Here is a 67,688-nt window from a genome sequence, read left to right as displayed (position 1 = left end):
GCTGGAGGGAACTGCCTGAAAATGTAGAGCTGTGTTCCAGTAGCCATGTTTCTTGATGATGATTGAACAATGATATAGCTTTCACAATGTGACTCTGTGCATGTGAAAACCTTGTGTCTGATGCTCCTTTTATCTACCATATCAACAGACGAGTAGAACATATGGAATAAAAATAAATAATAGGGGGAACAAATGTTAAAATAAATTTAGTTTGAAATGCTATTGGTAAATGAAAACGAGGGATAAGGGGTACGGTATGTATAACTTTTTTTTCTCTATTATCATTTTATTTCTTTTTCTGTGGTCTTTTTATTTCTTTTTCTAAATCGATGCAAATGTTCTAAGAAATGATGAATATGCAACTATGTGATGATATTAAGAATTACTGATTATATATGTAGAATGGAACGATATCTCATTGTGTTTTTTGTTGTTAATTTTTTTAATTAATAAAAAAAAAACCTGATCATTGATGTCTTATTTTTCAGATATCATGGAATACTGGCCCCCAAATATAAGATAAACATCACAACACACTTTACACTTAATCATAGATGAACAGTAAAAGAATATTCTTTGTAACAATTTTACTTACTGCTTCTAGTTTGAGGACATCACTGACTAATCAAAGGTCAGCTTCTTTTAAGAGATTAATAAACAGATAATTTTCTAAACATAATTTGTTTTTTTCATAGTATTCTTTCCTTTCTAAAACTTTTGAACTCTTCCCTTCTGTAAGCCTAACTGCCTGTTTTGCTCTGTACTAGTTAAAAAAAAGTATAAAAGCAAAAAGCAGATCTTCCAAACAAGCCATTAGCCTATATACCATCATATGATTATTTTTTATTTGTTTTACAAATTACATATACACTGCATGCTCAAAGTAAAATATTCAGAAATATCCAATGCATATCTCAAGTCAGAAATAAGGATTAGCAATGAAGTGTGATTATGAATATGTATTCAACTCATGTAAATAATATATTTTTACATTTGAGCACATATCTAAAACCAGATCACAATTTATTTTTTATTAGCTATAATATATTTGAAATGTCTCCTGTAAGCATATAAGACCACCTGCTTGCTTGGTTGTAAAAGATGCACAGTATATAGTATGGAAACAGCATAACTGATTTAATAGTAGCTGTTTTGCCCTTTTTTATACTCATACTTCTAGGCACATGTGTAACTGTGGCAGACAGAGCCCTACTAATCCAAGTACTGTATAAAAGGGTAGGTGAATTTAAAACTATGCTAAAATGATAAATTACTTTTCAAAAAGCCAGTACCACTGTAAACTCCTTCAATAATCTGGTATTAAGACACAACAGAATATTTGATTATTTAATTTGCACTAAGTATTAAGCATATTTAATGAGTTAAGTCCCTCTAAATAGCTACCCATCCCACCCACACACATGGATATTGCATATGATTCATAACTTTCACTTATGTATTATATACTGCCTGGTACTGGCTTTTGATATGTACTGTACTCACAAAAATATTTCAGTTATAAATTATGTTTTGCAAAAGCAGAATTCTTCTGTACATTATATAATCATTGTAGATGTAAATTACTTTGTTACAGGTAATATATGTCACTTCTTTATTCTTTATCAAGAGATTTGAGCTGTTCTCACAATTTCCCCAAGGCCAATATTACCAATCAGATCAGCAATTTTAATAATGGAGCATATTGATATTTTGCTTGGAAATACACTGAAATTATTTTAACTTTAATAAAACATATTAATTTATCTTTTAATAAGTATTTTTAATTCAATTTTTGCTATTATTTTCTCATATATGCTTTTTTTGCTTTAGTTTTTTCTGTTAGCATCCAACAAATAATTTATACTTTTATTTATATGAATGCAGTAAACAGATTGAAATAAGTTACTGAAGTTTTTGCAATATAAGTAAACGATATTCTTCAAATCTATATGAAAACATAAAGAAAACTAATAAAATGAACAAATGTATACCCTCAAAAAATTTCATAGAAATAAAGGTACATTACCTTCTTGGTAATGATCAAAATGAAAGCTGTAGAGAATCTACGTAGAGAATCTACAGAAAACCAGAGAAAACGGAGAAGCATCTTTCCAATGCTAAAAGAAACAATAAAACTGTCAAGCCAGAATTCTATTCAGCAGAATTATCCTTCTAAACCAAAAGTGAAATAAAACACATCTGCACAATCAAATCTGTGACAATTTGTCACTAACAAAACTGTAATATGATAATATTAAGTGAAATAATTCAGGTTGAAGGCAGATGACATCTGATGGAACTAATGACTATAGGGAGCAATAAGGATTACTGGAGGGGGGAAATGTGGCTAAATGTAAAAGGCTACTGTTTTCTATCATTTTAAAATACAATTGTCTCTTCGACAAAATTGATAAATAACATTGCAAATGTGAAATATACAAAAAAAAACCACAAAAGGGTAGATAAATGAAAATGTAGCGTGGTTTGAAGTGATAACTATCTTAACACTACAGAGAATATAAGGGTTCACATATCAATCTACAAACCAGTCAATAAACACAATCAAAATCGTACAGGCAAAAAGAAAAAAAAAGGTACAGGTAGTTTTCTTGATGCAAAATTATCACAAATTTTACGGTCTATTAAAAAATTTGTCTGTTTTCCACTATGTTGCACCTCAACAGCGTATCTCCACCAAGTGCTCTATACCTGGAATACGTCTGAATCTGAAGATACACTTGTAGAATCAATGAAAAATCAAGTTGAAAGAAAATAAAGCAAATTATGACAGCATAGATCCACTGCTAGGTAAAATGATTTCCCTAAAAGATATCATTTTTCTTATTGACACAAAGACTTTATTTATCAGTGACAGGGTGAAAAATAACTAAATACTAAAATACTTTCAAAAATTATGTTTCTGAATATATCTGCATCCATAACGGCAAGCCAGCCATGTCATCCCAACCATCCTAGCCCAATCTAGGAATGGTGGATAACATATTACAAACATGTACTTGAAGGCTAGGAAGCAAGAATCTGAAGGGACAGGATCTCGTAAATAAGAGAAGCCCAGGTTTTTTTGTTTTTTGTTTATTTAATGAAACTTTTATTTAGTGCCAGGTAGAGAACACAAAGTTGAATTAGACATAGCCTTGCCCCATACCTTTCTCCAGACACACAGGTATATAAATAAGACACTACTTGTGATAACATCCCTTTAAAGTACTTTAAAGGGATAAGACTTCGTTCTAGCCTTCAGAAACCCAGGTTTTGAGAACCAAATTTGGTACCTCTCTTCCCCACCTCAAAGGAAGTCACTGACAATCAAAGATGCTAAGCAGAAAGTTGTAGCTGAGAAGCTAAGCAACTGAGCAGATTTCTAGTAGCCTCAGCAGCCCAAGACAGACAGATTGAGCCTCAAGATCCACCAGTGATAAGACAATGTGGAAAAAAGCCCAATGGTTCATTTGGCATACCCAAGGGTCTATGCCCTAAATGTAGAATGAACTTTAAAGAGAAAACTCCTCACAAAACCCTAGACCCAGCTTTAAAAGGATTCAATCACTGCTTGCTAAGAGATGAACTGGCCCTACTCTAACTGCTTCTCAGAATCAAAAGAAAATGCTTCCTGGAAGGAGATAAAATCATTCAGAGGGTGGGCCACAGTGGCTCAGCAGGCAGACTTCTTGCCTGTTATGCTGTGACCCGGGTTCGACTACCGGTGCCTGCCCATGCAAACAAATAAATAAATAAATAAATCATTCAGAGCTTTCAATCATCTCTATAGTATTTTAGATGCAAATTCATGTGTAGAGTTAAAAGTAATCATACATGCAAAATATGACAGAGAAAGAAAGGATTATCATCAGGCCTGTGAGCTATTGTCTCCATTTACCGAAGATAATTGAGAAAGAAAGATTTACACTTTAGTTAAACCCATGCAGTTTAGAATGATGGTGAGATACCACTGTGCACTGATTTATTAACAGGGCTACAACTTAAAATGCTGACCATTCCAAGTACTGGTAAGGATGTAACACAACTGTAACTCTCATATACTGCTGGGAGTCTGTAAAATGTAAAAGCGCATTGTAAAACATTTTGGTATAGTCTAAAATATCTTAAAGGTACACTGATCATGTTTCCAGGTGCTCCATTCCTTGATGTTTACCTGAGAAAAGTGAGATATATGTTCATATGACGATTGTACACAAACGTACACAGCACAGGGAAGGGAGGAAGGCTGAGGAAGAATTAGGAGAGGTAAATAAAAAGATGCACTAAGAAACTTGGGAAGGGGTGGGATGAGCATGCACATTATTTAGATTTTGTTTCACAACTACACAGATATCTTAAAACTTACATTGTTCATTTAAAAGTTGTATAGTTTATTTTAAGTCAATTATACCTCACTAAAGCTTTAAAAAGTGTTAAGGTTGCACCAAGATATGTGTCAAAGGAAAATTTAGAGGTTTAAACGCAAAACCGGAAATGCTGAAAATGTAAGGTCATATAAGACGGAAGTTGGATAAAAGAAGTATTTAAACAAAGAAATAATAATAATAGTAATACAACAATAAAATAAACTTTAGCTAATGAAATTTAAAAAATAAAAAGAGACGATTGACAAACCTAAAAGTTGAATTTTTTTGTTGTAAAAAATAAATTAGTAAACCACTGGTAAATTTGATCAAGGAAAAACAATCACAAATTATCAATTCCAGGAACACAGAGGGGCTCATCATTTTAAGTTCTGGAGACACATACACAATATTATAAGCAAATTCATGACAATACATTAGGAAATTACATTAAATGAAATTCCAAGAAAAACACGACTTAAAAAAGTAAGTGAATTGACCTATATCATTAAATAAATTTGGTATATAATTAAAATCCTTCCTACCAATGACTTTCATTGCCTGGTGGTGAAATCATGAAATTTTCCGTATAAACGAGAAAGAAAAAATGACAATCTTGCAAACGTCTTCCAGAAAACAGAAAAAGTAAACACCTTTCCACCTACATTATTTTATGAGACCCTTATAAAGTTTACACCAAACTGATGAGTTTATAAGGAAGGAAAATAAAAGATTTATCTTTGAAATCAAACATGGGGATGGGAGGGGGGATTAGGTTTGACAAACAAAATCCCAACATGCCATCAACTATGAAACACCATGTCCAAACTGTTAATCCAAGAATGAATTCTTGCTGGTTTAATATTTTGAAATCAAATCTCTTAAGGAAACAAAGGAAATAAATCATGCCACTATCACAGGAATATAGATAAGATAAGCTTTACAGTACACTTGACATATTATCCCAGTTGAAATTTTTTCTAACTCTTCTGTTGTAAAGCATAACTTCTTAGCTTATCTACTACTTTAAAAGAGAAAAAAAAGCAAAAAATACACCATTTTAACATTTATCTTTTATAAAATAAATATATATAACGTACTCAGTGAAAAATATAAAAAAATACTTATCTATATTCTTTCTCAAAAGTAACCATGATTACACTGAAGTGTGTATATTAACAGATACAAACATAAAAAACATAAAAGTATGTGCACATATCTGAGAATAAATTATAATTTCCCTTTGTTTATATTAGCATTGTGTCTTAGAGATTTCAATTAAAAGTACAGATATCTCTAACTGGTCAGTTGAGCAAACTACATGGTATTCTTTGTAGGGGCAAAGCATAATTAAATTTAGAAGGAGCAGGTTCTACTTTCTGTACCCATACTTTAATGTATTATGTGTGAGTATCAGTTCAAGTACAAGAAGGTAAAGTTTAAAAGGGTAGGTAAAAGGTTAAAAAATGCTAAATTACATTCCATAAAGCCAGTACAATTTTAGACCTCTTCGATAAGCTGATAAAGATAAAAGTAGTTATGTTGTTATTTAATTCAAACTAAATATCAAAGACATTTAATAGCGCAATTACCAATTTATACTCTGTGTATATACTTTGATTCAATTGCCAATTACCTTTATTGAGCTACATTTCACACTTAATCAATTTATTAATATTAATATTAATATATTAAGCCTATAAATATTCTTATGCATATCCTCTCATTATTTTTAATCTGAGGTTCTATATACTGTTGTTACTGGATTGATTCTGATATGTACGGCACTTAAATAGATAACTATATATATATGGAATATGTTTTCCAAAACATAATGCTATTGTATATTATATAAGAGTTATAGGCATAAAACATTGTGCAACAGGTATTAAAAATGTCATTTCATTACTTCTTATCAACAGTTTTTAGCTGTTTTCATTCAATTACACAACCCAGTCAACCTTAGTATCAGATTAGCATTTTGCTATCTTGCTTGGTTAAATGCTGAATTTATTTTAATGTATATAATATATATTCAAGTAGTTTCATCTGTTAAATTAATAGAAAATTTGACTTTTTTGCTTTGTGATTATTTTAAACCAACTATACGGTTTGCTTTGCATTCTTGCTATTGTCAATCAAACTTATCCATTTATTTGCATAAATGGAAAATCTAGATTGACAAAAAAGCTATTGATGTTTCTAAAGTATTTTAACAGTAATGTGCATAATTGTTATTTATGTGAAATATAAATATGAAATCATAACATTAAAGAAGTGAGCAATTATATTCTGAGTATTTCTGAATGTTCTGACAAATAAGATATAGTATCAATCAGAGAACAATATTTAAATGATGGATACCTTCTCAACATGGGAAACAAGAGAAAATAGGGTAAAATCATTCCAATGCTGAAAGAAAAAACTTTCAACCCAGAATTGTGAAGACCATCTTTCAAACTAGAACTGTGAAAGCCATTTCCAAACACTAGGGTGAAAAAGCTTACTGGTTCGGGGGTCCTAAGTAGAACCTTTTACCAGTAAGAGGCTTAAGCTGACCAAAGACAGACCCTGAGGTAATCAGACTAAAAAAAAAAAAAAAAAAGGTTGGGGGGAATATGAACAAGAATATCGAAGGTGCACACTGCAGTGGAAATAGATTTCACAGACTAGTCCAGCCACATGTATTTATTATATATACATGTAAAGAAAACTTGTGTCCCAGATCAAAATAGAGACAAGAATGACTATCATCACCAGTTTTATTCAATATTTTAGGGAGATCCTGGCCAGGGCAGTGTAGCAATAAAAAAGTAAAAAAGTATAAACTTGGAAAGAAGAAACGAAACCACCTTTATTCACAGACTGCATAATTATACTCCCAGATTATCTAAACACAATCTATAGCTCATATATTAAAGTTAATAAGTGGATATATCAAGAACACTGTACATCTAGTTAAATATTAACACATTTTTCTGAAAATAGCAATTGTTACCAAACTCTTTTTATACACATCATAAGAAATAGTGCAAAAACTCTATTACAAGGTTATCTTTTTAAGGCTTTTTCCAAAAATTTACAAGACAAAATGAGAGAATTTTAACCTAGATTATTATTGAATTACTAGGCTGGTAATGGAATATATATATATATATATATATATATATATATACACATATACACACACACACACGTATATCATACAAAAAGCAAACATAAGAAAGTTGGAGAAGTTATATTAATATCTGGTAAGAGTTAAGATAAAAATCTTACTAGATATTTTATAATGGATAAAAGGGTCAACCCGTCATGGAAATATACAATTATAACCAGAGATGCCCCTAACAGCAAAACCCCAAAGTACATTAAGTAAAAACTGACAAGACTGAAGAGAGGAATAACAATTCAACAATAATAGTTGGAGACTTCAATAACTCACTTTCAATGATGGATAGAACAACAAAGCTCATCATCACCAAAGATATACAAGACATGGATAACACTATATACACCAACTAGGCCTAAAAGACATCTAAAGAACATGCCATCCAACAGTGGTAGAATACACATTCTTCGCAAGTTTCCATGGAACATTTTACAAGACAGACCATATACTAAGCCATGAAACAAACGTCAAAATATTTAAAAGAATTGGAACACAAAGTATGCTCTGTAACCACCACAGAATTAATTTCGGAATAACAACAGAAAACAATTTGAGAAATTTACAAATATATGGAAATTAAACCACACTTTATAGAATAACTATGGTTAAAAGAAGAAATCAAATTGAAAATTAGAAAAAAATTAAAAGACAACTGATTCTCAAATGCAAAAATGTTAAAGACTACTTTAGACGTAAAACAAGTGATTTACAACACTCATCAAACTGTAAGCATGATATTATTGTTCTCATTTTTTTCAGTAATTATTGTAACAAAGGCCCTGGCTACATAAAATTTACAATACACTTGATATTTAATCTTAGTTTCACAATAACGAAAAGCATTCTTTGCGATGATTTAACTTATGGCTCCCAGTTTAATGATCTCATTGTCTAACTAGAGACAAGCTTTTTTAAAAGTGTATCAAAATTAACTTAGTTTTGCCACAAAAGTTGTTTATACTTTCCTTACTTTTTTCTTTCCAAATCCTGGTATAATTCTGTCATTAGCATAATTTTCCACACGTTTTTTAATACCTTAAAAAGGAAAAAGACACCAAAGAATAGACGTTTTAAAACAATATTAGTGATATGCTGTCATGTGGCTGTTTCTCTGATTTTCATTTACTAATTCAGTAATTCATTTCATTTAAAAATTCAGCAAATGTTCAGTATAAGATTTCCTAACAATGCAAATGCATATCTCTTTTCACAAATAGCCATGATTATGAGTGGAATGTGCTTATGAACAGATATTAACATAAGCATTCATTTATCTACCTATGTACATATATATGCACACATGAAATTTTAATTTCACTTATTTTTTAGTATCAATAAACCTTGAATATTTTCTGCAAGAAAATGAGAACTACCTGATTGGGTGTAAAGCCTTAAAATATTCATGCCATGAAAGAAATATAATGAATTATAAATGCACTATTTTGCCATATTTGTAATCATACAATATGAGTTTATGCTCATTTGTGGGCAGCTCTATTGGACATAATTCTAGAAAGCAAGGTTCTGTAAAAGTAGATCCATTTAAAACTTTCATAAAAATGACAAATTAAGTTCCAAAAACACTAACATTTTACACTCCTTCAATAATCTGGTATCAAGATAAGAAAGTATCCTGATAGGTATTTAATTTTAAATTATTATTAAACATACTTAATATTGTAATTCACTTATTTTTGTATACATTGTTAGATGTTTTACAATTCCATGTAACTAGTTCATCACTTTACACATTAAGCCTACATATATGGATATGTTTTTGATAGCTTATACTGCCTACTACCTACTATATGTAGCTGATACATATATGTATACTATAATTACATAACTAATTTCTGATACAGAATGCTTTGCCAAAGCAGAATATCACTGTTTAAGTAATGTGGATATAAAATTTTTGTTATAGGGAGTGCAAGTGTCATTTTCTCTACCAGTAAGAGTTTTAGTCTATTGTCATACATTTTCTGATGCACACGAACATTAGCAACAGATTAGCAATTATCATAACCCATTGTGATATTCTGGTTAAATTTGAATTTAACTTTGAGTTCTATTTCATAATTTCATATTTATTGTCGCAAAATTAGTTATGAATTATTTTAGTCTATGCAGATATCTTTATATATTTTAGTAAAAAATAAAATTTGGACATTTTAACAGGAGCTTAATTTTGCTTTTGTTGTGCTTTGTTTTTGTCAGACAAGTTATCTTTTTATTTAAACAGATGGAGAAATTCAGGTTGACAAGATAGGAACTAAAGTTCTTGAAATACTGTATTAAACACTGTATTTGATGTCCACGTAAAACACAAAAGATATGACTGACGTGTTCAAAACCAAAAACTTCAAATGAACACAGCTCACCTACAATGAACCGAGTTTTAAAAGATGGCTGCCTTCTCAAGAGAACCCTTACGGAGAACCCAGAAAATGGAGCAGAATCTTTCCAATGTTGAAGAAAATAAATTGTCGAAGTCAAATTATGTATAATTTTACTATAAATAGCAAAATTGCCCTCAAAACTGACAATTAGAATAAGGAATGTCTATATAAAAGAAACTGAGCCAACTTCGTCAATGAACAAGCAATGTCTGTGGCTACCCGGAAATTCATATGCTAAAGGTCAATAATACCGGAAGTAAACTGAGAACAATCAATAGGAGGGGCACTGGCCGGCAGGGCACAAGTGGCGCCCTCCGGTGGTGGAACTTCGTTATAGCAGTTAGCTGGAATTTATGTAACATCACAACTGCGGAATTGTATTGGTTACACAAGTTCTTAGGTTTGCCCGGGATCCTGGGGCCATTAACTCCATCTCTTGAAGAACGGGGTGTCAAAGAACCTGTGGATATGTTTTCTAAACTGCCACAGCTAAAAATCCAATAGAGGAATTTAAATTTGAATCAAAAAAAAAAATCAATACATACAAAAGCAGGCAGGAAAGCAGGAAGAGAGAAATAAAAATAGATGGGGACAACAGAAAAAGAAGCACTTTAAAACAAATTACATTAATATTAAATTTTAAAAACAAATATTCCAAGTAAAATGCAGAGATCTTTTTAGCTTATAAAAAAATCAAGTCCAATTATATGCAACTTCGGGGAGAGGTTATTGAAATGGAAAGACATAGTTAGGATGAAGGTAATAATGTAGAAAATAATATACCATGAAAAATTTAGCCTAAGAAAGCTGGAATGAGTACATTAATGTCAAATAAAGTAGACTGCTGAAACAGCATGACAGTATAACCACAGATAGTAGAACTAGAAGCTGTAACTAATGACAGACATTTCATTATGATTAAAGTCTTCATCAGGAACAGAAGAAGCACACTGTTTAAATAAAATGGGGTTAGGATTAGAGAATCTGGGTATCAAGAAAAATATAACTAATTTTGCGACAATAAATATGAAATTATGAAATAGAACTCAAAGTTAAATTCAAATTTAAATATATGAAATCTGAGTAGTTCTATGTTTATATAATAAATTGCACCTATAATGAAAATCCTTTCTATAAGAAAGCTCCATGTTCAGGTAGTTGAAGTGATGAGTTTTCCATTATAATTGAAAACAAATAACACCAATATTGATCAATTGCAGAGAATAGAAATTTCATAGGGAACTCCCCCAAATGTTTTAAGTGTTCAGTGTAAACTTTACAAATTTATTTTAAAACACCATTTTCAACAGTCTCAAAGATTACCAAAAAGTTAATGAAGGTTGTGCAAGATCTTTAAACAGCCAACTATGAAAATCTATTGAGAGCAATAAATGAAGATATTAACAATTGGAATGGTGTATGGAGTTTATTAAATGTAAGATTCCATTTTATTTAAGCTGATCAATTCTTTCCACTTTGAGGCACAGAATCAATGCAATCATTAGTCAATGATAACTTGAAGTCAAAATCCAGCATTACCTGTAAGACAGCATGTCCTCTAAATATGAAGTTTAAAAAAAATCTGCTAATGTGTAGAATTAATAAAAAGATAGATTCCACTTGAATAGAACAAAGGAAAGACCTACAGTTAAAGGATTAGGACACCTCTGAAAACTGGTTCCTTGGCACTAGAATTCAAGTGGAAGCTGTACAGTAACTTGTTGAAGATATTCTATTGGAAAATTCAAGATAGGTCAATAGTTGAGACAGCTAACTTTTATACTTTAATATCTGGGTTGATACTACTCTATTGTTCAACAATATTTGGGTATCTGATAATCTGTCTACTGAGTTACATTGTGGCCTATTTTCTCCAGGATGGATCATTTAAATCATGGGGCAAATTTTTATTTTATGACTATTTTCAAAAAGCGTTCATATAGAATGTGGGGTGTATAATTTGCTACATATTTAAATATTAAAATCTCTGTGTAGTAGTATGGGGTTACGTTCACATTTGTGCCAGGTACTTGGGTATATAGAATTTTTGCTTCCCATTTTTGAAAATAACTAAAAAGACACTAAGTTCAAAGAAGTGAGCAATTTGCCCAAGTTTATAGGTAGAGATGGCAGAATGGAATCTGGGAGTCACCCTCTAGACACATATTACTGAACTTTATGCTAGTCTCTGTTGAGTTGTATTTTCATAAATGTGGCCATTTCTCGACATGTGTGTGCTTCTTTAAGTGGGAGACATATAGATTCAAACCATTAGAATAATTTCCTCAAATATGAATTATATGCCATAAACGGACTCTAATTTTTCAATTTCTATGATAAGTAAACACTAACAAATTCAACATTATTCTGTGAGAAATTATTTCTGGGAAGTAGGAACTTATTTTCCTTATACACTGTATTCTTTCCTTTCAACGTATACTGACCCTTCCACTGCTTTCAATGGCAGCTTTGCAGTTTTCTGCACTTGCCCATGGTTCTATCACAGAGAAAAACATAAACGAATTTTTCAGAGAATAGCAATTCTTACTGAGGGCCTCAAACACATTGTAAAAAGTGACACAAAAATCCTATAGGCTAAAATTATATTTTAAGGCTTTTTCATATAAAGTTTGAGTCATTATAATCCTGACAATTACTGCCATTTTTTTCTGATATGATGGTAACAGGTCTCCTTAAGATAAGATAAATCTTATAATACATGTGACATTTAATCCCAACGGAACAATAAAAGGCCATTCTTTATGGCCCTTTGTTTAATGATTTCAGTGACTAAATACAAGTCATTTTTCTTTTAAGTGGTTCACAAATAAATTATTTTCTCCATCTAATTTATTTAGGTATTTTGTTATTTTTTTCTTTTTTAAGTCTTTTCTAGTTTTTTTTAAAGCATAACTTCTTATCCTGCTATGCACTACTTCAAAAAAATAAAAAAAACAAAGAGTATCTATTTCAAAATAATAATTAGTGATACACCATCATGTGATGAATTCTAAGATTTCATAAATTAAATTGAAATACAGTGTGTGCAGTGTAAAATTTTGAATAAATGTGGATTCATATTCCTTCTCAGAAGTTACCATGATTTGCAATGAAGTATGTATATGAATGGATGTACACATAAATCTGCATTAGCATACATAATGTATTTATATATTTGCACACATAACTGAAATTAGACTACAATTTGCTTTTTTTTTTAGCAATATGTCTTGGAGACAGTGTGTGTGTGTGTGTTTATGTTTGTGTACAGCATCTGATTGACTGAAAAGGCTGACTAGTATTCATATATAGGCACACTATCTAACAATCACTATGCTTTTTTTTTGTGCTCACATTTTTGTACACTTGTCCTAGTAGCATAGTATACAATCATAAAGCAGGGAAATAATACATGGTCAGACTTACAGAAGGATAAGGAAGGTAAATCTCTTAGCCACCTGTCCTTAAATCTTCCTTTTACCCCATACTTAACCTCTGCTCTGATTCTTAATGCCTTAGACTGGTTTTGCCTGTTATAAAGGAAAGGAATGGCAATGGGTCAGTAACACTAGCTTCTCTACCCAGGATAACACATAAGCATAAATGACCTTGCAGACATGGTAATGACATTGATAATAATGTCTTGTAAACATGCTGGTAGAGATTACTGCTTTGGGTCAGTAACACTAGCTTCTCTACCCAGGATAACACATAAGCATAAATGACCTTGCAGACATGGTAATGACATTGATAATAATGTCTTGTAAACATGCTGGTAGAGATTACTGCTTTACCATGGCATACCACTTTGGTCTGGGTTGTTTACAGTAAACAGCCCTGAAGATACATTTATGGAGCATAGCTGGCAGAAGAATGGGAGGTAATGATATTACCAGAGACTGTGTAATAACAGTACAAAATGGGATAAGCTAAAACCCCAAAAGGCTTCCTTTTGTATTATTTTCACAAATATATGTTATGTAACACATTCATATCTTATTGTGAAACCAAAACATGCCTTGATGTAGAAGTAAAGTAGCAACAGTAAGAATTCTGTCTGATGTTTTCCTGCTCTTCCAGGAAAAAAAAAAAGATTTCATTTCTGTCTGAATGCTTGCTTCTACGCTTTGAATCATTAATAAAATCCAGTGTAAGATCTACAATTCACATTAGATTGGTTTCACAATGCCACTCTCTGTGATAACAGACCTGTTTTGGAGAACTCACAAAAATCACTTCATACAATAAGAATTTATTTTGAGTCTGAATTTCTTTGCCAATATTATGTTTGTGAGACTTACCCATTTCGTATGTAACAGAAATTTGCTCATATTCATTGTATGATACAACATGTGCTATTCATTCTTAAAGATGGTAGATTCTTAGGCTGTTTCATGTTTGGGCAATCAGGAGTTAGTATTTACACATATCTTTCGCACATATGTGCATATTTAGGAAAATTCTATAAGCCAAAATAAAATTACTGAGTCACAGTGTTATGTGTTTATCCACCTAAACAACACCTGCAAAAATTCTGCCAGAGTCCTTGCTTCAATTTCTGTTCCAACAAACAATGTATGAGAATTCTTCACCAACACAGGAAGTTGCCAAAGAGGGAGCCTCACAAATGCCCAGACCCTCTAAATGGACAAATTCCCTTATGACAAGGAGTTTGAGACAGGCAGAGAGCACAGCAGTGTTGCTGATCTGATGAATGAGCGATTGGATTTTGGAGGTGCTAATGTGGCTGACATCTACCTGGTGTGGCACTGGAGATGAGAGAGTTATGCAGGGAGCCAAGGAGAAATCCATATAGGAGTTCACAATAGGTCTGCGGTCCAGGGTTGGATTTCACATGTATAGGGTAAGACTCAGCAAAGCCCAGCATAAAGTGGGTGTGAGGCTAAAAGAGTAATGGAGATACCAGAAGATCTGCAGTGCTCAACCATGTTGGGGATCAGGAGTAGCCAGAATAGAACAAACTACAGTGACGTGTTGGGCAGTATCCAATCACCAAACATGTTCAATTGGAGTCCAAGATGAAGAGGTACAGGAATGGAGCAGATTAAAACCATAACACATGCTTGGAAGTTGAAAACATGAATTTGAAGAAAAGTGACCAAAATATGCAAGTGTTTTGAAATACATCAACATAAGATCAAAGATAAGTGACAATGAAGCAGGTTAAATGAAAACAGATATGTACTACAGTATATCATACTTCAACCACTGAGAGCCAAAGGTTAAAAAACAAAAGTTTCAGAGGAAAAAGATGCACCGCATACTCAGGAACGATTATTTAAATGATGGCTTCCTTCTCAACTGAATCAGCAGAGACGGGGAGGAAATGAGGCAACATTTTTACAATGCAGAAAGGAAAAATACAGCTGTAAACCCAGAATTCTCTAATCAGCAAAATTATCCTTCCAATCAGAGAATGAAATGAAACATAGCTGCATAATCCATCCAGGCACAATTTGTTGTTGGCCAACCTCTAATACAAGTAATGCTATAGGAAGATTTTAAGGATGAAGGGAAGTGACAACTCATAGAAATGGAAACCACAGGAAGTAGGGAAGAGCACCAGATAGAGAATGGGGGAATAAATATAGAAGACAGCCTTCCTACTTTTAAATTATATCTAACTCTGTTAAGGAAAAATGGTACATAGTATTATTTATGTAAATATATAACAACAACCCAAAAAAGGAAAGAGGATTAAATGGAAATACAGTGTTCTGAAGTTACATTTACATGGAGTGAAACTATCATAGCTCTAAGTAGATCAAGATAAAATAAAGGTGCATATGTCATTCCCTAGAGCAACATTAAACATGGCGCAGGTAGTAATCTAGTTACTGAGGCTATATAACAAATGCCCTGAAAATTTATCTTCTCTAATATACTCATTATTCCTATTTTTCCCACTATGCTGTACATAAGTATTGCAATCGCATGGCCCATATATGGTGCGTGTAAGAATTAAAGAAAAACACAGTAACACATTAAGATATAAAAATGCCCAAGATAAAACAAAATCTTAGAAAACATACATAAAAACATATGAAGAAACAGGATGTGATGACTCAGAAAAAGAAGAAAATTAAAGCATTAGAAATCATCAATGAATAGGAACAGACCTGGGATATAACAATGACATATAAAAAATGGCTCTAAATATCCTCAAAGAGCTAAAGGAGAACACAAACCAAAACTGAAATAAGGGGACTTCTTGGAAGATGATGAACGATGTAGGGAGTGCCAAGACTCAATCCTCCCACCAAAACAATTATTAAATAAGCAGGAACCATCTGAAACAACTATTTTGAAAGTCCAGAGGTGAGAAGAACACAGTACAGCATCCAGGGAAGAGTGGGAGGAAGAGGCAGCTTAATTACAGTAAAGACTTATAAACTGCCGTCTCTGTGTGGTGGGTACAGGTGCCAATCAGATATTCTCGTGGCAGGCTACTGCAGGGTCCAGTTATAGGCTAGCTGCTGATGAGAAAAAGGGACATAAAAATAATCTTCTCCAAGAACAGGTGTGGCACGGCCTATCACTGATCACAGCTTTTGATTAGTGAATTTAGATAGTTGGTTCCTTGCTCTGAGAGCACTTATTGTTTCAACTCCCCAGACAGGAGCAGCAGCAGCCATTATTCCAACTCTCCCCAGAGACCTGTGGAAACTGTGGAGCTTGAAACAAGCAGTACTTTCTATGGGCTGTAGGACAGAGTTAGTTTGCAGGGCTGCATTGACTGGGCAGGCCAGGGAAGTTCAGCCTCAGGGAATTGTCAGAAAGCATTTGGAGCTCTTCCTGATCCACCCCTCCACCCCCTTCCAGGGCACTGTGGGGCTGATTTGTATCCCCTTCATGGGTTCATGGCCCTGTTGTGACTGGGAAAGACAGATTTAAGAATGTCCTCCTATCCAGGGTTAACTTCCTCCCAGAATTTGCCCTCCAGGCAAAAATTGTGAGGTAATGAAAGGAGTCTAAAAACTACAGACATGGACAGTTGGGGACAAAGGTGTGCCCACTTCAAATACCCATGAAAGGGAGGTCTGTCTCTTGCAAAACGGAGGAGCACAGCAAACTCCTCTAAACAGGGAAACTGAAAAACAACCAACCAACTCCCTGTCAGGACATGACAGAAATGCCCAGGAACATAGGGAAAACCCTGCACACTGCATTTGCCTTGGGCAGGCTTTCCTGATAGGAGGGCTGACGCTCAAGAAAATCTGTCTTATTATCAGCTTGTTAAAAAACATGAAACAGATATCCCAAGGGGTATATTTCCAGAGTAAATAGTTTCAAATATTAAAATGTATAGTGTGCAACAAGAGAACAGTACAAAGAAGCAGTAAATGATGGCCCACCCAAATGAAGAGGATAAAAATAGAGAAAAATACAATGAGGACAACAAGACTGTGGGCATGCCAAAGAAAGTATTTTTAAAATGACCTGAAAATTGCTCAAAGAGATGAACAAAAGCACAAAGAAAGAACTGAAGAATAACAGGAAAACAATGAATGAACAAAATGAGAGTCTAAGTAAAAAGACAGTTTTAAGAAGGAACCAAATGGAATGACTGGAATTAAAAACCATAATAAATGAAATGAAAAATGTTCCAAGGGGGTTCCAAGAGAGGACCGAAGCTGGAGAAAAAATCAGTGAATGTGAAAACAAGACACTTGAAATATGTCAGGCTGAGGAGCAGAAAGAAAAAAAGAAATGGGAAAAGTGAAAACAAGCTAAAAGTGCTATGGGACACCATCAAGCTAATCAATAAACACATTATGGCAGTTTCAGAAGGAGAAGAAAGAGAGAAAGGAGCAAAAAAATATCAAAGAAATAGTGACAGATAACTTCACAAACACAGTAAAAGACATGAAAATGAACATACAGAAAACTCAGAGAAAACCAGCTAGGATAAACATTAAGAAAAGCATACGCCATCATATATTTACACTTACAGATGCAAAGGACAAGGAGAGAGTTCTGAAAGCTGAAACAGAAATGCAACATGCTATGTACAAGGGAGTCCCAATTAGATTGAGTGCAGACTTCTTATCAGAAACCACGGAGGCAAGAAGGCAGTGGGCTGAAACACTTAAAGTGCTGAAGGAAAACAATTGCCAGCCAAGAATTTTATATCTGACAAGAATCTTTTCCAAAAATGAGGGGAAGATTAAGACATTCCCAGATAAACAAAAGATGATGGAATTCATCTCCACTAGACCAGCTATGCAAGCAATTCTAAAGGGGATTCTCGAGATTGAAAGGAAGGACACTATTCAGTGGTTCAAAGTTGTATAAAAAAATAAAGACCTATGGTAAAGGTAACCATCTGAGTAATTTTAAATGCTATTATTATTGAATTGTATTTTTGGCATGTTATATCACTTCTTACTTCCTGTAGGTAGTAAAAAAGAATGCAAAGGCAAAACATCTAATGATGAATCTAGGGTTTTGTAATACAATGTACAAAGGTTTCTATAATACAATATACAAAGATATAAGTGGTATTAAGTACAAAAAGGGTGGGGTGACAGAGGGGTGTAGGAAAAGAATATGTGCATATCGAACTTAAGTTGATATCTCACAAAATACAATTGTTCTATATTTAGGATGTTAAATTTTAACCCCATTGTAACAATAGGAAAATAGATGAAATCTTTATCCATATAGAAGCAAGAAGGAACTTAATATGGTACAACACAAAAAATCAAATAGATATAAAAGTAGGCTTTAACAGAAGTGAGGGACAAAAAAGGGGTAAGACTTATAAAAGCTAAATAGAAAAATAGCAGAAGAAAGTTCCGTATGATCAGGAGTGACTCTAAATGTAACTGTACTACACTTTCCAGGAAAAAGGCAGAGATTGGCAAAATGGACAAAAAAAGCATAATTCAACTATACACTGCCTGCAAGAGATCCACCTTAAAGTCAAAGACACAAGAATGTTGAGGGTGAAAGGATGGAAAAAAATACACCATGCAAGTATTAAACAAAACAGTGCTGGGGTGCCTATAGTAATATCAGAAAAAATGGACTTAAAGACAAAAACAGTTATGAGGAACCAAAACGGGCATTATACACTCATAAAGGGACAAGTCAACAGGAAGATGTAACAATTATAAACACACATGCACCTAATAACATAGCACAAAAATATATGAATAAACTACTGACACATTTGAAGTGAGATATTGATGGTTCTAAACTAATAGCAAGAGACTTTAATACAACATACTAAACAATGGAAAGAAGATCTAGTCAGATCAATAAGGAAGCACCAGACTTGAATCATACACTAAACCAACTAGAACTGACAGACAGATTAAAAAAAAACTGCACCAAATGAAAGCATAGTACACATTCTTCTCAAGTGCATGTGTATCATTATCCAGAATAGGCCATATGCTGGGACACAAAACACATCTCAAAAAATTAAGAACTGAAATCTTACAATGTATATTCTATGCCCACTAAGGACTGAAGCTAGCAATCATCAGCAAAAGGAAAAAAGGAAAATTCAAAAACATGTAGATACAAAACATATTCTTAAACAGCCAACAGACTGAAGAGAAAATCAGACCTGAAATTAGAAAATAACTTGAGGCAACTGAAAATGAAAATACAACATACCAAAATTGTAGCTGGTAGGGTTCCCAGAAGTCTCAGAGTCCAGTTGACAAAAATTTATGCAAGGGGCCATGAAAAAAGAGAGGGTATGGAAAACACCCTAAGGATTCACACGGCATTCCCAAGTTCATGCCCTAAGTACTTGCGTTCTTTCTTTTTTAATTTTCTGTCTATTCCCTAAGTATTCATACGAGCCTGAAATAGAATACTCCACACAAAACGTGACAACCAACTTTAGAAAGACTCCAATCTCTGACTGTGAAGAGGCTTAAAAACATCCATCATAACTACATCTCAAAAGCAAAAGGAGGGATGTCAACATGGCGATGTAACACACCCCCTGAAAAAACTTGCCCAGAGATTCAGCAAATAAAAGGATAAATCTCACTTCCATAGAACTCTGGAGGATGGTAGACAATGGAGAAAGATTCCACAAATGCTGACTCAAAGGAAAAAGAAAATATCAGGTAGGAAACACTGTCCCAGAACCGCTAGTCCACTTCCTCTCCCTCCCTTAGTCCCACGCAGTGTGGGGAATTACTCAGAGGCAGCATGACCTGGACCCTTCCACCCCACACGGGGGACAGCAATGATAGAAACCTATGCATATCCAGGCAAAGCAACCCAAGTCCACAAGATCTAGGGCAGAACACAAGCTGCTGAGGAGTGTTGCATACAAAAGGATTTTGTACAAGGAGTCAATAACATAGGGGTATAAGGGGGAAACTACTATTGCATGCTATGACCTATAGTTAACAGGAAGACATCAGTAGGACCAGAGCAACATCGGGGACTATAATTAGAGGGTAGAAACAAGAGTCAGGAGGAGGGTTAGATTTGATATTTGGTGAGGGAGTAATTTCTCTCTTTGGACCAATAAAAACTGTCTAGAATTTAGAGTGCTTACGAGTGTACAACTGAGTGAGGACACTGTGAGACATGGATTATTTACTTCGGACACTATACATGATACCCAATAGATGGAGTGGGCTGAAGGGCACAAGGACTGAGAAGCAGAATGGCGAAGCTATGATGTATACATATGATGGAATATCGTGTGACTACAAAAAGGAATGAAGTCGTGAGGTATGCAATGAAGTAAATGAACCTTGGGGACATTGTGCTGTGCAAAATAAGCCAGAAACGAAAGAAAAAATATAGTATGGTCTCTTTTAGAAAATACTTTATAAGAAAACTAGAGCTTAGATTGTAAACTCTTAAAGCAGTCACTCAGTCCAGAGTTCTAAGTGTACTTCGATTCTGATATGCTGTGCTATACATGTATAAGCTGGTATTTCCCTGGAATGCTGGGATATGTCTGTGACAAATCTAATACTCAGAGCTGGAATTCTGCCGCTCTGAAAGTCAGCATCGCTTCCTACAGCAATTGCTAAAGTAACCCCCAAAATAATTAAGTTTCAATTAGAGATAAAAACAAAGCTGATCTGGTTGGGACTAAGGTAATTCAAGGCAAAAGATGATAGTGTATGCTTTCTAGAGCCACACCTATAGTATGAGGCCCAATGCAGAGAGGTTTAATGTGTCTAGAATCTAATTTCATGTAACACACGATCTAAATCAACCTGTCTGGATAGCTCATTTAAACAACCTAAATGCATGGAACCCAGAATGGGAATGAGGTCTTGTAATTCTATATGGCTTAATGTAATACTGAGATACAACCCAGACTATGGTGAGAAATGAGGCAGCATCTTTACAATGCAAAAAGGAAAAATATAGCTTTTCAGAGATGCAGTGAAGTGCATGTATAAACACACGTAAGGATAAATGTAATTTATATTAATAATATTTACATAATTGTACACATATCTGCAAATAAATTATAAATTGCTTTATTTTTTGTTACCAATACATACTGGGGATGTCTTCTGCAAATATTTAATATCTACCAGATTGGTTATAAAAGTCACATAGTACTCATAATATGATCATGGAATAGTTATCAAAATATAGCTGCTTTTCTTTTTTATATCCATACTTTAATGCACATGTGTGAGAAATGATCAGTACAGTCTTAAAAGCCTAATTACTGTGTAAAACCATAGATAAATTTACAACTTTGCTAAAATTTACCAAATCACTTTCCAAAAACACAGTACTATTTATCTTATAATCCCTCTATAATCCAGTATCAAAATAAAAAGATATATTTTAAATAATTTATTGTAAGTATTAAGCACACTTATAAGAGTAATTTTCTACTTATACTTATTTTTTCTACAGCTTTTGTGCTTGTTACTAATTAAATTTTTTAAGTAGTCTATCACAATAAGTATTTGAATACAAAATTTATTGTACAAAACAGCTATTTGTATCTTTGTATGTGTATATGCAACTGCTGTATACGGAAACTCATATTACCTTCAATTATGATCTGTATATTGTCTGGTACCTAATTTATTTTGATATGCAATATATTTATGTAAATTATATTGCATGTAAAATATACTTGGCCAAAAAATAATATTACTGTATATTAGTACAGTAGATATAAAATATTTCGCTATAGTTAATAGGTGTCATTTAACTATTCTTTGCCAAGAGATTTTCTTTGTTCTCATGCAATGTAACTTCCAGATCTACATTAGTATCTGAAAATTTGGAGGCTTTATCGGCTCCATGAAACTTCTCCATTCCTGTGGGTGTAAACCTAATGTGGGTGGGACCTTCTGATTAGGTTATTTCAGTTTAGGCGTCTTACTGAAATTACTATTTCAGTTTATGGGTCTTACTCTTTTTACTGGAGTACTTTATAACAGGATGAAATTCAGAGAAAAAATTACGGAAGCTGAGAGAGAAAGCCACAAAAACAAAGAGGAAGCCTCGGAAGCCAGAAGCAGGAAGTGACATTCTCCAGAAGAGAATGGAGAGACCAGCAGGCACTGCCATGTTCCTTGCCATGTGACAGGAGAGTCTTAGATCACCAGCAGCCCATCTTCAGGAAGAAGGTATCATCTTTTTTTTTTTTTTTTTTAACATGGGCAGGCACCGGGAATCAAACCCGGGACCTCTTGCATGGCAGGCGAGAATTCTGCCTACTGAGCCACCGTGGCCCACCCAGGTATCATCTTTAGTGATGCCTAAATTTGGCATTTTCATGGTCTCAGAACTGTAAGCTTGTAACTAACAAACTCACATTGTTAAAAGCAAGCCCATTCTGGTACATAGCATTTCAGCAGCTTTCATGAACTAAAGAGTATCATATCAGAAATTACAATAGTAAAACTTTTCTGAAATTTTGTTTATGAATGTGCTTATATTATTTCAAGTTGTACATAAACTGTGCACATATCTTAATGTTTATCAATAAGAAATCAATTTCCTTTTGGGTTTAATACTTTTCATGCAGTCTTTGCTTTTTCTTCCACTATTGCCAATTTAAACTTATCCCTTGTACATAAATATAATAATTTTCATTGACAAATAGCTAGTGTTGAAATATTATATTGGTGAACTATATATTTGACATCAATTTAAAACATAAATAATTTAAGTGAGTTAAACAAATGTTACCACCCAATAAAAACATCATAACAATAAAGATTACTTACCTGGGAGCAATGATTTAAACGAAGGCTTCCTTCTTAACAGAGTACAACAGCATCTTTCCAATATTGAAAGAAAATATAGCACTTCGAAAATAAAAAAATTCATCCTTGAAAACAAAAGTATCCTCCTGAACCTAGAGTGTTATATGATACAGTCATATAAACAAACTTGATACAATTTATTTCTGGCCAGCCGGTAATAAAAGTAATGCTAGAGGTGTTCTTCAGGCTGAAGGGAGAGGACACCTGACTGAAACGGAGGAAGGAAGGAAGGGTATTGGATAGGGAATTTATGGAAAATATAAAAGGATAATGTTTTCTATTATTTCTTTAAGGCACAACTGAGTCTTAAAACAAAAATGATAAATGGTGTTTTGGATATAAAATATGCAAAATAACACAAAGGAAAAGGGAAATAAATGTAAATGCAATGCTAGGCATTTTTTAATTACAAAAAGAAAACTAACAAAGGACAAAAACAAATGGATAAAGCCCTGGCAAGACTAATCAAGAAAAGTGAAAGACAAAGAGGAAGAAACATATAATCGGTATCAAGTAAAGGGAGTCCTTGGGCCATATCCTGGAGACACACATGTAATTACTTCAGAAGATTTATGCTAATAAATTTGATATTATGCATAAAGCAAATGTTTCTAAGAAAATACAGTTTAACGACAAAGAACATTTAGGAAAACAAAATCGTTCTACGTGTCTTAAATAAATTGTGTTTACAATGGCAAGTCTTCCTATAAATAAATTCAATGAGCTTTGCCTAAAGCCATGAACTTTTCTATTGAGTGAGATAACACCAGCTCTTCCAAGTAAGATAAACAGTAAAACTACTCCCCCAAATTTCATGAGGTCCCTATGAACTTTACAACAAAATAAGGGTACTATGAGAAAGGAAAATCAATTGTATGTGTCCTTCAGGAAACGTCTCCCACTCCACTACACCCCCTCTCCCCAGAAAACAATTCATTTTTGACAAAGAGAATCCCTAAATACTTCAACTATTTTACTTGAGCAAATTGGGTTGAATCTAATCATGAATTGTAATGAGAATAAAACTTTAGGAATCATAACTTTAACAAAACAAATGCGATAATCATGTCACTATCACAATAGACACACAAACAAATATACAATACAACTTACCATCCAGTTATGATTAAAAATAACTCAAAAAACTTCAGTGAATATTAAATCTAGTGTTGAAATAACTGAACCCCTACCCTTGTCATCAGAAATGAGATAATGGTGCTTACTATCACCAGTTCTACTTAATATTTTATGGGCAATAATGCAAGTAAAGGGAAAAAAAAGCATAAAGCTTGGAACTGAAGAAATCAAATTGTCATTATTCAGAGATTGCATGTTTATGTTTACAGAGTATCTAAAAGCAATGTACAGACAATATATTAAAATTGATAAGTGAATTTCTCAAGATCGATGGATTCCATACAATTAAACATACACGCATTTTTTTTTCAGAATAGCTGTTCTTATTTAGCTTTTTATACACATCATAACATCCTACAGGGCAAAGTTATATTTGGGGGCTTTTCTTTTTTTTAAATATATTCATCAGATAAAACACAATAGTCATTACTGCCCTGAATGGCGGTGTCCTGTTGTAGTAACAGAGGACCCTGAATAGCAGATAAAATTTGCAACAAATCTGACCTTTAATTCTAGTGGAAAAACAAGAAGAGCATTTTTTGTGAAAATTTTACTTATGGCCCTAGTTTTAATGACCTTGCTGACCAGAGTTCAACTTCTTTTAAGTGTTTCAGTATTAAATTAAATTGTTTTCTCTACATATTTGTGCTTATTTTCTCATTCGAAATATTTTCAGAATATCTTGTCTGTAAGCCTAACTTTTTGTCCTGTTCTGACTTATCATGTAATAAAAATAGAAGAGTATATTTTTCCAAACATTTATTAGTAATATGGCATCATGTGATTGTTTTTCGATTTATATTTGTTATTTTATACAAAAATGGCTTATGCTCAATGTACAATTATCAAAAAAATTGGATACATATTGATTTTAAGAAATAATTACAATTAGCAGTGAAGTATGTATTAAACATAAACATGCATTTAAATGAATACAATTTACAAAATTGTACACATATTTAGACATACTATGAATTTTCTTCCTGTTTTATTAGCAACATTTCTTGAAAATGTTTTCTGTAAATATTTACTATCTACCTAATTGGTGTTAAAAGTTTCACAGTATTTATATTATTGACACATCATAATTTATCAAAAATAGCTTTTTTGACTTATTGTACCCATACTTTAATGTAAATGTGTGAGCAGCTACATCAGACGAAGAGTTACTAACTCTAAAAAATTCTTAAGATTGAAATTGTTTGTTCATAATTATTTTTCATATATCATTTCTACATGCTTCTAATTCCATTTATTAAATAATCTATCATTTCATAGCTATTTGAATACCAAAACTATTGCACAGTAAGCCTATATTTGGGCATATACTTATATTCCTTTCACATATATTACAATTATTATCCATATGTAATTTACATGGATATGTGCTGTATTTACTTAAATAATTTTGCATATAAAATATACTTCACAGAAGCAGAATAATTATTGTATATTATATAAGTATGGTGGATATAAAACATCTACAAGTGCAATTTTATTGGTCTTTATCAAGAGTGTTTTGTCTGTTCTCATGCAATATTCACACACTATTGCATCCAGGTCAATATTAACATCAGATCAGCAAACATAGTAATAGATCATTCTGATATTTTGTTAGTGATTGCATTTATATTACTTTAACTTATGTATAAAATTTATCTATTTTAATAAGATATAAAAATAGTTATTTTCTCTGGTTTTGGTAACTTTCATGCAATCTTTCTTTTTCTTTGCTACTGTCAATCAAATTATCTTTTATTTTTACATAAATGGAAAAATTTTCATTGACAAAATAAGTAATGAAATTTTGTAAGTGTTTACTTAATACCCTATATATTTGAACTCTCTCTAAAATATAAAGTATTCAATGAAGTAAATAAATGTATATCCCCCAAAAGTTAGAAAATAGATATGTATTAGAACTTACCTAAGGAAGATCATTTAAATGATAGTTGCCTTCTCCACAGAATCCATGTGGAATTAGAAAGAACACAGGAGCACTGTTCCAATGCTGAGGGGAAAAATGAAATCATCAACCTAGAATTCTATATTCAGCAAACGTATCTTTCCAAACTGACAGTGAAATAAGACATATCCATATAATCAAACCTGAGACAATGTGTTGCTACTTGTAAAACAAGTAATGCTAAAGAAACTTTTTCAAGGTGAGGGGAAATAACACCTGATGGAAACTAAGGACTGCAGGAACACATGAAGAGTCCTGAATAGAGAAAGTATATGGATAAACGTAAAGGACTAATGTTTCCATTAATTATTGGATAGACAACGGACTCTTTAAAGCCAAGAAAATAAATGGTATCATAGATATAAAATATACGACAAGAACACAAATGAAAAAGGGAATAAATGGAACTATAGTGCTGGGAGGTTACATTTAGAGGGAGTAACTCTATGAAGACTCTGAACAGTAAATATTTAAATACCAATACCTTGAGCAACCAGGAAAAAGAACATAAAAGTAAATAGATAATATTCTCATTACTAGAATTGCTTAACAAATTACCACATACTTAGCATAGTCTCCATTACTTCTGTGTTTCCCCAGTAGGCTGGCCCTCAATAATGTAATTCCAGCACATTTCCCCGACCTGGCACAAGATGGGAGCTAAAAAAACATTTATGGAACAAATGGAAAAATTATAAATTAAGGATGTATAATTAGGAATAAAATATGATTATTTATTAACTTTTTTAAACAAAAGAAAAAATAAGCAAATTATAAGAGGAAAGATACACCCATTGTGAATATCATATAACCAAAAGAAAATGTTGACGGTCTGATTCCAAGAAGATGGAGTAAACAACTTTTTCCTTATTTCTCCCCCATGTACAATGAAACACCTTGGATTTTATATACTAAAAAACACAAAAATGAGTCTAACAGGTTAAGAGACAGAGGTAGAATGACAAAGGACCTCAGAACCTAAGGAACAACACAGTGGTGATTGCACTGTTTTTAGTATGTTTCTTTGGTTTTTTTTGGTTTTCTTTATGCTTTATATATCCCAGATCTGGAAGTAAAGAATCTGGCAACCAAAACAAATCCAAAGGGTTGAGATGAAAAAAGCCCTACCAACGCCCAAGGACTAGGAAGTGACAGCTTGGCAAGAAAGAAAACTTTAAGGCAATAATTGTTCCACATTAGCAAAACGTGACTGAAAAAAACCGAGACCCCCATCCTCACCCAGGCCACCAAATGCCGAGTGAGCAGTCCAAACTTTCATTTTCACCAGGCTGTGATGGGTCACCACAAATCATGCCCCACCTCAATGATGTTAAGATTCCTGAAGTTGGACAAACATCTATTAGTATACACAGAAAGCATATACAGTGATACGCATCATAGTCAAGCTTTAGAAATCTGAAGACAAGAAAATTATATATTGAAAGGAGCAAGAGAAAAATTACATCTCAAATGTAGAGGAAAAACCATTCAAACAGCAAATTTGTCATCAAAAAACAAGGAGAGGGAGGGCCATGATGGCTCAGCAGGCAGAGTTCTCGTCTGCCATGCCGGAGACCCAGGTTCAATTACCGGTGTATGCCCATGGAAAAAAAAAAAAAAAAAAACCCAAGGAGAACAGATGGAAGTGGCTCAACATTTTCCAGTGCTAAAAGAAAATAACTTTCAACCCCAAAGTCATATCTAATGAAAATATCCTTCAGAAATGATATTGAAATCAAGACATTCTTAGTAGAAGGCACACTAGAGGGTGTGCTGCCAAGAGAACTATTCTAAAATAATGACTAAAAAATTACCCTAATTAATATCCTAAAATAAGAGTTTAATCAGAAAGCAAATTATAAAAGAAGAAACTTGGGGAAAAAAAAGATAAAATTAACAAAAAAAATATATGAGTCAAAAGACTTTCCTTCTACTCTGGAGTTCTTAGGTGTGACATTGAAGCAAAATCAGAGTCTAGTTATAGTCTCAATGTATATAAAGTAAATATTTAAACCAATATTATAAATGGGGGAGAGTAAAGGCATATCAAAGGAGGTAAGATTTCTGTACTTTATTTGAAGAAGTGAAAATGATAGCTTCTATAGACTATAAGATTTATGTATATGCATGCATAGATCTGCACACACATACCAAATATACAGGACAATCACTAAAAAAAAGCAACACAAAGATATATACTAAAAACCAATACAGGTAATTGCAAATTGTATTCTAAGGATGTGGAGAAATAGAAACCCTTATACTGGTGGTATTGTAAAATGGTGCAGACACTTCGGAAATCAATTTGACAGCTCCTTAAAAAGTTGAAAATAGAATTACCATATGACCCAACAATTCTACTTCTTAGTATATAATCAAAAGAATTGAAAGCAGGGACTTGAACAAGGTATTGGTACACCAATGTTTATAGCAGCCTTATTCACAATAGCCAAAAAATGTAGACAAAAACCAACTGTCCCTCAAGACATGAATGTATAGAAAAATGTGATATATATGGAGACAATGGAATATCTTTCAGCTGGAAAAGAAATAAGGTATTGATGCAAGCTACAGCATGGATGAACCTGAAGACATTACATTCAGTAAAATAAGCTAGACCCAAAAAGCCAAATATTATATGACCTTGCTCTTTTGAAATATCTAGAAGAAGCAAATTTCATAGAGACATAGTAGAGTACAGGTTATAAGGGACTATGGAGGACGAGAAGAGGGAGTTATTGCTTAAAGGGTGCAGAGTCTCTGTCTGAGGTGGTAAAGAAGTTTGGCTGATGGATATTGGTGCTGGTAGCACAATATTGGGAATGTAATTAATAATACTGAATTATATGCCTGAAAGTGGCTAAAAAGGGATATTTTAAGTTGTATAACTATTACTATATTAAAAAGTTAAAAACTGAATTCTAAAAATTGTTCAATGCCCATAAGAAAGATAGTAAAAAGAAAAGAGAAATAAAACACCTAGAAAAAAATAAAATGGTGCACTTGAGCCCTAGCACTCATAATAGCATTAAAGAGAAGTGGGCTATATGTACCAATTATAAGAAAGATATTTGCACATGATTAAAAATATGACAACTATTTACTTTCTAAAACAACTAGTTGTTAAACATACAATGATACAATAAATATATGATATAGGAAATGATTTAGGATATATTCAAATACAAAGATATAGGAAGACAAAGTAAAAGGATGGGGAAAATATATGACACTAAAACTATTTTTTAAAGTAAGAACGGCTGTATTAATATCAGATGAAGTACACTACAGAGCAAAGAAAATTCCAGAAGGAGAAAGGGGCTTTATATAAAGACAAAAGGGACAATCCAAAAAGAAGGCATGGAAATCCTAAATGTGTATGCACCAAACAACAGTGAAGCAAAAATAAAAGAACAGTATAGAAAAATGGTTCCAAATTATAGCTGACGACTCCAATAACCCCCTTTCAACAACTGATAGCACAAATAGGCAGACTCTGCAACGATACAAAAGATTTCAATAACACCATTAACCAACAGGATCTAACAGACGTTTATGGAACACTGCACCCAATAACGGCAGCAAAACAAACATTCTTTTGAGGTGTAAATGGAACATAAATCTCATATATGCAGGCATAAAAGAACCTTAAAATACTTAAAAGACGTGAAATCACACAGAGTGCATTCTCCAAACACAATGTATTCAAACCAGAAATCCAAAACAGAAACATAGCAAGAAATTCTCCAAAAATTTACAAACAAGACAACACATTCTCATAAACAACCCATGATCAAAGAAGTCTCAACGAAAGCATTTTTAAAAACACTGAAATGATGAAATGAAATATTTGAAAATTTAAAATAGAGGATGAAGAAACACTTTTCAATTCATTTTATGAAGCAAGTATTATCCTGATACCTACTAGACTAAGAATCACACGCAAAAAAAAAGAAAACTAAACACTGATATTCTCTGAATACAGGCGCAAAATCCTCACGAAATGCTATTCAAGAACACATAAAAATATTTGTATACTATGACCGATTAATACCAGGGTATATGCCTGGTTTAATATTATAAAAACCAATCGATGCAAATGACCACAGTCATTTCTTTTCATGCCTGAAAAGAAAATTCAGATGATCATATCAATTCATTAAGGACAAGCAATATATAAAAATGATAAAAGTTCTCAGAAAAATTGGAAAAGGCAAGGGTGGACTGCCTAAACTGGCTAAAGCGCACCTACAAAAATCTGTAGCTAATATTATGCTTATTTTTGGAAAATTCAGTGTCTTCCCTTTACTATCAAGGATGAGATAATTATGTCTACTCTCATCACTCTTATTCAATATAGTTCTGGAATGTCTGGTAAGTACAATAAGGGAAGAAAAGGAAATAAAGGCACACAGGAAAGAAATAACATCAATACACTCATCTATATAACAGAAACAGTAAAAACTCTTCCTAAAACGATTTCTGAGACCCCTATTAGTTTCACACCAAAACGACAAGGTGTATGAAAGGAAAATCAAACACGTATATTTTTCAGGAAATCTTGACCCCTCCACCCAGATAAAAACTTGTTTGACAAATAAACTCCGAAGATACTCAAACTATACTGCACTATAAACAAAGTGGGTTAAATCAAAGCATAAAACCTAGCATTTTATAATCAAACTTCTTTAAAAAACAAAGGATAGAATCATGTTGCTATCACCATACATACAGAGAAAGAATATGACAAAATTTACCTTCCAATAATGACAATAAAACAAAGCAACCAAGCCAAAACAAAAAAATTCAAAAAAATGTCAAGTATTATAATTAATGATGATTTGTTAAAAACTTCCCCCAAGAGCGCATAAAGAGACACAGATGTCTACTATCACCAATTACACCTAACATTGTGGAGAGGGCTTAGCCAGGGCTATAATGTAGGAAAAAGGGAAAAGAGGTATAAAGATTGGAACGGGCAAAATGAAACTGCCTTTAATCACTGATCAAGCGATTTTTTTCATACAATCTAAAATCAATCTATAGGTAATAATATTAGAGTTGCTAAGTAGATTTAGTAAGATAGCTGAATTTTGTAAAGTGAAACATAACACCTCTTCAGAAAAAACGAATTCTTACTAAACTTTTACATAAGCAACAAAAAAAAAGCACAAAACCACGAGAGGAATTGGTTATATTTTTAAGTCTTTTTCTATATACCTAAAGAAAACTTGAGTGTCATTATATAGCCCGGATTATTTTCATGTTTTTCTGATACTATGGTACAAGAAGCCCTGCATATAAGATAAATCTTACCATATACTTGATACTTAATCCTAGGGGCACAATGAAGGAGTCTTCTTTGAAACGATTTTATGGGCTCTAGGTTAATGATCTCACTGACTAATTAGAGGTCAGCTACTTACAGATGATTCACAACTAAATTATTTTTTTCACATAAAATCTTTATATGTTTTATTATTTATTTCCTGTTAACTCTATTCTATTTCTGGCTTTAAGCATAACTTCTTATCTGTACTAACATATGAAAAAAAAGAGAACAAAGCATAAATATTTTAGAAGAATCATTAGTATGCAGTCATTTAGTTATCCCTTTGAATTTCATTTACTAACTATATACTTTAGGATGTATTCAGTGTAGAATTTCCAAAAAGTGCTAATGCATATCCCTTCACAGAAGTAAACATGATTACCTGTAAAGTGTTTATATAAACAGATGCATAAACAACATCTGCATAAATAATATATTTATATGCTTGTGCACACATGTGAAATGAAATAAAATTTGCTTTCTTTTTATTAGCAATTTGCCTTAGAGGTATCTTCTGAAAGTATGAAATCTACCTGGACTGGGTGGAAAAGTAGTATTCATGGTATTAACACAGCATAATTTCTGAAAAAAACAGCCGCTTCGCTTTTTTTATACCCATGTGTTCTAGTTTGCTAGCTGCCGGAATGCAACACACCAGAGACAGATTGGCTTTTAATAAAAGGGGATTTATTTTGTTCTTCAGAGAAAAGGCAGCTAACTTTCCACTGAGGTTCTTTCTTACGTGGGAAGGCACAGGATGGTCTCTGCTGGCCTTCTCTCTAGGCCTCTAGGTTCCAACAACTTTTCCTGGGGTGATTTCTTTCTGCATCTCCAAAGGCATGGGCTGAGCTGCGAGTGCTCAGATGAGGTATGCTGAGCTGCTTGGGCTGTGCTATGTTGTGCTCTTTCATTTAAGCACCACCCAATTAAGTCAAACATAATTCATTGCAGCAGGCATGCCTCCTAGCCGACTGAAGATGTAAATCAGCAACAGATGAGGTTCACGTACCATTGGCTCATGTCCACAGCAACAGAACTAGGTGCCTTCACCTGGCCAAGTTGACAACTGAATCTAACTACCACACCATGTTTTTATGCACGTTTGACAAGGTGTATTGGATACAGTCACACAAAGACAACTGCTGTGTAAAAGGGTAGGCAAATTTAAAACTTGACTAAAAAATGCAAAATTTATTTTTAAAAGCCAGTATCATTTTATCTCCACATAATCTTGCATCAATAACCAAAGATATCTTATTTAATTTCTACCAGGTATTAAGTATATTTCTTCTTTCATTATTTGTATATCTTTGATACATTTTATTAATTCCATTTGTTAAGATTATTTCATAATTATTTGAATACGAAAATTAATATATAATAAGCTTATATATATCATAAACTCATTACTTTCAATTTTGTTCTATGAATTTCCTGTAACAACTGACGGATAAATACTCTATATAAATTCTTTCACCTATAAAATCACTTTCCAAAGTAGAAGTTGATTGTACATCATAATTTCAGTAAATATAAGATATTTTACCATACTTAATATATGTAACTTCATTATTTGTCATCAAGAGTTGTAATCTGTTCTTATACATTTTTCTCTTGCATGTTAACATTAGCAACAAATTAATAATTATAACAAAAAACACTTGTGACATTTTGCTTAAGGAATGTACATGAATTGTTTTCATGTGTATACTATCTATGCAGATATTGTATGTATTTTAATGAGAAACAATTGCTTTCAGTTTTAGTTATTTTTCATGTGAGCCTTGTCTGCTTTCCTTTGCTTTGTTATGCTGTTATTGTCAATCCAGTAAACTATTCTATTATTTAATTAAATGGATAATTTTGAATTGATAAACTAGTGATTGATGTTTTAAAATATATATTTCACATCTATATGAAATATAAAGAATACCAGTGTTGTAAAGAAATGTGTAACAAACAAAATGACTGAGAAATAAATATGAACTTCATATCCTGGAAGGGTTATTTAAATGATTCCTGCTTTCTCGGCAGAATGCACAGAAGAACACAGAAAAAGCAGCAGCATCTTTCCAATGCAGAAAGAAAAAGATGGGACTTTCAAACCAGAATTCTATCAGTGGCAAAATAACCATTTCAAACTGACAATAAGAAAACAGCCACATAAACAAATCTGAGACAACGTGACACTGGTCAACTGTAATATACTTAATTTTAACGGAAGTTTATCAGCCTGAAAGGAAATGACACCCGATATACACTCAGAATTACAGGAACGAATGAAGAGCACTTGAGGGAAAACATATGGATAAATATTAAAAACTAAGTTCTGCATTACTTCATTAAAAGATATCTGAGTCTTAAAGAGAAAGAACACATAAATAATATTAGGGGTGAAAATGAGGATGTTATTACAGTAAATGTAAAAAAAAATAGGAAAATATCACAATCAACTTTATACCAAGATATTTAAAATGTAGATTAAATGAACAATTTTTTTTAAAACTATGAATTTGTAAAAATAAGTTACGAAAACATAAAAAAATTGATGGACATTATAATCAATAAAGAAACTGAATCAGTACTTCACTGAGAAATTATTTTTTACTGGTCAGATTGATAAAGATCAAAGCATCTGACAATGCCAAGACTTGCCAAGGATGACGGGAAATGTAAATTCTCAAACTCAGATGATGGTAATGCAAACTGATACATCACTTGGGAGACCAACTGGCAATTTCTCCTAATACTGTAGAGCTGTACAGAGCTGTACATCCTCTAGGACCCAGTAATTCAATTTCAAGGAATTTGCTCTAAAAATATTTCTGACATATGTCTACAAGAAGACATGCAATAAACTGTCTTTTGAAATAGTGAAAAACTGAAAGTTCCATAAATTTCCAACTGTAGGGAACTAGATAATAAACGTATGTATATACTCTAACAGAGAGATTATATGGCAAAGTGAAATTAATTAACTCAAGTACATATTTCAACACACATAAATCTTAAAGACCTAACTCTGGAAAAGCAACTTGGAAAAGTATACGGAGTATAACATGTATTTTAAGAACACACAAAATTCTAGTAGCCATTATGGATTGAGATAGATATAATTTTAAAACCTGGATAGGAAGATTCAAATCAACTTCAAGATTGAGAGTTCTCAAATATCCCTAAAGACTGGAAGAAGGATCAAAGGAGAAGGAGGAGTTTATACCAAAGAAGTTAAAAATTAACACATGAGTATGACAACTGAATCATTAATATGATATTTCTTTTTAGTCTCCAGTGTCTTGGATCTGCTAGAAGGAAAAACCTCAAATTGTGGAACTGTCACCAATGCCAAACTTTGAAATTTGTTCTGTAACTACTTGTTAAAACGTACTTTTAAATTATTGTTTTATGTACGTATGTTATATTTCACAACAAAAGAAGAAAAGAAACAAAGATTGCAGGTTCTCCAGCTGAAGGAGGGAAAGAATTGTGATGGGAAGTTGTTCATCATATCTGTAAGATTTTATTTTCTTAAGGAAAATAAATGTGAATGTGTCAAATCTGAAAAGGGAAAAAAATGACTCTTGAAATCCAACTTTTAAATAGTATGTAAATATAAAACATTATTTAAGAATTTTTCAAATTGTAAGCTTAAGCCTTTTGCAATTAATTTAACTATAACTTATTTAATAAAATTAAAGGAAAAATAAAGCCTAATTAATATCAAGTTTTAAAAATATATTTAAAAACAATATGTCAGAAAGAGCACAAAGGAAAGAGAGGACTAAATGGAATTGTATGGCTGTGAAGTCACATTTAAAACTGATAGGATCTTAACTTGAAACAGACGTAGATAAGTAAAGGATTCATATGCCAGTCACTAGAGCACAACTAAACACAACATAATGACCTATATGGTCATTCTGGTTACTACTGTTGCATTAACAAATTATCGAAAACAGTATCTTCTATAATATAGTCAATATCTATTTATTTGCTTTCCCACTAAGCTGTACCGCAATAACATAACTCCATCATTTTGTCCATTATCTGGCACATGTTGGGAACTAAAACATATAGGCGATCAGTGAAAATATTTCATTGGCATGCATTAAGCAAATGAAGACAAGAGAATTAACTCTCAGGTAGATTATTTTCTACAGAAGAAAATACATTATCTTACTGATAAAATGATTAGTTAACTGGCTAGAGAAGAAAAAACAACTAAAAACTAAAATCTATTTCAAAAAATAGTACCTGTAGAGCAGTCTGCTTCCAGAAAGGGCAGTCCAGCCATGTTTGCCCAATCATACTGCACATTGACTAAGAACATTGGAAAAATGATAAAGATATTGCTCAAAGTCACCACAAACCCAAGACAGCAAGCATTTGAAGACACAGGATCTAATTTACAGGAGAAGTCAAGGAAGTAAAACTCAAGTCTAATACTACTTTCCCCACATGGCTTTTGCTGATTAAGAGGAGGTGAAATGAGAACAAAGATACTGAACAGAAAGTTGTAGCTGAGAATCAAAAGACCTGAGCAGGACTTCCAGCCTTCTCACCAGACGATGAGACACAAGCTATGTTCAGTCTCAAACAGGGACGAGAGGTTCCAGTAACCTACCCTAGGGTTCAATTTAGCACTTCCTTAGGGGTCATGCCTTAAGCGTCTATATTTGAAACGAATTGAAAACTCACAAAACCTGAGACTGCTTCAAATGAACTCATTTTCTAATTGATATGAGATGAACTCATCTAATTGATATGAAGCACTTAGTGTGCCTGCACACTAAGTGCCTCTCAGAAGCAAAAGAAAACAAAAAATGTTTTCTAAAGGAATATAAACTCACCCAAAGCCTCCAATTTATCTTTAGGATATTTCATGCACACAAGCAATTAGAAATAACCACATGTGCAAAATATGAAAAGGAAAGAAAGGAATAGCAGCAGGCTTATGATCCATTTTCTCCATTTACTAGGGAGGTCTGGGACAGAAAGAGCTAAGACTTGGTTCTACCCAGGCAATTTAGGGCAACAGTGACACATCACTGCACGCCACTTAGAAAGACTAAAATTATAAAGTACAGACCATAGCAAATGCCCACAAGGATTTAGAAAAAGTGCAATTCTCACACACTGCTGACGGGATGTAAAACAGTAACAACACACTATAAAACACTCTGACATTCCCTAGAAAAACGTAAATATAGTGTGTATACTTCTCATGTGATCCAATCAACCCATTCCTTCATGATTATCCAAGAAAATTGAAGTTTATGTCTAAACAAAGACTAATACAATAATGTTTTTGGCATGGGAAAGACAGGAAGACTTGGGCAGGATCAGGCGGGAGGAATTACAATGGTGAACAAGGAAATTTGTTTGACGGAATGTATATTTACATTACCTTAATTTCAGTGAAGGCATTTTATAAACATCCACAGCCAAAAATTTATAGTGTTCATTTTAAAGTTGCACAGATTATCTCACTATACTTTAATACAGTTATTAAAATTGCGTGGAAGCATCAAAATATGAGTCTAAAAGAAAATTTACACCTTCACGGAAAATTGTCTTGACAATTAATGATTTGACAATCAGCTTCATGAGAGTAGAAAATAAATCAGGAATTGAAAACAAAACTTCAAACATGAACTAAAATTAGTATCAATTATTCAAAGTGAAAATTAAGTGATCAACAAATCTAGGAATATTTTCTTAAGGGTAAAACCAATTGATAAACCACCATTATGACTGATTAAGGAAAAAAAAAGAAGACGTACATTATCAACACCAAGAAGATATGGGGGGATCACTACTCTAAGTAATGTCCTGGATCACATACATTGTATTATTAGTAAATTATTTCAATAAATGTGAAATTAAATGAAACAACAAAATTGGAAAAAAAAAAACACTGCTTAACAAAATAGTTGAGCTAGAAAATCTTAGTATTTCCATATTTATTAAATAAAATATGCCTGTATTGAAAAACCTCCCTACAAATGAATGCAATGTTCTTCCTCTAAATTCCTGCTATTTTCAATATAACTGAAAAAGAAAAAACACCTATCTGGCACAACCTCTTCCACAGAATAACAACAGTAAAAACACACCCTAAAATGGCTTATGAGACCCCTACAAACTTTGCACCAAAGTGATAAGGAAATTATTCATAATGTAAATCAAATGTTTACATCTCATCCATAAATACAAAAAAATGAAATGATACAAAATGACTTATGTTTGATGAACAAAGATAATACTCTAATAATAAGTTATATTTTATACAGGTATGGTTTCGTGCTGTTTATTATTCTGAAATTAAATCACTTTAAATACAAAGAAATAAAATCATGTATGATTTCACAAAAGATACAGAGAAACTTCTGACATAATTTACCACTTAATTCTGATTGAAAAATACTCAAAAGAACTGCAGCAAGTATCATAATTAGTGGTGAAACACTGAAAACCTCCCCTTAACTCAAGAATGACACAAGGATGTCTAGTATAACTAGTTCTATTCAACAGTGTATTGAGATCCTAGAATGGGCAGTAATGAAGATTTTTTAAAATGCATAAAGACTGGAAAGGAAAATATGAAATCACCTTTATTTATAGATTCCAGGTTTATATTTCTAGACTACCCAACAGCAGTCTTTAAGCAATGAATTCAAATAAATGGATTTAGCAAGATTTCTTGATTCTATACAGTTAAACATAAACACACTGTATGAGGATAGCTAATTGTTACTAAAAATTTTCTACACATCAGTGATAGATATGGTACACAACTCCTACAAAACAAGGCTTTTAAGGATTTTTTCCAGATATTTATCAGATAAAAACTAAGAGGAATTTTACCCTTATTACTGCTGTCATTTTTTCTTCTATTATCATGGTAACAAAAGCAACAAAATATAAACTTCAAATTACATTTGGCATTTAATTCTAGTAAAATGATAAAAAGATTATGCTTTGTGACAATTTCATTTATTCACCTCTAGTTTAATCATTTCATTGACTAATTAGCCATCACCTTCCTATGAATGGTTCACAACTAAATAATGTTTCCCATAAGTTCTTTCGATTTTTCTTATTTATTTCCTTTATACCTCTGCTCTATTTATGACTTTAAGCATAACATCTTAGCTGTTCTGCACTACTTTTTAAAAAAAGAGATGTTTCAAAATAATGATTACTAATATCCTATCATGATTATTTCATTAATTTTCTACTATTAGTTGGAAAATGGTGTGTGCTCAGTATAAATGTTTAAAAAATGCATATGGATATGCTTCACAGAAATAGACATTTTAGCAGTGCATTTACATGAACAGATATATACATAATATGCATTTACCTAAATAAACAACTATGTACTTGTGCACGCATTCAAAATAAATTATATATTTTTTTAATCAATAAAAATTTTGGAAACATCTTAAGACATAACATCTACTTGATTGGATATAAAGTTATATAACATTAATGGCATGAATGCAGAATAATATCCCTAAAAAACCGCTTAGCCCTTTCATAACCATATTTTTATTAATATATTTCAAAAGTTCTATTAGAGTTATAGAAAAGCATTTACTGTTTAAAAGGTTAGGCAAATTTAAAATTTTGCCAAAGAACTGGGTTGGCCATGGTGGCTCAGCAGGCAAGAATGCTCGCCTGCCATGCCAGAGGACCCCGGTTCGATTCCTGGTGCCTGCCCATGTTAAAAAAAAAAAAAAAAAAATTGCCAAAGAACTCAAAACTAATTTTCCAAACTCAGTATCATTTTATACTCTCTCACAAATCTGATACTAATATTTAAAATGATACATGCTTATTTATTTAATTAGCATTAAGTATTAAGTATATATGTAGAGTAATTGCTAATTTATTATTACTATTTTCTGGATATCCTTGATTCATTATAAAGAAACCAGAATTTCACAATTACTTGAATACCAAAATTACCATCCACTAAGGCTATCTCTCTATATAGGCAAAAGCTCTTGTTGCCTTCATTTATGTTCTATATATTTCCTGTCATTGAATTTTTAGATAGATACTCTATGGTATAAATCATTTCACCTACACAGTATGTTTTTGCAAAGCAGAATTCTATTTTATATAATTACAAAAGATAAAAAATATTTTATTATAGGAAATACAAGTTTTTTCTTTATCAGGCATTTTAATTTGTTATACATTTTCTCATGAAAGTGAACATTCACAACAAACCAGCAATTATAATGAATCATTTTGTTATATTGCTTGGAATGTATTTAAATTATTTTCTTTTGTATATATTCTGTGCGAATATATCTGTGTTTTAATAAAAAAGTTAAAATTTGATATTTCATTATTTTTCCCAAGATTTCTCTTTGCATTTGCTGTGTTTTGTATTAATTCTTATAAATTACACTTCTATATACATAAATGGAATGATTTGGGTTGACGATGCAAAAATTGAGATTTTCAAAATATTTTATTAGTAAAATATACATTTGACACCTATATGCAATATCAAGAATATAATAAAACTGTTTAAAGACAAAAACTTACCAGAATTAAAGATGTCACCTACCCAGAAGCCATGTTTTAAAATATGGCTGCCTTCTCAAGAGAACCCTCGGAGAACCAGAGAAAATGAAAGTGAATCTTTTCAATACTTAAGAAAAAAAACACTTTCAATGTAGAATTCTGAATCCTGCAAAATTATCCTTCAAAAGTGTGGGCTAAATAAGGCAAACTCGCTTAAAACAATGTTAGACCTTGTCACAGGACAACACATAATTTGTTACTACCCGGAAGTTCTTATTATGCTGTAGGTTAACGGCACAGGAAGTAAACTGAGAACTACGACGGAAAGTCACTGGGCAGGAAAGCCAAGATAGCGTCCTCTGCTGGTGGTAGTTGGTAATGACAGCATCTGCTGGTGGTAACTGGTAATATAGAATCACAACTCCTATGTTGTATTGGTTAAAACATAGTCATTAATACTGGTGCGGGTTGCTGGGAGGCCCATAAAACCCATTTATTGGTGGAATAGGGCATCACAGAATGTGTGGGGATTTTTTAAACTGCCACGGCTAAAAACCCAATAGAATAATTTAAATGAATAATAAAAAATAATAAATGCAAAAATAAGCAGGAAAAATGAATAAAAGAAAAATAGCAAAAGAATGGTAAGATGCTCAATTTCAAAATAAACTATATTAACAAATTTTAAAATGTAAATTAAATTTTTCAATTAAAATGCAGTTTTTCAGTCTAGGAAAAAAGATCCAATTAAATTTGTATTTGTAAGAAAGGCTATTTAAATGGAAAGAGACAAATTGAATGTACTGGTATAGAAAATGATACAGCATTCAAAATTAAGCATAAGAAACCTGGAATGGATACATTAAAGTCAAAAGTAGACTTCAGCAAACAGAGTATATTAGTAGAGCAAGCCCAATGTATAAATGTGAAGGTGTTATAGGTCTTAACAGGCCATTGAATTTGTTTTTTGACTCAGTGTCTGTGAGGTTCATCCATGTTGACATGGGTTGGTGTGTGTGTGTGTCTGTGTGTCTGTGTGTGTGTAACTTGGTTAGGGAATGTGAACTGTTAGATATAACACTTGAATTCTTTCATACCTATTTTAAGAATTTATCATAAGGCGTCAGTAACATGTGCTAATATAAGGGCACACAAATATACACACATCTTAGCTCTTATAACCTAAGATATAGAGTATTTTTATTAACTTGACTGATTCTACATTATGCAGTAACTCAATAATGTACCCTAAATAGACAGACCATCCAGGATACATACTGGAAAGTGAAGAACTATTTATGGACTCAATGGCATAAATAAATTGAAAGAAATTGAGCAAATTATTATTAAAAGATCCAATCCTCAGGAAGATTATTTGCCTTAAAATAATCCGTTCACTTTCTTAACATGAAATCTGAAAGGACAGTTATTCAAAAAGAGGTGAAGCACTGGTGATGAGGACCAAATCTGGTACCTAAAATTTCCCCTTATGGCGTTCGCTAATTGAGAGAAGTTGACTGAAGAGCCTGGATGCTAAGCATAAAGTTGTAGCCAAGAATCTGAATAGGGCTTCCAATAATCTCACCATCCAGAGGACACAGAGCAGTTTCAGGGCCCATCACGGATAAGAAATTCTAGAATTCAACCCAATAATTCATTTGGCTTTCCTGCGGAGCTATGGGTTAAATATTAATATGAATCAGAAATAGAAAAAAAAAACTCAACAAAAATCTCTGATCTGGCTTCAAAAGACTCAATTCCTGATTGCTATGAGATAGCCAGGGGAGAAATTAAAATGTGGGATGCGAATATTCTCCTTCGCCTCCATTTTTCTATAGTATTTCATATCAAAAATCCAGCTTATATGAAAAAATAACCATGTACCAAAAAGCATGTCTGGGAAGGAAAACATTAGCATGAGGCGAATGACCCATTTTCTCCATTAACTTGGGTCTTCTGGGAAAGCAAAAATGATGACTTGGTTACATCAAAGCCATTTAGAAAGAATGTGAGATACAACTGCATACCAGTTAGAAAGGTTAAATTAAAAATGCTGGCCATACAAAGTACTAATAAGGTTGTAGAGCAACAGTAACTCTTATATACTGATGGTATGATGTAATATAGTCACATTGCAAAATACTGTGATACAGTCTGAATAACTGACAGGTATGCTTATCATGGTGATCCATCCATCCCATCCCTTCAGTTTATCCAAAGAACATGACAGTATATGTCCACTTAAAGTCTTCTACAGGATTGCCCGCAGCATGGGAAAGGAGCATGGGCTTTGGAAGGATCAGGAGAAGGGGAACACAACAGTGAATGAGGGAACTTGGTTGGAGGCGGTGGATATTAACATAATCTTGATTGTGGTGATAGTTCATAAATATATGCATATGTCAAATTTTATGTTGTCAATTTTAAAGTTTTGAAAATTATTTCAAATCAACTATACCTCAATCAAACCTCTAAGCTCTACGGGATCCAAAAAACTAAATATCTGAAGGAAAATTTAATCCATTACTGCAAAATAAGGAAGACTGAGTATTTAAGACTCAATAATTCACTTCAAGAAATTGCAAAATAAGGGAGGAGTTTAAATACAACAAATTAAAACTAAGATGAATTAATTCAACAGAAAATAAAATAAAATGATCCCTTCCCCAGAAAACAATTAAGTATACCTAAAGAAAAATACTGAGGACAGCCTATATGTGACTATGGCAAAATTGTGAAAGTGAAAATTAACCAATGAAGATTGGCGAATATAGCTAACAGCCTGTGAGGACAGACCGAAGCTAACTCAGATGATCCAAAGTGCTAGTGAGATCAGAGGAGGAACCAGTCAAGGAAGCAAAGGAGAAAGCTTTGAGAATTAGTGAAGGAAACACCTGCCCTAGCCCCTTCTTCCCCCCAAAATGCAGGTCAAGAATATTATTTTTGAAAAGGTTATAAACAAAGGAAAAAGATAAAGCGGTAAACTGGAAAAAAAAAGAGAGAGAGAGACAAGACACATTATCAACACCAGAAATGTAGAGAGTATTTTCACCAAGAGAGGGTATTGTCACTAAGCATCCTGGGGACACATATATTACATTGTAAGCAAATTAATGCCAATATATTTTAAATTGCACAAAATGATGAAATATCAAGAAGAGAAAAAATACTGCTTAATAAAACAGTTAAGCTAGATAGTCTCAATGATTCAGTAAAATGCATCTGTATTGAAAATCTATCCTAAAAACTGATTACCATGCTCTGGTGTCTGAATTCTTGATCTTTTGAAAATAACTGAGGTGAAAATAATCCCAATCTTTCACAACATCTTTCACAGAATAAAAACAGTAGAAACACCCCCAAAGTGTTTTATGAGACCTCTGATAAAGCTTATATCAAACTGAAAATGACATATACAAAAGGAAAATCAAAGAAGTTATGCCTCCCAAGAAAAAGCAATAAAACAAGAGAAAATACAACAAGCATATGTTTGACAAACCAAATCCAAAGACACGGCAATTGTAATACATGACCAAATTGGATTTCTTCTAAGAATGAATTCTTGCTGTTTTGACATTTTGAAATTAAACTACTATAACAAAACTAGGATTAAAATGTCATGACAAAATAGAAACTATATGACAAAATCTGTCATTCAGTAATGATTAAGAAGAAATCACAAAACTGCAGCACATATTATAACCAGTGGCAAAATGCTGAAAATCTTCCCCCCTGAGAACAGAAAAGAGAAAAGGATATGAACTATTAGCAATTCTATCCAGAATTTTGGGGAGGTCATAGCTAGGGCAATGCATGGGGGAAAAAAGCATAAAGATTAGAAAGGAAGACATGAAATACCCACAGCTTGCATATTTATGCTTCCAGACTATCTAATAACAATCTATAGGTAATTTATTAAAAATAAGTGAATTTAATAAGATAGCTGGATTCCATTTAAATAAACACGGTTTGTCTGTTTGTTTTGTGAACAGCAGAAACATTTTATATACATTATATGAAAAGACACACAAACCCTATAGGATAAGGTTATATCTTTAAGTCTTTTTTCCCATGCACTTGTCAATAAAACCTGTGAGTCCTTTTAACACTGATATTTTTGTTGTGTTTTCTGTTATCATGGTAACAGAGGCTCCTGAATATATGATACATTTTCTGTACACTTGACCTTTATTCTAAGCTTAGCAATAAAAAAGACTGTTCTTTGTGGCAGTTTTACTTAGGGCCCTACATTTAATGATCGTACAGGCAAAATAGACTTCAGCTTCTTTAAAGTGTTTCAAAATTAAATTAAATTATTTTCTCCACATGTTTATATTTTTCTCATTTTTTGTTTTACTTTCAAAACTTTATCTGAATCTCCTGTTTGTAACCCTAACTTCTAACACTTTTCTAAACTTTTAACTACAAACGCAAAGATTAGATCTTTCAAATTAACTGCCCGTAATATGCCATCATGTTTTTTTGATTTATAAATTTTGTTACATATACATATGGCTTGTACTCAGTGTAAAATTTTCTAAAAATGCTGACACATATCCCATTTCAGAAGTAATTATGATTAGCAGTGAACTGTGTGTGTATACACAAATATATAAACATACACGTGTTTACAAAGATAATATGTTTACACAACTGTACTCATCTGTACATAAATATACAATTGTACATATCAGTATGTAAACTGAAATTTGTGTTCTCTCTGTAAGCAATATATTTTGGAGATGTCTCCTGTAATTATTTAAGGTCTACCTGATTGGCTTTAAAGGCTGCATAGGAGTCATAGTATGTACACAGAATAGTTTATCAAAGAATAATTGCTTAGACTTTTTATACCCATTATTTAATGCACGTGTGTGTGGCTGTGACTGATACAGACTTAGAAGGAGAAATTACCATGTGGAACAAAATGTAAATTTACACATTTGATAAATATACCAAATTATTTTCCAAAAAAATTAACATTTTATGCTGTTCCCTACATAATCCAGAATCAACATTTTTAAAAACTGCATCTTGTAGCTAAATAATTTCCTTTAAGTATTAAGCATACTTGCAGTATATATCCCTTTACATTTATTTCTTATTCATGCCACTAACTGCATTTCTTAAATAATCTTTCATCTCATAATTATTTGGATACAAAAATTTTACTTTCATCCTATATATATTTATATGTATGCAAAAACTATGGTTTCTTTCCTTTAAGTTCTATATAATGCATGTTACATAATTGATATTGTGATGTAGTACATATACATATATCATTTCCTACCTAAATATTTCCTGCCTAAGAGTAATATTATTGAATATTATATGAATAGAGCAGATATAAGATATTTGGAATAGATAATGTCATTTCATTATTCTGTACCAAAAGATGTTATCTCTTCTCTTACAATAACATTAAATCAACAATTAAAATAACTATTATTTTTAATACCTTGCTTATCAATGTGTTTCTGTAATTTTAACTTTATATAAACTGCAGATATTTTTATCTGTTTAATAAGAAAAATATTTTGGGATTTTATTTCTTTACATAGACCTTTTTCTAGTTTTGATTTTTTTATATTTATGATTAAAATACATCATCTTTTGCATAAATGGAATAATTTTCATTGGAAAGTAGACCATGAAGTTTTCAAAATATTTTATTAATACACTACACGTTTTAACTTTCTATAAAATATAAAGTATTTTAATGACTTGAACAAATGCATATATCCCAAAACCTCAAAGAAATAAAAATATATTATTTCCCACCTGATATATATAGCTGTCTTCTCAGCACAATTCATAGAGAACCAAAGAAAATGTGGCAATATATTTCTAAAAGGTAAAATCACAAACCTAGAATTCTATATCCAGTAAAATTATCCTTCCAAACTGAGAGTACAAATAAAACACAGCCAAGTAAGCAAACCTGAGACAACTTTTCACTGGTGAACCTGAAATTCAAATGATGCTAAAGGAAATTTTTTAAGCCAAAGGGAAATGGCACCTGACAGAAAATGAAAGGTACAGGAAGGACTGAAGATCATTGGATAAGGAATTTGCAGACAAATATAAAAGACCAATGTTTGATAGAAAATGGACTCTAAAGGAAAAATGATAAATGATATGGTACATATATTATGTATAACATCACGCAAATTAAAGGGAGAATAAATGAAATTGTAATGTTATGATGTTACGTTTATGCAGACTGATATAATCTACTTGATGTAGACCATAAAAAGTACAGGAATTTATATATGAATCTCTTCAGCAATGACTAAAGATAACAAAAATACGCATAGGTAATATTACAGTTACTATTAATGAATAGATTTTCACAGAACTTATCTTCAGTAAGAGTCTTCATAAGTCCCTCAATAATGTAATTCCAGAATGTTCTTGATTCCAAGCACATGTTGGCAACTGAAGAAACAGTTTTATGATGAACTAGATAATTAGATTGAAAGAATGTAAGCAATTGATGGGGGAAGAAGAGATCCATCTCTTTACAAGATCATTTTGCTCAACAAATTGCTGGGCAATTATTTCTAGAAAATGGAGTAGACATGTGTTTCTTATTTTCCCTCTTAAGTCCAAAGAAACACCCTGGATATTATAAATATAAACTGAACATACAGAGACTCTGAAAGGTGGAGAGAAGATGGGAAATGGGTGCGGCAATACAGGACCCCAAATGCAACATAACATTGATCATTTTCCATTTTGCTTTTGTTGATGCGCTTTGATTTGATTTGTTTTGTGTTTTACCTTGGTCCGAGTTGGTTTGGTGTTTGCCTTATACTTACCATATGGTGATTTCCGGACCCTCATACCCTTTATGAAGGAGCCAGTTGACAGCATCTGGGGAGAATGGACTTCCTTAATCTGGGGTAGAAATGAGGCTCCTCTTCCTTCCCTACAGGAGTAATGTCAGAGGAGGTCTAGAGGAGATTAATCAACTGTCACCATAGCCCAGCAGTATGAATTCATTTCCCACTGTTTCAGTGAAGCCCACATGAAGAGACGAAAGCTGACACTCCCATCCCTCCAATCCAGGACATTGGATTGTGAGGAAATGGAAATATCAAATTCATCCCATTCAAAAGGAAGCAGAAGTCAATATTACTTGGAGTCAATAGAGACCAAGACAGAAACCTTCAATTTTACAGCCACCTGACAATAGAGTGCTTCCCTCTTTGTTCTGAGTGTGCAGGGGCAGAGGAAATAAGCAATGATCTTAAAAATAAGAAAAATATATTAAATGATCAGGTAATCCATGAAGTAGATGGAAAAAATGAACCAAGATTAAGATCCTGGATGTCTAAGAGGTGAGGGGATGGTGAGAAAAAGGGAGAAAAAATAATTCACGACAAATTCACAATTTTTCAAAAAGTATGAAACTACAGATTGTAGAAGCTTGACAAAACCCTATCCTACCTGAATACAGCCAATGACATCCCCGTCAAGACACACTATAGTAAAACTTCTGAAAGACAAAAAAATATCTTGGACATTAACAGGAGAATAGCAATACCTTACCTAGAAGGGAAATACAATTTGAATAAGAGCAAAATGAGGACCAAAAACCAGGGAAGTCAGATCAAAGTGGCACAAAATTTTCGAATGATAAAAGAAAAAACTCTTAAACCCAACTCATATATCCAGTGAAAATATCCACGAGTGACTTTGAAATCAAGACATTCTCGAATGAATAAAAAGTAAGGATATTTGTTGCCAGTAGAACTACCCTATAAAGGAAGGAGAAAGAAATGCCCTAAACAGAATTGAATGGTAAAACAAGTTATCTTGAAACAAAAAAAAAGAGGAAACCACAAGGGAATAAAGAAAATATATGATTCATGCCAAGGTCCATCCTTCTCTTCTTGAGTATTCGAAATTAAGTTTTCCAACTGAGACCAAAAAAAAAGGACATATTGTCTGGCATCCTTCTGTAGTTACATAAATGGAATGTTTAAGACAACTATATTACAAATAGGGTAAGGCAAAAGTAGTTAAAAGGAGGTAAGCTTTCCACACATTCCTCAAGATACTAAGATGAGGACATATTCAACTATGATAAAATTTTATAACACATACATATAAAATATCTACAGCAATGATCAATAAACTCACAGAAAAGACAGCAAAAAGAGAAGAGAGAAACCATACAATAGAGAACAAACAGAAAAAATAAAATGGTACATATCTACACTAACATATCAATAATAACATTAAATGAAATGGTCTAATACACTGAAGAGTAACACTGGCAGAGCAGATTAAAATATCACTCAAAATATTTATTGTCTACCACAAACACATTGGAATATAATGATATGGGAAGACTGAAAGTTAAAGGATAGGAAAGGATATATCATACCAACAATATTGAAAATAAAGAAGCATTGTTAACATTGATATCAGATAGAGTAGACATAGAGAGCAAAGAAAATAATCAGAAACAGAGAATGACATTCTATAATGATTAAAGAATCAACCCAACATGAATTCTTATCAATCCTCTATGTATATGCACCAAACAACAGAGCTACAAAATTTGGGAAGCAAAACTGAGAGATGGTAAAGCAGAAATAGATGAGTCCACAATCACAGTTGAAAACTTCAACACCCCTATAGCAACAACTAGTGAAACATCTAGCAGATTAAGTCGAGGTACCTAAGAATTCAACACCATAACCTACAGGACCTAATTGACAATTTATATAGCACTTGACTCAACAACAATAGAATACCCAATCTTTTTAGGAGCTCAGAGACCATTCACCAAGATAGACCACATTCTGAGGAAAAAGCAAAATCCACGTGTATTAGTTAGGGTTCTCTAGAGAAACAGAATCAACAGGGAACACTCGCAAATATAAAATTTATAAAAGTGTCTCACGTGACCGCAGGAATGCAGAGTCCAAAACCTGCAGAGCAGGCTGTGAAGCCAATTAAGCAATGAGTGATGCTTAATCTAATCACAGGAAGCCTTTTAAGGAGGATTCAGAAGAGACAGTCTCTCTTCCTGCTTTGGCTGGCGAGCCTCTCCTGTGGAGTTCATCCAGACCCTACATTGGAATCATCGGCTTCACAGCCTGCCCTGTGGATTTTGGACTCTGCATTCCCACGGTCACGTGAGACACTTTTATAAATTTTATATTTGCGAGTGTTCCCTGTTGATTCTGTTTCTCTAGAGAACCCTAACTAATACAACTTGGTACCAGGAGTGGTTCTTAAGAAACAGAATCTTAAAAATGGGTTTTTAGGCATGGTTTTCTACTCTGACTGGACTCAAAGGGACTAAGGACTCTGAGTCCCATAATAAGAATGACACTCCCAATCCATGGAGTGAGTCGGCAAAAGAGATAGTCAAAATATCACCATTCGATTCTCCTAATGCTTTGCTTGTACAAAGCCAGGCTCTAGGGGATAACGTTTTTGACACTTTTACGGAGTTTTGTGGAAATAAGAGGTATAGAGATGTTGGCTGGTTGCTCTTAGATACACTGGACACATTAAGGAGTGAAAGGGATGGCTTAAGCTTCAAACAAGAAGCTTAAGCACCGTCTGATAGATGTACAAGTTTCTATGAGCACCCTGCAGGAAAATCTAACTTCTTGTAGCCATAGACTTGAGATCTCTGAAAATCAGACTCAGAATCTTGTTAGAGTAGCAACATTACAACGAAAACTGAATTCTCAATGTTGCATGCTGTCTGCCATTAAAGTGAGAGCACTGATTGGAAAGGAGTGGGACCCTGAAAAATGAGATGGTGACGTATGGATAGATAATGATGTTGGGGGTAAGGTTGAAACCCTAGGTCATGCTGAGGCTTCTCTAGATAAACCTGTAATAGTTTGCCCTGAGGACATAGCCGCCCACCTCCAGCCTGCCTTGAGGAGTTGGCTACGCAACATCCTCCTGAAGGGATTAGCCCTAGAGTGATTATTCTGTTTCACCAAATGAAACTGCAAATGAATGTCCTGAAGCAAATGGCTTGGAAGATACATCTAATTCTTTTCATGACCCACCCCCACCATCCCTGATTTCTTCCAGACCTATAACTAAAGTCCCAACAGGCCCCTAAAGGTGAGGTGCAAAGTATCACGCATGAGGAAATATGTTATACTCCAAAAGAACTATGAGAGTTTTTCAATTAATATAGACAGATATCTGAGAAATATGTGTAACAATGGATTTTAAAGGTGGGGGATAATGGTGGGAGGAATGTAAGGCTGGATCAGGCTGAATTTATTGATATGGGCCCACTAAGCAGAGATTCTGCATTCAGTGTTATAGCTCGAGGGGTTAGAAAAGGTATTAACAGTTTCTTCGGATGTTTGGTGGAAACATGGATCAAAAGGTGGCCGACATTACCTGAGGTTGAAATGCCAGAACTGCCATGGTATAATGTAGATGAGGGGAGCCAGAGGCTTAGAGAGATTGGAATGTTAGAGTGGACTTATGATGCAAAGCCTGCTCTTACACCCCAGGAATGTCCAGAGGATGCACCTTTTACCAGAACAGTGAGAAATAAATTTGTGAGACTAGCGCCATCATCCGTGAAAAGTTCTGTAGTTGCACTTCTCTGTAGGTCAGATATTACTGTAGGAACTGCTATCACTGAGCTGGAATCTTTAAACACAATGGGGATGACTGGATCCTGAGTTGGCAGGAGTCAGGTGGCAGCACTTAATCGCCAAAAACAGGGTAGATGTGGCTATTATAATAGACAGCAAACTCAAAGCAGGAGTCAAAATTATATGACTCGCAGAGATTTGTGGCATTGGCTAGTAAATCATGGGGTACCTAGAAATACAATAAAAGACAGTCTACTAAACGCTTGTTCGAGCTGCATAAACAAGAGTTCTAGGTCAATTGAACAGAAGTCTAACCTGAATTAAAAAAACACAAAGTCACAGCCCCTTAATCAATTTCCAGACTTGAAACAGTATACAGACCTAGAGCCCCTTAAATGAAGTGGAGGCCAGGTCTCTTTGGAGGAGAATCTTGTTACACTCCCACAAATTTATACTGTTAATCTTCCTCCAAGCCTTCTGCAAGGAGACTGACAGTCTTTTACCAGGGTAGCTGTGCATTGGGAAAAATGAAATGATCAGATGTTCCGGGGATTATGAACTGGTTCAGAAGTGAAATTAATTCCAGGGGACCCAAAATGTCACTCTTATCCACCAGTCAGAGTGAGGGCTTATGGAGGCCAGGTGATCAATGGAGTTTTAGCTCAGGTCCATCTCACAGTGGGTCCAGTGGGCCCCCAGACCCATTCTGCAGTTTTTTCCCCAGTTCCAGAATGTATAACTGGAATAGACATACTGAGCAACTGGAAGAATCCCCACACTGGTTCTCTAACTTGTACAGTGAGTGCTATTATGGTGGGAAAGGCCAAGTGGAAGCCACTAGAACTACCCCTAACTAGCAAAATAGTAAATCAGAAGCAATACCAGATTCCTGGCTGGTTTTCAGAGATTACTGCCTCTCTTAAGGATTTGAAGGATGCAGGGGTGGTGATTCCTACCACATCCCTATTCAACTCTCCTATTTGGCCTGTGCAAAAAACAGAGGGGTCTTGGAGGATGACAGTGGATTGTCATAAGCTCAACCAGGTGGTAACTCCAATTGCAGATGCTGTTCCAGATGTGGTATCATTGCTTGAGCAAGTCAATACATCTGCTGGAACCTGGTATGCAGCTATTGATCTGGCAAATGCTTTTATCTCAACAGCTATTACTAAGGACCACCAGAAACAGTTTGCTTTCAGTTGGCAAGGATAGCAATATACTTTCACTGTCCTAACTTGGGGCATATCAACTCTCCAGCCCTATGTCATAATCTTGTCCACAGGGACCTTGATTGTTTCTCCCTCCCACAAGACATCACACTGGTCCATTATATTGATGATATCATGTGGATTGGATCTAGTGAGCAAGAAGTAGCAACTACTCTAGACTTACTGGTAAGGCATTTGTGGGTCAGAGGATGGGAGATAAATCGAAGAAAAATACAGGGGCCTTCCACCTCAGTGAAATTTCTAGGTGTCCATTGGTGTGGGGTACGTCGAGATATCCCTTCTAAGGTGAAGCATAAGTTGCTGCATCTGGCCCCTCCTACGACCAAAACAGAGGGGCAATGCCTAGTTTGGTCTCTTTGGATTTTGGCAAAAACATATTTCCCATTTGGTTGTGCTACTCCGGCCTATTTATCAAGTGACCAGAAAAGCTGCTAATTTTGAGTCGGGACCTGAATAAGAGGAGCCTCTGCGACAGGTCCAGGCTGCTGTACAAGCTGCTCTGCCACTTGGGTTGTATGATCCAACAGATCCAATGGTGCTGGAAGTGTCAGTGGCAAATAGAGATACTGTTTGGAGCCTTTGGCAGGCCCCTTATACGAAAATCACAACGCAGACCCTTAGGATTTTGGAGCAAAGCCTTACCGTCTGCTGCAGATAATTACTCTCCTTTTGAGAAACAGCTTTTGGCCTACTACTGGGCCTTAATAGAGACTGAACGCTTAACCATGGGCCACAAAATTACCATGAGACCTGAGTTGCCTATCATGAGCTGGGTGTTGTCTGGCCCACCAAGCAATAAAGCTGGGCGTGCGCAGCAGCCCTCGATTGTAAAATGGAAATGATATATACAAAATAGGGCCAGAGCAGATCCAGAAGGCACAAGTGCCATGAAGAAGTGGACCAAATGCCCATGGTCTCTACTCCTGCCACATTACCTTCTCTTTCCCAGACCAGAGCTATAGATTCTTGGGGAGTTCCTTATAGTGAATTGACTGAGGAAGAGAAAACTTGGGCCTGGTTTACAAATGGTTCAGCACGATATACAGGTACCACCCGAAAGGGGACAGCTGCAGCACTATAACCCCTTTCTGGGGTGTCCTTGAAGGACACTGGTGAGGGGAAATCCTCCCAGTGGGCAGAACTTCGAACAGTGCACCTCGTTCATTTTCCTTGGAAGGAGAACTGGCCAGAAGTACATTTGTATACTGACTCATGGGCTGTTGCTAATGGTTTGGCTGGATGGTCAGGGACTTGGAAAGACCATAATTGGAACATTGGTGACAAAGAGGTCTAGGGAATAAGTATGTGGATAGACCTTTCTGATTGGGCTAAAAAAATGAACATATTTGTGCCCCATGTGAATGCACACCAGAGGGTGACTTCAACAGAGGAAGGTTTTAATAACTAAGTGTATTAGATGACCCATTCTGTGGATACGAGTCAGCCTCTATCCCCAGCAACTCCTGTCATTCTCCAATGAGCTCATGAACAAAGTGGTCATGGTGGTAGGGATGGAGGTTATGCATCGGCTCAGCAACATGGACTTCCACTTACCAAGGCTGACTTGGCTATAACCACTGCTGAGTGCCCAATCTGCCAGCAGCAAAGACCCACACTCATCACCCAATATGGCACCATTCCCTGAGATGACCACAGCCAGCTACATGGTGGCAGGTTGATTACACTGGACCACACTCTTCATGTTAGGGGCAGCGATTTGTTCTACCTGTAACAGAGACATACTCTGGATACGGGTTTGCTTTCCCCGCACACAATGCTTCTGCCAAAACTACCATCCACGGGCTTACAGAATGCCTTATCTATCGTCATGGTATTCCACACGGCATTGCTTCTAATCAAGGAACACACTTCACCACAAATGAAGTGTGGGAATTGGCACATGCTCATGGAATTCTCTGGTCTTACCATGTTCCCCATTATCCAGAAGCAGCTGGAGTGATAGAACAGTGGAATGGCCTTTCGAAAACTCGCTTACAGTGCCAACTAGGTGGCAATACTTGAAGGGCTGGCCTAATGTTCTCCAGGAAGCTGTATATTCTCTGAATCAGCATCCGCTGTATGGTACTGTTTCTCCCACAGCCAGGTTCCATGGGTTTAGGAACCAAGGAGTGGAAATGGGAGTGGTACCACTCACTATTACCCCTAGTGATCCACTAGGAAAATTTTTGCTTCTTGTCCCTGCGACCCTGAGCTCTGCTAGTCTACAGCTTTTAGTTCCAAAAGGGGGAGTGCTTCCACCAGAAGAAACAGCAATAATTCCATTGAACTGGAATCTAAGACAGCCACCTGGTCACTTTGGGCTACTCATGCCCCTGGATCAACAAGGAAGAAGGGGATTACATTATTGTCTGTGGTGATTGACTCTATCAGAGGGAAATAGGACTGCAACCACACAATGAAGGTAAAGAAGAGTTTTCTTGGAATATAGGAGATCCCCTAGGGCATCTTTGAGTACTACCATGCCCTGTGATTAAAATCAATGGAAAACTGCAACAACCCAATCCAGGCAGGACTACCAATGGCTCTGAGACTTCAGGAATGAAGGTTTGGGTCACCCCACCAGGCAAAGAACCATGGCCAGCTGAAGTGCTGGCTGAGGGTAAAGGGAACATGGAATGGGTAGTAGAAGAAGGTACTAATAAATATGAACTACGACCACGTGATCAGTACAGAAATGAGGAATGTAATGCTGTTTTGTTTCTGTTACACTTTTTAAGTTGTAAGATATCAATTTTAAGAATGAATATTACCCACGGACTTGTACCCTATTCTGGAGACAGTTAATGTGTTTCTAGTTATATGTAGGACAGCTGAGTACTGTTAGGTGAAAGAAAAAATGTGTGTTTTGTTTTTTATTTAGAAATTAGGTATGGTTTAAGGCGATATTTATAGCTGCCAAGTTGACAAGGGGTGGACTGTCATGGTCAGGTTCATGTGTCAACTTGGCCATGTGGTGGTACCTGTTCATCTGGTTGGGCAAGTGCTGGCTTGTGTGTTGAATAAGGACATTTCATAGAATTAAATCATGATCATGTCAGCTGCATTCACAGCTGATTCCATTTGTAATCAGCCAAGGGGAGTGTTTTCAGCAATGAGTGATGCTCAGTCTAATCACTGGAAGCCTTTTAAGGAGGATTCAGAAGAGACAGCCTCTCTTCCTGCTTCAGCTGGCGAGCCTCTCCTGTGGAGTTCGTCCAGACCCTCCATCAGAATTGTCGGCTTCACAGCCTGCCCTACGGATTTTGAATGCTGCATTCCCACAGTCATGTGACACACTTTTATAAATTTTATATTCGCGAGTGTTCCCTGTTGATTCTGTTTCTCTAGAGAACCCTAACTAATACAGAATTTTAATCTGTTCTTGTGCATTTTTTTCATCATATCAACACTGGCAACAAATCAGTAATTGTAACAAGAAATAACTGATATTTTGCTTGAGAATTAGCTGATTGCTTAAATTATTCTCATTTGTATATAATCTGTGCATTTATGTTTTAGATATTTATTTATTATTTTATTTATTTATTTATTTTACATGGGAAGGCACCAGGAATCGAACCCAGGTCCTCTGGCATGGCAGGCAAGCATCCTTGCCTGCTGAGCCACCATGGCCTGCCCGTATGTTTTAGATATTTAAACTTAAAAATTGATATTTCTGGCTTCAGTTATTTTTCATGTAAGCTTTTTTGGCGTTTTTAACCTTATTTTACTATTACTGTCAATTTAATAAATTATCTTTTTATTTACTTAATATTTAACTTTGGATTGACATAATAATTACTGAAGGTTTTCAATATGGTTTTATTAAAACCATATACAAAGCAAAAATTTCCGTGAAATAAAGATATATTACCCACCTTGAATGGTTATTTATTGATCGCTGCTTTCTTAACAGAATCCATGGTGAAGCTGAAAAAATGCAGCATCAGATTTCCAATGCTGAAAGCAAAGAAAGAACTTTCAAAGGTGGATTCTATATCTAGCAAACTTATATTTCCAAACTCAGAGTGAAATAATAAACAGTCACATAAACCTCATGCAATTTGTCACTGGCCAATCTGTAACACAAATTATGTTAAAGGAAGCTCCTAAGGCTGAAGGGAAATGACATGGGATAGAAACTGAGAATTTCAGGAAGGAGTGAAGAGCACTTGAGTGTGAACACATCTGGATAAATTTTAAAGACAATTTTTCTACTACTTCATTAAAACAAAATGGAGTTTAAAATATAAAACTTTTGTATGATCAATGTAAAATATTATTTATAAAATTTGTTATTGTAAAAGCTTAAGGTTTTTGCATTTAGGCGGAGTTGATTATAATTTTTTAATTATAGGAAATAAATATGCTATCTAAGCAATATCAAGTTTTATAAGATATTTAAACAAAATATTCAACAATAAAGCATGAAGGACTGGGGGAATAATTGGAATTGTCCTGCCAATAATTTACATCTACACAAAGTAGCAAGCTCTTAACATGAAGTAGACATACTTCATAAGAGATTCATGTGCTATTAAACAGAACTCAAACTCAATTTAATACAGAAGTATATGTAATATTCTAGTATGTTTAGTATTACTGAATAACCAATTACCTCAAACCTTATCTTCTATATAATACTCCATATTTACTTATCTATTCTTCATTTGGCTCTACCTCAGTAATATACCTCCATACATTGTCCACAACTGGCACCTGCTGGGAACTAAAGAATCATTTAAGTATTCAATGAAAAAATTTCACTGTAGTACACTAAGCAAATAATGACAAAAAGGATCCACTTCTGAGTAGATACTTCTGCTGAAAATAAAATTTGTATCTTATTTAGGTAAACATTGGTTAACAGGCTAAAGGAGGAAAAGCAACTAAAACAAAAACATTTGTGGACCAGACCCACATACAGGCAGACAAGCCATTTCAGCCCAATCTTCTTGCTGAGAAAAATCTAGGAAACACTGGAAGATACTAAAGATACTGTTTGAATATCCACAGACCTAAGGAAGCAAGCATTTGAAGAGACAGGATTTCAATCAGAATCCAAGGCGGCAATACCCAAAGTTGGTAATATTTATTCACTCGTGGCATTTGCAAAATCAGCGAACACTGAGAACAAAACGTGCTGAGCAGAAAGTTGCAGTTAAAAAGCTGAGCAGCTGAGCAGACTTCAACAATCTCATCAACCCAGGACACGTTGGGTTCAGGATAAACCAACGATAAAAGTCTCTGGAAAACAACCAAAAAGTTCATGTGGCACAGCCAAGGAGCTGTGCCCTATAATATGTCTATATGAATAAGAAGCAGAAAATACCTCATAATGAAGAAAAAAAAATCGTAAGATTGGAAAGGAAAAAATGAAACCATCTTTATTCCAAAAGTGCATGTTTATGTTTCCAGATTACCAAACAATGGTCTCTAAGTAATAAAATAAAATAAGTGAATTTGGCAAGATTTCTTGATTTCATACAATTAAACTTAAATACCTTATTTCTGAGGGGACCAATTACTACCAAGCATTTTATATACAAAATAAGAAATAGCACCAAAACCCTACATGTATTTTAAAGGCTTTTTTCCTTCTAGCTTACCATAGAAATTGAGAGACATTTTACCTTCATTACTGTTATCACGTTCTAATACAAGACAAACTTTAGATTAGATCTGACATTTAATCCTAATTTAACATTCTTTCTATTATTTACAGTTCATATATTGATCTGACTGAGTTCAACTTCTTTTAAGTGTTTCACAATTAAATTATTGTCTCAACAGTCTTTTACATATATTTCTTCATTATTTTTTCGTTTTTACATCTTTTCTAAATCTCCTGTTTGTAAACCTAACTTCTTACCATGTTTGGTACTATTGTAAAATAAAAATGCTAACAGTAGATCTTTCAAAATATTTATTAGGAATAAGCCATCCCATGGTTATTTTGATGTAAAGTTTTACTACATACAAATATGGTACTCGTTCACTGAAGATTTTCAAAAAATATCCATACATATCCCTTTTCAGAAGTAGTTTTGATTGGCAGTGAAGTGTGTAAATAAAGAGGTGTAAACACAAATATATATTTATATGAATAATATATTTACACACCTGAACACATATCAATAAGCATATTCCAATTTACTTTTTCGCTTTTTAGCAATGTATCTTGGAAATATCTTATGCAAATACATAAAATATACCTGAATGTTTTTAAAAGCTACACAGTATTCAAAGTATGGATACCGTGCAGTTTATCAAAAAATATCTGTTTTTACTTTTCACACCTATACTTTAATGCAACTTCCTTTTATGTCAATGGCAACAAACTGGAAAATAATAATAGAAACATAATAATAAGCTCTAGAAAAATCTGCAAACAAAACAAAAAAATTGGTAAATAACTTAAGGATCAAAAAGGAAGTCTACAGGAAAATAAAAAGAATACATTAAAATTAATTTTATGAACCTAGTATTACATTGATTCTAGAACCAGACAAAGAAGCACACACTCAAAAAAAAAAACACAGAACAATCCTGAACACAAGCACAAAATCATTAGCAAAATACTAGTAAGTAGAGTTCAGCAATATATAGAATTATTTATATGCCATTCCCAAGTGCAGTTAATCCCAAAGATGCAAATCTTGTTCAACACTGGGAAAACAATCAATATAACTGGCCGTATTAACAGATTAACAACAAAATTCACATGATTATATAAACCCATGAAGGAAAAGCAATTAATAATTTCAAAACGGACTCATCAAAAAATATCTCAAAAAAATAGGAAAAGGAAAGAACTTCCTCAATTTGTTAATGAGACTCTATTTTAAAAAACTATAGCTAACATTTACTTAAGGTAGAAAAGTGAATGCTTTACCCCTAAGATCAGGAACATACCAAGTATGTCTAATTTCAACACTCTAATTCATCATAGTGTTGGAAGGTCAGGCCAAAGCAATGAGGCAGGAAAAAAATAAAAGAAAAACATATCTGAAAAGGAAAAATAAAATTGTCCCCAATTAAAGATGGTATGATAGCAACTTAGAAAATCCCAAGGAATCTAAAAAACACCTCAAAATAATAAGTGAGTTCAGCGAGGTCACAGGATGCAAATTTATTAATTTCTGTGTATTAAAAATAAACACATTGACACCAAAATAATAATACAACAAAATGTACAATTTGTGAAAAAATAAAACACCTAGGTGTAAACAGAACAAACCATGTGTAGGCATTATATGCTAAAAATACATAATAGAAATGAAAGAAATAAAAAAAAAGGATCTAAAGAAAAGGAAAGACATCCTATTTTCATGGATTGGAAGACAAAATAGAAAAGATTATAATTCTCTTCAAACATAGATTCCTTTAACAGGATTCCTAACAAAGTCACAAAAACTTAGGAAGTTTTATTTATAGCAATAGACAAGATTGTTTACTATTTATATGGTACTTCCATTTATATGGAAGGGCAAAGAAACTAGAATAGATACAAACTTTTGAAAAAAGAACAATAAACTTTGTAGAATTACACTACCCAATTTCCAAAAGTATTATATAGGCTACAATAATCAAGGCAGTGTGATATTGGTGGAGGCACAGATAAATGGCATAGAGAGAGAACTCAGAGGTAGCCCTGCCACAGTATGGCTAACAGATTCTGATAAGCTGCAAAAGCAACTTAATGGAGGAAAGGATATTCCTTCCAACAAATGCTGCTAATGCAAATGATGCTCTTCCGCAGAAAATTAAAAGAATGAATCTTGATCTAAACCTCACAACTTATGCAAAATATTAGCTCATAGAGATAATAAACTTAAATATAAAACAGAAACAATTCTTTTAAATAGTAAAATTTTGGATCTAGGACTTGACACAAGAAACACAATTCCTAAGTGGGAAATTTGATAAACTGGACTTCATAAAAATTACAAATTTCTGCAGTGAAAAATTTTACACTGTTAAGAGGATGAAAGGTCAATCTATAAACTTGAAGTAAACCTTTTCAAGGCATAAATACCAAGAAGGATTAATATATAGAATATATACATTCTTCTCAAAACTCAACAGTAAAAAAGTAAAAATACAATTTTTAAATAGACAAAAGAAATGAACAGAAATTTCACCAAAGATATACAAATGACAAATAAGCATGTGGAAAGATGTTCAACAAAACAGCAATTAGATAAATACAAATTAAAACAAAGAGGTATCATTATACTTCTATCAGAATGGCTAAAAAAAAAATAGTGATAGCACCCATTGCCAGCAAGGATGCAGGGGAACTCTGTAACTCATGCCATTATACATTGCATGTGGAAAGATAAATGTGGAAGCCATTCTGGAAAACATTTAAGCAGTTCCTTAAAAAAAAAAAATAACTAAAAATGTAAATGCCATATGATAAAGCTATTATACTCTCAGGTATTTATCTCAGAGAAATGAAGAGTTATGTCTACACAGAGCATTGTATACAAAAGTCTATGACAAAATTATCTGCTTTAACCAAAAAAACAAAAACAATCAGAAGTCCTTAAATGAGTCCATGTTTGAGCAAACTGTGGTACATCATGCGATAAAATACTACTCAGCTATAAAAGGAAGCCTTAATGAATATCCTTTCCCAGTTTTAGCAAATTTTAACAGCAATAAAAAGAACAAACTACTGAAAGACATTAAAAAATCCGATGACTCTTTAGAGAACTATACAGAGTGGAAAAACCAAATCCCAAAGGTCACATAAGATTCCATTAGAATAATATTCTTGACAATGAAAAGACATTTAGAAATGAAGAACACACACTTGCCAGAATGCAGGGATGGAGTGTGGGGGGGGGGAGGGGGACAGGGCACAAAATATGTTGGTGTCCCTATAAACTACAACAACCAAGTGATTTTTGTGTAGAGTGAAATGTTCTGTACCTTGACTCTATCAAAGATAGTGAACTATACTTTTGCAAGATGTTAAAATTAGCTAGAACTAGGTAAAGGGTATATATCTCTGTATTATTCCTTCATGTGCCAGTGAATGTACAATAATCACAAAATAGAAATTTTAGCGTGATATTTTTATTTTCTTTAACATACAGATTAGTCTAACAGGATATGAGACAAAACATTTGCAAACTAAAACATACTTCAAAAGTATTGGTTGTGAGGATAGCTTCTTCTAGTAATGACAAATCAGCAATTTCAGCCCCAAAATTCTCCTGAGTGAAATTACAGAAGATGGAAGAACACAAAAAAACCCACTGGTTTGAAAGAATCACTAACCCACAGAAGCAAGTACTGAAGAAACAGAAACACAGGGAAAAGATTTTTAGGCCAAGCTAATGTGAATCAAGTTTGGTACCCTTTTCCAAACACAGTATTTTACACCAAGGATCAGATTTAGAACCAAAAACCGCTTGGAAATAGTTAGACAAGGAAATCTGAATATTTTTGTATTTGTTAAATAAAATGTGTTCATATAGAAAAACTTTCCTACAAATGAATTCCATGTCTTTAAGCCTGAAATTCTTCTATTTTCAATATAATTGAGAAGAAAATAAGAATCTAGCACAACTTTTCTCTCACTATAACAGTTAAAAGAAACATAATATTTTATGAGACCCATATAAACATTCACAAAATTGATCCATTATCCATAAAGGAAATCATACTAAATGCAAAATTTTAAATAAAATACTTTAAGGGCAACAAATGGAATCCAAAGAGACTTCAACAAATGAACCATGAGCAAACTGGGTTTAATCCAAGAATGGATTCTTATTGGTTTATCATTTTAAAATCAAATCACATTAAAAAATTAAAGAATAAAATCATAACACTGTCACAATACATACAGGGTAGCCATTTGGCACAATCTACTACTGAATTATTATTTTAAAAAAACTCACAAACTACAGTAAATATGAATATTAGTTTTCAAATACTGAAAACCACCACTTAATCATGATTGAAAACAAGCATGCCCGCTATCACTAGTTCTATTCAACAGTTTATTGAGGTCTTAGCTACAGCAAGAAAGAAGGAAAAAGAAACAAGAATGCTTAAAGACTAGAAAAGAAAAATAGAAACAACCCTTATTCATAAAGTGATTGTTTATATTTCCAAACAAAGAGTACTTGATAGGAAATAAATTAGAAAAAGTGAATTTAACGTAATTGCTGGTTCCCTATAGTTAAATCAAAACAAATTTTTCTGAGAACTGTAATTCTTACTAAACATTTTATACACATCACAAGTAATGAAACAAAAACACTACAGATCAAGGTTATATTTTAAAAGCTGTTTCCATATACTTAGATAAAAGTTGACAAGATATTCACACTGATTGGTGTTGTAATTTTCCGGATATTGTGGCAACAGAGGTCCTTGAATATAAGACACATTTTGGCTTACCTTTGACATTTAATCTTAGGGAAGATTAAAAGGTTATTCTTTGAGACAGTTTTATTTATGGTCCCTTATGTAATAATCTCACTGAGTAATTAGAGGTCAGTTTCTTATAAATGGTTCATAACTAAATAAAATTATTTTCTCCATGTAAATTATTTGTATTTTTTCTTATGTCTTTAATTTTAAACTCTCTTCTATTTCTAGCCTTAAGCATACTTTTTATCTGTTCTGAACTACTTTTAAAAAGTAAATCTTTCAAAACAATCATTAGCATGTAGTCATGTGACTTTTTTCATTAATTAGAATACATGCTCAGTTTAAAATTTCCAAAAAATTCAGACGCATACCCCTTCACAGAAATAACCACGATTAAGAGTACAGTGTACATATAAAACACACATGCATAAATAAATATTTAAATAATACATTTGCATACCTACACACATTTGAAATAATTTATTATTGGCTTTTTGTATGCACTATGTCTTGGAAATACCTTCTTCAGCTATTTAATATCTATCTAATTTTATGTAAATGTTGTATAATACTATTTATGGTATGAATGCACTGGGGTTTTTTTATTGCTGTTTTGCTCTTTCATACCCATACTGCAATGCATGTGTGACAACTACTGTTAGAGAATCATAGAAAGGCAATTGCTACGTAAAAAGGTAAGAAATCTATTTTTTTTCTAAAGAATATTAATTCCCAGTAGCTCCTTATCATTTTATATTCCCTCCAAAATCTGGTATCAAACTTTTTTTAAAAGGATATCCCGAACTTATTTTATGCCTACAAAGTATTAAATAAATTTCTGTAGTAATTTCCAATTTATACTTATTCTGTGAGAACTCTTGATGCATTTTACTAATTTCCTTTGTAAAAGAAAAGGGAAATCGGTATTGAAATATACCAATATTATTATGTATTAATTCTCTTTCTAGATACGTGCATAAACTCCTGTTACTTTCACTTATATTCTATATAATTTCTATATAATTTGTTTTGATGTGTACTATATTTGTCAACATCATTTCACCTATAAAGTGCTTTTCTAAAGCAGGGCTTTATTGATTATCATATTATTAAACTAGATAGAATACACATCTGTCACTTCAGTATTATTTATCAAGAGTTTTAAATTTTTCTCATATGTTCTCATGCGTGTCAACACTAACAAATGATCAGTAATTGTAATAAGCAACCATTTTGATATTTCACTTCGGAGCGGTTTCAAATAATTTTCATTTGTATACAATCTCTGGTGACAACTTTATGTGTTTAAGAGGAAATAGAAGTGGATACTTTAGTTTTCATGTGCGTTCTTTTTTTCATTTGGTGTATATTACTGTTACTTTCAAATAAGTTGTCTTTTATGTGAAGAGATCGAATTTCAATTGACACTACAGGTATTGACGTTTTGTGGTATTTTATTGATAAGCTATTTTGGGACTTTATGGAATATAAAGAATACTACTGAAGTGACAAAATCGAAAAGTACCTAGAAATAAAAATGTGTCACTTACCGAAGAACCACATCTTAAAAAACAGCTGCCTTCTCAAGAGAACCTGAGGAAATGAAGCAGAATCTTGCCAATGTTTAAAGAAAAAATAAAACTGTCAACATGGAATTATTTATCTAGCAAATTATGCTATAAAATTTCAGGCAAACCCATGTAAACCACCTGGGATGATTTGCAACTAGACAATCTGTAATACACAATACTATCCGGAAGTCCTTCCGGTTGAAGGGTAAAGAAACCCGGATGTAACCCGAACACTACAGGAAGGGACAGACATTGAGTGACAGGGCCGAGATGGTGCCCTCCGCTGGTAGCAGTTGGTAATGGCAGCTGGTTGGAATTTCAGCCTGGGAATTTATGAGCACCACAACTGCTGCACTGTACTGATTATAAGATAGTCATTAACAATGCCCAAAATCCTGGGAGGCTCACATGAAATCCCTTGAAGGAAGAAGTAGCAAATGTATGTGGATATGTTTTTAAATTGTCACAGCTAAAAGTTCAAAAGAAAAATTTAAATTCAACAATTAGAAAAATAGTAACTGTCATAGCTAAAACTGCAAAGGATGACTTTAAATTGATTGATAAAAATAGTAATACATATAAAAGTAGGCAGGAGAGCAAGAATGGAGAAAATAAACATATGGAAATAGAAAATGAAAGACAAGAGGATTACTTTTCAAACATCAAAAAATATTTGAATTCTAAAACATTCCAATTTGAATGCAGAATTTTCAGCCTGCAAAAAAAAAAAAACCTTCCATTTACATGTATTCAGACTACAGGCAATTTCACTGGGAAGACAGAGTAACACTGGAAATAATAGTATAGAAAACAATAAATTATGCAAAATTAAACATAAAAAGCTTGAATGGCTACATTCATACCAAACAATTAGACTTCTCATACAAAGTATAACTGGAGATATAGGGAGCAAATTCATGATCATTAACAGATCCATACATCAGAAAGACAATAACCCTAAATGTTTAGGCACCTAAAACCAGAACTTCAAATTATGTGAAACAATACCAGCTTCAAAAGGACTCAATCCCTGATTGCAATGACATGAACTGATCACAAGCAAACTGCCTCTTTGAAGCAAAAAAAACAAACAAATAAATAAATAAATAAAATGTTCCATAGTTTCCTATTATCTCTATAGTTTTTCATACAGAAAAGAAAGCTTGCAGTAAAAAATAATCACGCATTTAAAAGTATGAATAGGAAGGAAAAGTTAAGCATCAAGCTTCTGATCCATTTTCTGTATTCACATGGGATGCCTGGGACAGAAAGAACTATGACTTGGTTACAACCATGAAACTTAGAGTGACAGCTGAAATAACACCACACACCTATTAGAAGGCTACATTAAAAATACTACCCAAAGAAGGATCAAAGGGAGACGATAGGATTTAACAATTGAGCATGACCACTGAATCATTATACTAATATAACTTAGTCTCCAGTGTCTTAGAGTAGCTAGAAGGAAACACCTGACAGGAACTGTAACCCATACCACACTTTGAAATTTGTTCTAAACCTACTTGTTTAAATGTACTTTGAATGTGGTACAATGGTGGCTCAGTGTCAGAATTCTCACCTGCTATATCGGAGACCCGGGTTTGATTCCTGGAGACTGCACATGCCAAAAAAAAGAAAATGTACTTTGAAATTTATCTCTTTTTTTGTATATGTGTTATAGTTCACAACCAAAAATTGTTTAAGAAAAATACTGCCCATGTGCTGGTTTGAAAGGAAGCATGCCCCCTAAGAAAAGCCATGTTTTAATATAAATCCCATTTCATGAAAGTAGAATAGTCTCTATTCAATACTGTATGTTTGAAACTGTGATCGGATCATCTCCCTGGATGATGTGATTTAGTCAAGAGTGGTTGTTAAACGGGATTAGGTGATGACATGTCTCCACCCATTTGAGTGGGTCTTGATTAGTTTCTGAAGTCCTGTAAAAGAGGAAACATTTTGGAGAAAGAGATTCAGAGAGAGCAGAGAATGCTGCAGCACCACAGAGCAGAGAGGCCACTAGACAGTGACCTTTGGAGATGAAGAAAGAAAATGCCTCCCAGGGAGCTTCATGAAACCAGAAGCCAGGAGAGAAAGCTAGCAGATGACACCATAACAACCACGTGCCCTTCCAGATGAGAGAAAAGCCCTGACTGTGTTCACCACATGCCTTCTCACTTGAGAGAGAGACCCTGAACTTCATCAGCCTTCTTGAATCAAGGTATCTTTCCCTGGATGCCTGTGGCTAGACATTTCTATAGACTTGTAATTGAGACATTTCCTCGGCCTTAGAACTGTAAATTAGCAACTTATTAAATTCCCCTTTTTAAAAGCCATTCCGTTTCTGGTATATTGCATTCCGGCAAACCAGAACAGTCCATAACATGCACTAACAAGGATATAGAGCAACTGTGACTCAGACACTGCTGGTCAGATGTAAAACAGTATAATCACATTGCAAAACACTTTGACATAGTCTAAAATAACCAAAATGTACACCTATCATATGATTGGGCCATACTATCCTTGGCGTTCATCGAAGTAAAATGACAGTATATGTATTCATCCTTTAGGGCTGCTATAACTATGTACCCCTAATTTGTTGCCTTATAACAATAGAAATTTGTGTCACAGTCATGTAGTCTAGGAATCCAAAATTTTGAGGGCAATAAGTTAGAATGGATTATGTACCCTAACTAAATTCACGTTCTTAATCTTAATCCATGTTCCTAAGGGTGTGAATGCATTTGTAAACATGACTATTTGAAGATGTATAATCATTTAAGGTGTGGACTCATTTGTGAACAGGATCATCTAAAATGCTATTTAGGTGTGGCCCAACTAAGTCAGAGTAGGTCTTAACCTGTATTGCTGGAGTCCTTTGTGAGCAGAAGAAATCAGATGCAATCAGTCAGAAAAGCACAAGAGGAGCCAGAAGCTGGATGTCAGTGGAAACTGGAACAGCAGACAAAAGGACAGAAGGATAGCCATGCGACTGAAGCACAGATGCAAAGTGAGGAACCCAGGCATTGTGGCAAGCCAGAGCCAAAACACTAAAGACTTTGGGAAAAATCAAGGACAAAAATGACCTGTAAGAAAAAGAAAAGAAAAAAATGTTAAGAAGAAAAAGAATTTAAAAATAAAAAAATAAAAATAAATGATTTGCAAATCTAAAAGTTTTTGTTTTGTTTTGTTTTGTTTTTCTTATAAGGTAAAAACAACTGATAACCCCCCAGCAAAATTTATCAATTTAAAAGAAAGAGACACTATCAACACCAGTAATGTAGAGATCATTAATATGGACCCTAGAGACACATACATTACAAGAAATATATGACCCCAATATTGAAATTACAGAAAATAATGTATAAAAACATTACTTAACAAGCAATTAAACTAGTACATTTCAATATTTCTGTATCAATTAAATAATATGTGTTGAAATTTTCCTCCAAATGAATCCAGGTTCCAGTGCCTGAATTCCTAACCTGTTCCATATGACAGTGAAAGTAATAACAACAATCTACCTCAACTTCTTCCACAGAAGAATAACAGCAAAAGCACTCCCCAAAATGTTTTATGAGACCCCTACAAATTTTTTAACAAAATTATAGGACATTAATAATTATTAATGAAGTAAATCAAAGGGTTTTATGCCTCACCGCAAAACGCAAAATAAAGAAATGAAATAACTTATGACTGATAAATGTAATCGAAGATACTTC

General features: G+C 33.5%; 2 long non-coding RNA genes across 2 annotated transcripts in view; both read right to left on the bottom strand.

Annotated features, from left to right (window-relative positions):
• Nucleotides 1–26,230: 26,230 nt before the first annotated feature.
• Nucleotides 26,231–63,990, bottom strand: LOC143671147 (uncharacterized). Its single transcript, XR_013169495.1, has 3 exons — nt 63,943–63,990; nt 55,876–55,957; nt 26,231–26,336 (listed from the first exon to the last, which is right to left on the bottom strand). It is a non-coding gene; the product is annotated as an uncharacterized LOC143671147 (long non-coding RNA).
• Nucleotides 63,991–66,832: 2,842 nt separating this feature from the next.
• LOC143670248 (uncharacterized) overlaps nt 66,833–67,688 on the bottom strand; it is a 10,881-nt gene continuing 10,025 nt past the window's right edge. The window contains exon 4 of the long non-coding RNA XR_013169303.1: nt 66,833–67,052. This is a non-coding gene — a long non-coding RNA (uncharacterized LOC143670248). The remainder of the gene's footprint in view (nt 67,053–67,688) is intronic.

The sequence above is a fragment of the Tamandua tetradactyla genome, chromosome X, assembly GCF_023851605.1.
Source record: "Tamandua tetradactyla isolate mTamTet1 chromosome X, mTamTet1.pri, whole genome shotgun sequence".
Lineage (NCBI taxonomy): Eukaryota > Metazoa > Chordata > Mammalia > Pilosa > Myrmecophagidae > Tamandua > Tamandua tetradactyla.
The sequence above is the reverse complement of the archived record's forward strand: the minus strand, read 5'-3'. Positions and strand labels throughout refer to the sequence as shown.